Source organism: Lathyrus oleraceus, chromosome 4 (genome assembly GCF_024323335.1).
Source record: "Lathyrus oleraceus cultivar Zhongwan6 chromosome 4, CAAS_Psat_ZW6_1.0, whole genome shotgun sequence".
In the NCBI taxonomy this organism is placed as follows: domain Eukaryota; kingdom Viridiplantae; phylum Streptophyta; class Magnoliopsida; order Fabales; family Fabaceae; genus Lathyrus; species Lathyrus oleraceus.
In genome coordinates, this window is record NC_066582.1 from 501008211 (window position 1) to 501080299 (window position 72089).

The 72089-nt window shown below is 31.2% G+C and overlaps 7 protein-coding genes and 1 long non-coding RNA gene across 11 annotated transcripts in view; 4 read left to right on the forward strand and 4 right to left on the reverse strand.

The window, feature by feature from the left end:
• The first annotated feature begins 570 nt into the window (after nt 1–570).
• LOC127076861 (mitotic checkpoint protein BUB3.1) lies at nt 571–5206 on the forward strand. The gene is made up of 9 exons (XM_051018653.1): nt 571–894; nt 979–1109; nt 1190–1272; nt 2948–3214; nt 3532–3607; nt 3716–3796; nt 4547–4625; nt 4717–4817; nt 4888–5206. The coding sequence occupies exons 1-9, from the start codon at nt 778–780 to the stop codon at nt 4973–4975; spliced, it is 1023 nt and encodes a 340-aa protein (XP_050874610.1). The 5' UTR covers nt 571–777; the 3' UTR covers nt 4976–5206.
• Nucleotides 5207–8833: 3627 nt separating this feature from the next.
• Nucleotides 8834–10146, reverse strand: LOC127076862 (40S ribosomal protein S29). The gene is made up of 3 exons (XM_051018654.1): nt 9959–10146; nt 9155–9254; nt 8834–9052 (listed from the first exon to the last, which is right to left on the reverse strand). The coding sequence occupies exons 1-3, from the start codon at nt 10018–10020 to the stop codon at nt 9044–9046; spliced, it is 171 nt and encodes a 56-aa protein (XP_050874611.1). The 5' UTR covers nt 10021–10146; the 3' UTR covers nt 8834–9043.
• An 11033-nt stretch (nt 10147–21179) lies between these two features.
• Nucleotides 21180–25379, forward strand: LOC127076863 (uncharacterized). 2 transcript variants are annotated; one of them, XM_051018656.1, is made up of 5 exons: nt 21180–21273; nt 21356–21495; nt 21681–21806; nt 21909–22047; nt 25056–25379. In XM_051018656.1, exons 1-4 carry the CDS (start codon nt 21250–21252, stop codon nt 22036–22038), a joined length of 420 nt encoding a protein of 139 aa, XP_050874613.1. In that variant the 5' UTR covers nt 21180–21249; the 3' UTR covers nt 22039–22047; nt 25056–25379. The 2 variants fall into 2 exon arrangements, with proteins under 2 accessions (XP_050874613.1, XP_050874612.1); XM_051018655.1 differs by lacking the exon at nt 25056–25379 and adding an exon at nt 23920–24256.
• Nucleotides 25380–31214: 5835 nt separating this feature from the next.
• LOC127076864 (probable polyamine transporter At3g19553) lies at nt 31215–33553 on the forward strand. The gene is made up of 2 exons (XM_051018657.1): nt 31215–32515; nt 32711–33553. The coding sequence occupies exons 1-2, from the start codon at nt 31560–31562 to the stop codon at nt 33234–33236; spliced, it is 1482 nt and encodes a 493-aa protein (XP_050874614.1). The 5' UTR covers nt 31215–31559; the 3' UTR covers nt 33237–33553.
• Nucleotides 33554–34004: 451 nt separating this feature from the next.
• LOC127076865 (leucine-rich repeat protein 2) lies at nt 34005–36070 on the reverse strand. Its single transcript, XM_051018658.1, has 6 exons — nt 35698–36070; nt 35536–35607; nt 35303–35446; nt 35145–35216; nt 34953–35024; nt 34005–34451 (listed from the first exon to the last, which is right to left on the reverse strand). The coding sequence occupies exons 1-6, from the start codon at nt 36039–36041 to the stop codon at nt 34385–34387; spliced, it is 771 nt and encodes a 256-aa protein (XP_050874615.1). The 5' UTR covers nt 36042–36070; the 3' UTR covers nt 34005–34384.
• Nucleotides 36071–69685: 33615 nt separating this feature from the next.
• Nucleotides 69686–70372, reverse strand: LOC127076870 (uncharacterized). Its single transcript, XR_007786903.1, has 2 exons — nt 70223–70372; nt 69686–69999 (listed from the first exon to the last, which is right to left on the reverse strand). It is a non-coding gene; the product is annotated as an uncharacterized LOC127076870 (long non-coding RNA).
• On the forward strand, nt 69949–70699 carry LOC127076869 (uncharacterized). Its single transcript, XM_051018660.1, has 2 exons — nt 69949–70101; nt 70243–70699. The coding sequence occupies exons 1-2, from the start codon at nt 70070–70072 to the stop codon at nt 70508–70510; spliced, it is 300 nt and encodes a 99-aa protein (XP_050874617.1). The 5' UTR covers nt 69949–70069; the 3' UTR covers nt 70511–70699.
• A 148-nt stretch (nt 70700–70847) lies between these two features.
• LOC127076868 (pentatricopeptide repeat-containing protein At5g02860) overlaps nt 70848–72089 on the reverse strand; it is a 5293-nt gene continuing 4051 nt past the window's right edge. Inside the window, exons 2-3 of one of the 3 annotated variants that reach the window (XR_007786902.1) lie at nt 72079–72089; nt 70848–71992 (exon numbers count right to left, since the gene is read on the reverse strand). The exon at nt 72079–72089 is cut by the window's right edge and continues 167 nt beyond it. The gene's annotated coding sequence lies outside the window, so the exon portion shown is untranslated. The other 2 variants (XR_007786901.1, XM_051018659.1) reach the window with 2 other exon arrangements.

Below are 72089 nucleotides of genomic sequence, written 5' to 3' on the forward strand. Positions count from 1 at the left end.
CTTTCAAATTTTTTTTACCATTTTCGTTGAAGACTTCCGGAGAAGACAAATATTTGGCGTTTTTGCACTGTATACCGGAACACTTAAGGAAAGAGTTCCGGTTCATATAAAAAAAAATTCAAAAAAATTTGCATACCGGAACTCTTTGGAGAAGTGTTCCGGTATGCATTATGTGTGTTCCGGAAGACTTTAGGAAAGACTTCCGGAACACACATAATGCATACCGGAACACTTCTCCAAAAAGTTCCGGTATGCAAATTTTTTTGAAATTTTTTTTATATGAACCGGAACTCTTTCCTTAAGTGTTCCGGTTTGCTTTTTTTGTGTTCCGGAAGTCTTTCCTAAAGTCTTCCGGTTTGGAAAAATACATACCGGAAGTCTTTTTACAGGAGTTCCGGTGCGAGGGGTGTGAAAGTGTAATTTTTGCAATTTTCAACCGAATGGTAAAAATGAAATGGTAAATTGGTTAAAACCAATTAAGGGTAAAATGGGAATTTTTAAATTTTTGTAGGGGTATGAGGTTAATTGTAGGGGTACAAGGTAAAATTTTCTGACATTAATTAGCGAAGAACAGAAGAGTGCATCATCATCAAGTTGAGTTGTAGCGTCCCTCGCGTCAATTTTGAAATTTTGAATATTAATTATCGAATCCAAACTGAAAAACAAAACAAAAACAAACGAACACCCCGTGTTTGCCTCGCCTCTCCTCTTCATTCAAAATAAAATAAAATAAATTTGAAAGAAAAGTTCCGTTTGGAAACCCTAGCTAGCAGCACCATGGCTACAACACCAGCTGTGTCCGGTCGAGAGTTGACCGATCCTCCCTCAGACGGAATCTCCAACATTCGTTTCTCTAATCACAGTGATCATCTTCTAGTTTCCTCATGGGACAAGGTAACAAACAATCTTCATCTTCTCTTTTACATTTCAATTTCAATTTCAATTTCAATTTCAATTTGAATTTGAATTTGGTTGTAGACTGTGCGTTTGTATGATGCAAGCGCAAATGTGCTTAGGGGAGAGTTTCTTCACGGTGGACCCGTCCTTGACTGTTGCTTCCATGACGACTCTTCCGGATTCAGTGCATCTTCCGATAACACTGTCAGACGGTAACTTCATTATTCTGTTCACCTTTTTTACTCCTCAGATCCATTATTTTACTCATTTCCTCTTTTCGATCTCTTTACAGACTCGTTTTTGCCACCGGGAAAGAGGATATTTTGGGAAAGCATGATGCTCCTGTTCGGTGTGTTGAGTACTCCTATGCCGCAGGTTTCTTACTTGTTACTCCATTCATTCAATCCTCTTTAATCTCTGGTTTTTCCTATGCAATACTATATCTTTACTTTAAACATGTAATCAGTATTGAAATTTCAGTTATGCAATTAACCTAGATGTTCTAAAACATATCCTTTGCACTCGCATTAGTTTTAGGACAACATATGTTTTGTATTAGTTTACTCCATAGTATGTGTTTTTTGATTCCATCAAAGAATGCTTTAGGCTCGCAAGTTGCTTATCCATCACTTGCAGCTTTGTTTGACCCTATGTTGTTAATCCCACATACCACCGAGTAGCACCTATCTCCTTAACTTTCATAGCCGAGAAGGGTAGCCGATATGGCAAAGACTACAAACCAATTTTCAAAGTAAACATACATACTAAAAAAAAATACACAATAATTAAATAGCCTAAAATATAAAGTAATAAAACTTAATCAGAAAAGAATATAACTAAACTGATCTAAAAAGAGTAACAAGTACAAAACTATTGATTGTGACCTTTGACCTAGAACCAGTGTTGTCGATGGTGAATGGTGGTACATGGCGGAGAGCCAAAATCCTGCCATACTGGCCCTTTGCGGCGCCGTTATAGCGGATTATGGCGGAAAAAACAGCAATATCGGATGATATTTACCATTGCGGCGAACCCAAAAACCGCCATGTTTATCCGCCATTGCGGCGAACCCAAAAACCGCCATGTTTATCCGCCATTGCGGCAAACCCAAAAACCGCCATGTTTATGCGCCATTGCGGCCATGGCGTCGCTATTTGATAACACTGCCAAGAACATATCAGAGTGAATTACAGACCATTATCTTATATACCCTTATAAAAAAGACAATGGTTTCTAAAATAAGTATTTGAAGAATTTTGATCCAAAATCCGTTTAACGGATGCGGTTGTGGTTTGGTGCTGCAATTAGCATGCGCAGCAACCATTAATGCTTACAGCGACTTGCCGGCCGAAAGCATCGCACCCAATCCTACCAGGGCTGCATCATTCTGCAATGGCAGCGCTATTGACAGCATAGGTTTGGGCTACCCTTGTCTTTCTACCTTATACCTTTGGTAAACATGTTTGTGTCTCAATTTCTAGGTTAGCAAAAACTGATTTCACTTTTTTAGTGAAAACTCAATTGTGTTTGCTACTAGTTACTATATGTTCATCATTTTAAAAGAAATGCGGAATGGGGGAATATTATTAATTTAAGTGACTCCAATGATCATTTTAGAATCATTTCGGAGGAGATTTGAACTTTGTTCCTTGAGGTCACAAGTCAACTCTTACCATTGGGTTAGCATAGACAGATTTTGTTCTTATGGTGAAAATTCCAACGGGTTGACTACTAGTTACTATATGCTCATTTCATGATATAAACATTATAAACATTGCAATTACAAAAATGTATGTCTTAGTTATTCATTATTCATCGTCTTGCAATATTCTTTGGAATGAATGGTAAAGTAGGGTTTCTAGATGCAGTTTGTGATATGTGTCTTTTCTTAAAATGAGCCTTTTTAAACCAAGAATAGTAATTTGATAACATATCTTGTTGTATATGTTGATTATCATTTTCTATTAACATTAATTTCTGTTGAATAATGTTATTTCCGCTCAAAGGAGTCATCATTATAGGCTACCTTTTAACTTATCCATCAATACAGGGCAATTGATCACTGGTAGTTGGGACAAAACCCTAAAATGTTGGGACCCTAGAGGTGCAAGCGGACAGGAGCGCACTCTTGTTGGGACGTATCCACAGCCTGAGCGTGTTTACTCTCTATCTCTTGTTGGACATCGGCTTGTTGTAGCAACAGCTGGAAGACATGTTAATGTTTATGACTTGAGAAATATGTCTCTGCCTGAACAACGAAGGGAATCTTCATTGAAATATCAAACCAGATGTGTACGCAGCTACCCAAATGGAACAGGTAAACCTTAGTGTATGTGTAACTGTGGAATAATTTGCAAAATTTTAGGTTTGAACTTTGCTTTGTTTCATAAATCTCATTAACAATCTTAATCAAATGCGGGTTTATGTTTGCTTATACCCCATTCTTTCATTATTGTTTAATTATGTATGAGCATTAGTATTGATTGGAAGAGGCTACTAATATGTAAATTCATGAATGTTATTAATTCATATCTTTTTCATGTTTTGTACAGATTCTAGGGATGGCACTGATTTTTGTGATGTGTTTCTTAGCCTTGAGGTTCATATTTTCCATGTACTTTTGGCTTTTTGCAGGATATGCACTTAGTTCTGTTGAAGGGCGGGTTGCAATGGAATTCTTTGACCTCTCTGAAGCTAGCCAGGCAAAGAAGTATTGATTTTTTGCTTTATGCTTATCATTTCTACCACTTCAAACTGTTATTTTTTACTTCATCTATATGTCCTTATAATACCTCATTTGCTTCTAAACTATATACAGATACGCTTTTAAGTGTCACAGAAAATCTGAAGCTGGAAGGGATATTGTCTATCCTGTAAATGCCATGGCATTCCACCCCATGTAAGTGTGTTTTCAAGTTCTTTGTGTATCGAATTTTTTTATCTCCTTACTTAACTAGCATGCTATAAAAAGTTAAAGATTAAAATGAATTGTGGTTTCTGTGGGTTAAATAGTTAATTAATCTCTTGATATCAGCTTTTTATTTTCTCTGGGTAATTACCACAATGGCTTGATTCAGGAAAGGAGAATCTCTTTTCTTGTTCCAATTGTTGTCTTTGGCTAAATTTGCAGTGTGACAGTTCCTTTCATGAACGTTATTGATAATAATGACTCTGATTTGGAAATTAAAAAATGCTTGCAAGTAAATTGGTGCGAAATGTTGGTTGTATAAGAACTCAATGCTGATAGGATCATTGTATGATTTGTATCATTCAATGTGAATGCACCAAAGATGACATTGATGATATTTCACTTAAATCGAACCAGAAATCAGATGAATTAAAATATGCATAAGTTGCCTGTTCATGCAACAATGTAATTGTTGGGAGGAATAAGAACCAATATCCGGAGAAAAGAAAACAGGAGCAAAGGTGCTGAACACCTTGAACACCAAGAGAGACCTTATTGATAAAAGATGCAAATGTTACACTGTTCTTTTTCTAACTAACACAACCTCAGCCAACCAACAATCACAACTAATTAACAGCAGTCATAACGACTGTCACTAAGTGATTACCAACAGACTAACTGACCCATACGATTCTGTTAATATTTAATATATCAAAACACTCATGAGAAATCTTCATGCAGATACGGTACATTTGCCACAGGAGGTTGCGATGGTTTTGTTAATGTATGGGATGGAAACAACAAAAAGAGGCTGTATCAGGTTTTCCTCATTTGCCTTTAGTGATTTAAGAGGTCAAATTCTTGTTATGCTACAACTGCAACAATTACTAAATTACCATTTCTTGTTGCAGTATTCAAAATATCCAACTAGCATTGCTGCACTCTCATTTAGCAGAGATGGCCGCCTCCTGGCTGTTGCATCAAGTTACACATTCGAGGAGGGACCCAAACCGTAAGTATTTATCCTCCCATTTTCGCCAAACACACTCTCTCTGGTTAACCTGCGTTTATTTCTTTTGCAGACAAGAACAAGATGCTATCTATGTTCGCAGCGTGAATGAGATTGAGGTCAAGCCAAAACCCAAAGCCTTTCCCAATCCTACAGCTTGAATCACTGGTTTCTGATAGTAATTTTGAAAAATAGGAATTTATTTTAGCATATTTCTACTGTGTACCTTGTTCATATGTTTCGTGTGAACATCGTGGTAAACTAATATTGTGAATTTCTAGACACGTGTTGGTTAACATTTTGGCATTTATATTTTATTTGTCTGAGTTTTCCTTCATTGTAAATAGTTGCAATGTTGTAAAGACCAATGTGACTATTATTGTTTTGTTATACTTCTCATAGTATCGTATCAGCTCCTTACTAAAAACCTGTTTTTCGAGACTACTCTGATTTATTTTAAGTATTACTTACCTTAGCAAAATAAAATATCAGAATAAGTACGGTTTTATGTTTATAATACTGTCTATATTATTCTTTAAAAAAAAACACTATCTATATTATTTTCTACTTTATTATATTGTCTTTTGAATTTATTATAATCATCAACACGCAATGATGATTAATAAGAATAATCGAAGAACGATGGTAAGGGTTTCTTTCGACTTAATTAGAATTCATAGGTTCAAATTCAATCTTAGAGACGTAGCAATGTTAAATCTCTTGAGGGAGAGTCTTGTCATCTATTGAGGTTTTTTCTGACTCGAGGGATTAGTTTTTATAGTTGTGCCTAGAGAATAATTGATATCTCCAATAGAAAAGAAATTAATAAAAATGAAATTGTTAAATTGTTATAGATATCAATGTGTTGACTCAATGATGTTGATGTATTCAATTTGAATGTGTATTTTGTGTAAAAATCAATAATGTCCTCAAATCTGAAATTTTTACATCCTAACTCATTCTTAAATGTCAACACCTCACGCATGTCTCGTATTCAAGTCAAAATGAAGTTGAACAAATTTAAAATTTTGGTTTCCGCATTTATTATGGAAACATATCTCCGAAATGTTCTTTGTTTTCTCAAATCAATGGGAAGAAAAACATAAATTACCATTAATCATTGTTTTGACATACATAAAATATGAAACATTAATACATAATAGTTAACGTAAGTCTAACATTACATTTCATTATTAGGAGATGGTTAAGGACGTTTCAACATCTTTAAAATATCTTATGTTGATTTTGCAATTGTTGCATCCACCTCGATCAAACATTTTGTTTCGTAATAGTGAATATACTCCACATAACCGTTAAATCTTCATTTGTCTTTAGCTCAAACTAGATAAATTGTATCTTCTCTTCTTTGTCAGTTGAGGGTGATCACAACTCTTTGATTGTTTGGGTATTGCAACATATTATCTAATGTGGATTTTAGATCGATAAGACGAGTGGCCTCTGTGGGCCTAAATTCAAGAAGGACTTATTATCGTTGAAGTAGACAAATAGGAGATACAAATATTGAGATATTTTGTGGTGATTTTGCTAACAATACGAGGAAGTATCCATATAGGATATTTCGGAGATTTCAGACTTTAGAAATTCAATCATATCTCATAGGATATTTGGCATATCTAATTTCGAATTAATTTATTATCTTTAGTAAATCATATGAAAAAGAGTTTATGCGTACGGATTAATCCATTTTAGTATTTTTTTTTTCCAATAAAATGGAGTGAATGTGGAAGTACAATTCAGGATTAACCCCTAACATCATCGGCTCATACACAACCTATTATGGGACTATGTTTTAATTTGAAACATAAAAAATTGAAAAAAAAAATGAAACAACCAATATTTATACAATTAAGATTGAATATATATTAAATGTATCAAAATGTATTTATACACAACATAAAAAATAAGTCAACTCCTCAATACAATATTGAATAAAACTAAAATTCATCAAAACATGTGGCTTCTTATATATATATATATATATATATATATATATATATATATATATATATATATATATATATATATATATATATATATATATATATATATATATATATATATATATATATATATATATATATATATATATATATATATATATATATATATATATATATATATATATATATATATATATAGTGTCACCATCTAAATTTATATCTATAGACAATCTTTCTCAACTACTCTTTGATGTGCAGTTTAATGATGTCATCAACTTTAAAAAATCTCTCTTGAATTACTCTTTATTCGGTCATGAAAGATATATTTTATTTATCATTTTTCATCACACCATCATCACCAAATCAAAGTCTTTTCCAATACGTGTAAACCTCAGCCATTTGTATGAGTCTATCAAGTTTCATCTTCTTTAAAATTAAACAAGCACATAGAAGATCGTACATCTTCATATATGTACAATCACACTTTGAGATATCTAAACCTAATTTCTTTGCTTGCTTGGTTTCATGATAAATAAAATTGAATCTCGCTCGAGATATATTGCCCACCAACTACAAATAATGTTTGTATCTCGTTATGCTGATTTTAGATCATTTGGTTCATGAAATCATAATCTCACATAAATCATATTTATCATTTATCAACCAATTCTTCAATGTAGCATGAGAAGAGTTAACTATGTTAGTTGTTGTATTTTCAAAGTGTTAACATGATTGGTTCAAGCACAAATAACATTCTCCTTCATATGGTATAGAATGTATTTTTAACATATTTCAAAAAATTCAAATATTTCTTACACACCCTCCTGAAATGTACTATCTTTGTTCCTTTATATAAAGACGATTCATTTTTTAGATTCGCTGAATAATCAATATATTTTGTCTATAAACCGACCAAATAATTAATTATTCAATGAACTTCAAAAATGAATTGTCTCTTATATAACAGAACATATCTAGTATTACAGATTCGAAATATTACTCTTTTGTAGAAGAATTTATTATAACATTTCAAGAACCCATTATATTTTCCAATATCACACTAGCATGCGCCCATCTTCACCTTTAATTTGTTTGAGACCTACAAAATATGATTTAATATGATTTAATATATTTTCTCTCTCATGATCTTTTCCGTACCACGGTGAAGTATTTAGTACCGATCAAATTTCCGGTAGTTCATATTTAAATTTTCGGTACGAAATTTTTATGTATTTTATCAGAAATTTCAAAAAATATTGTAGTTTATTGGAACTTTATCGAAAAATTCGAAATTTCGATAATGTGAAAAAAAATGGAATTTTCAGATTTCTTTTTCAACCATGGAAATAATGGCAATAGCAATCACTACATAGAGATGTCAAGTTTAACAATGAGAGTGACAAGTTAATTACTCGTGTTGATCTAATATGCACATGTGAAAGCTAATGTGTGCAACAACATATTGCAAAACCTATCTCACTTTTGCATACTCCCACCATTCCAATTTAGACTTTTACATACTCCCACCATTCCTATTTACTTGATACATCGGAATTTGACAAAATTACATCTATTATTCAATCAATTTTAATAAATGTAAATTTACTCATAATAAGAATTATAAGGAATAAAGGTAGTATAAAATTAGCCTTATCTCTTTTCTTTAGATATTTTCAATGAATGAATCAACTTATATAAAGTGAAGTGTGGCTGATCAATTGTAAGCAGTTCAAGGACATCGTTTTGTCATTTGCAAAGGATGAGATCTTCCACGTAATTCCTCAACAAAAACCAAAAGGGCAATAAAGATTTCTGTTACAAATGTCTCTAAAACCTACGTTATGCCATAATTTCTAAATTGTTACTCTATATCCATAATAATTAATAATCAATTTATTTTCAGAAAAAGATAACAAATTGTCTTTTAGCAACTTAAAAAAGTTAAATATGGAAGGGGCCGTGAGTAGGATTGCAACTTCCATTCACATGATAAAAGACATTGCTCACAAAGATGCCAAGATTCAATTTATAATAATCATAAAAGGAAAAGGAAAGCAATTCCACAACAAAGTAGTAAAGTAAATATAATCATATCAGAACTCAAGTTGGATAACAGACATAATTAACTAAAAACCACAAAATTACAAGTTCTTCAAAAATTAAAATCATCCTGTCATGATTAACATGACAATGCAAGATCTAAAACAACGGGGCATGAGGGTGCTGATACATCAGCAATACTGCAACACCATGAATAGATAGAACCCTTCAACGATACTGCAACACCAAAAGAAAAGGGCAAAAAGTGATAAGAACTTATGGTAAATCAAGCAGAAATAATTAGAAATTAGGAAATGTAGAGCATATAAGAATATTCACCTTAATGAAACCAATTTCCTTGGCATTGCTATGGAAGCACTGCCTGCAACACATGAGACCGTACTTCCTGATCAATCCATGAGAGTTTCCACACACACGGCTGCAAAACAGGTGACTACGGTAAACAACATTCACAATCAAACAGCAAACTATGTACAATAAATAGGAAATCTCAAGGAAATATACCAATCACTAAACAATACTCATCACAACACTTAGAAATTCAAAACAAAAATAAAAGCAATGCAAAAATGTAACTAAAGGTAGCAGAGCCCCATTTTTTCAAAATTAAGACACCTTAAAAAAATAACTACAAACAGAACATACTAATATTCATGTGCCCCAAACAGAATAGAATACTCACGTGCATATAAGTAAGACATTTCTATAGCTGACAATATATATTCTACTAGAAAAATTAGGCACAACAAAATTGAAAAATGTAATTATTGAGTTCAATGGGTCTCCTAGTAGGAGAAGAAACGTATTTAACACCAGAGAAGCTTTGATAAACAAAATATAACTGCATCTAAACCCTAAAATGAGAGTTTCAAATTTGTCAAATCACGATTAAGTGTACTCACGACAATAATCAAACAATATAAATTTCATAAATCAATTGGAATCTCGTCAATACACTACAGCTTAACAAAACTGATCTCAAAACCTAGGGCTTAATATAAGGGATTTAATAAGAGCGGTAACATGAAAGAAATAGTTAAATCGAAAAGCAAAAAAGCTAAACAGTTGATTAAACGTGAAAAAGTAGAGAGATGTGGAAGTGGAAGTGGAAGATGATGATACCAGGTGCGAGAACCAGGTCCGTAGGTTTTGGGGTGAGAATTCCAGACGTTGGAGTGACCCATGGCTTCGATTTGCGATTAGGGAAAAGGAGTAGCAGCAGCGATCTCAAAATGAAAACCCTAGTCACGCACGCAGAATGGAATAGTATGTATTTCCTAACTTATATAGGAGGGTCAAAACTCAAAACCCTATGCTTTAAATTGTTTTTTTTAAATAATCCTTTTTTTCAATTAAAATTTTAAAATATTTATCGAAATAACCATCTTTCATGTGACGCATCTACTTTTTCATTGAATATAGGCGCCAATGTTCTAGACGCATGTATACAATAAAGTCAATTACATTGATATATATATACAATATATCATGTGTATGCGCAAATGCATGTAAAAATACTTTTTTTAAAATATTATATTTTATATTTATAAATAATAAAATTAAATAGGTAAATGAAAAATAATTATTAATATTATAATATAAAATTAAAATACATAACAATTGACAAGAAAATCAATGATCCGCCTAATTGAAACGCCTCATGTTCCACATTCCGGTGCATTAGCCTGTCTTCGAGGTCTCTCACAATTTTCTTGAGGTGTTTGGGGTTTTTGAGTGCTGACATGACGCAATGGTGGCTGGTGTGAAGTCTGGTGGAAGGTCCAACGGTATTTGACAAATTTCTCGTCAACGACGCTTCCGTAATTGAGTTTGGTGTCCATGTTGTCGTAGTTGAATCGTTGTAGTTGGGTAGTTTGTGGACGATATAGTTTCCCGAATTGGGACATTTAATCGTTTTGAAAACGAAGCAATGGTACATGTGGTGTACTAAAGTTAAACAATGGTTGAGTGTTGTGGCGATGAGATGTTTTGGTGTTCATAAATGGGGGGCTACGATGGCATGAGGTTGAATCGTATGAATCATCTGGACTATAGACAGATGTGTTGGTTGCGTATGATTGGTGGTTAGAGATAGATTCATGGTTTTGAGTTTGGGTGTGGCATGAATTGGTTGCAAGGTTTGGTGTTTGGTGGTTGAGTGTATATGGTAGGGTGATAGTGTGATAATGGTTGTTGGGTTTGGGTGGGTTGACATTGTTTCTGGGCGAGGATTTGTTGTTGGGCGTTTGATGATGAAGCTCGTTGGCGTGGATCAATCAAATACCTCGGTTCATACACAAATTGTGGCGTTGTAACTGACCTAAACCATGTCATATAATGTTAAGTTGTTTTGGCACTATGTATAACTGATTCGTTTAAGATGTGTTGTCGTAGATTCCTCCAATGATGATACATCTCTTTTGTGAAGCCTCTTCAATCAGAATAATCTCATTGGCCATCGTCTCTTTGTTGATTCCAATCTCCCAAACACGTCGGAGGTTCTGGAATTTGTTATTACATGCTGAATTGCAGTTTACATAGTCACTCTGGTGCATCTCCACAGTAATGAACCGGATGATTGGTGTTTTTGTTGTCCAAACTACAGCATCATCATGGTTAACCTGATAATCAAGACCTAAATACGGCCTCTCCAGATAAACTGTATAAGAATTTGACATGATTAAAGGATATATAATTGGATAATTTTTTTAAATCAGAAGTAAATTTGTTTAGTAGTAATACATTGTCTGGTCCAATGTGGTCTAAAAGATTGCGATAGACTACTACAACGTGTTTGGGACATCTATTGTAGTTCATCCCCTTAACTGACCACCTAGATCGAAAAGATTGAAAATATATTAGTTACAGTTAGTTGTAGTATAAATCCTAACAAATTAGAATATTTAATATAAACATGCTTTGTTGCATAGGAGAATATGAATGACTTCTTGTTGATTGACGCAAATGTCGATATTCTTGACCAACATCATGCTTGTAGCAAATAGGCGCAAGAATAAAACGTACAAGTATTGTTTTTTTTGACATTTTTACACAACGAACTATATAGATGGGACAAAATAGTTGAACCCCAACTATATGTGCCTACTTTACTTATGTTTCGTAACAACGACAAATACATAATATTTACCGTATTACTAGTACTTTCAGGAAATAAAAAACTATCAAATAGAATCATAATATAACATCGAGCTTTAATTATCTTTACATACTCAGTAGATTCTTCTTTTAATATTATACTTGAATAATATTGTTTAGGATATTTTAAATTAATATCTTGACCCTAGGTTGACTCGAAGTTTGTCCCGTAGTTGTGTCTTCACACAAAGGGGCACTCAATAATTCCTCGCATGTAGAGTTATCTTGGTTAACTCTACCATTTACGACCTTACCATCGATTGGTAGACCTAACAACATGTAGATGTCCTCAAGTGCGACGGTACACTCACCGAAAGGAAGGTGAAACGTGTGGATCTCGGGTCTCCATCTTTCTAACAAAGCAAGAATAAATTTGTAGTCAATTGAGTATGAGACTATGTTGAGTAGATTAACAAAACCGCATCCTCGAAGATATGGTTCTATCAAAGGATCGTGTGGTACATATTCATATACACGACATCGAAATTTCTTTGGTCATAATAAAAGATAATTAGGAAATAAGTAATAAACAATAGAGACAATATGTTAGGAAATAAGAATAAGTAATAAACAATATAGAATAAGTAATAACATACAAATGTCGCAATATTATTGATTGTTCCTCGATGTTCATCACTCATGGTAAATAGAGACATATTGTTGCAGATAGGTTGAGTGTTACAGATATGATGAGTGTTTCAAAGAGGTTGGATGTTGCAATATTTATAGATGAGAAAGTAACTTGAGTGTAAGCTTGATGGTAAGTTGCATTCACGGGGAAAGTGTACTTTGCATGTGATACATGTGAACATGCGCCAGTGGTAAGGACACATGAATGGATTTTTGCATGTGATGCATGTGAGCATGCGCCATTGGTAAGGGCGCATGAATGGCTTTTTGCATGATGCATGTGAACACACGTCATTGGTAAGGGTGTATGTCTTGTCTTGTTAGGGCAAGGGAATCAGCAGGGAATCATGCATGGTGCATGCCTTATCTTGTTAGGGCATGAGAATTTTGCAGGAATCACGCAGGCACCATTGGTAAGGGTACATGCCTTGCCTTGTCTTATCCATGCAGGAATCGTGGCGGAGATTCTTGTAGTCTGAACCCTAGGGTGTGATGCAAGATTCTTTGTATAAGCCACTGCAAATGGCGCCTAAGTTGTACCCACATAGCATGTATCAGTCCCTTTGGCGCATACCTTGAATTATGGTTGTTCATTATCTACCCTATTTAACTGAATGCTAATACGTGATCAGTGCACTCACCATCAAACATTAAACTTGCATCTTAAAAAAAATGTCTTCATCACCACATTACATGATCAATGCCCATATTGATGGTGAAATATTTGAATGTCATTTATTCAGTTTTTGTTTTCGTAACACATAAGTAACTCGGTTTACAATAAATAGACAATCAAATCACATTTGAAATAAAGAATAGAAAAGAAATTGCAGTATAGTCAGGTGGGACAAATCATCTACAAAAACCTGGTGGTTTTTGCAAATAACCAAGTAAAGTTTTATCAGTTGAAGATTCGAGATGATGGCGATGTTCATCGTGTGTTTCTTAGTCATGAACAATTTGGGTACAACGATACTAAGTTATATATACTAACACAACAAAATCAATTATCTCAGTTTGTTGATCCGTCACAAGTGTTTTGTGAAACTGATGATGATGAACAAGCTGAAGTTGATGTTGTTGACGAGGAAGAAGAAGAAACTGAGTTATTGGTTGATGAAATGGTGAACGATGAAACTGTTGACCAACAGTAAGAGCCATTACCTGTTAGTCATGTATATTATTCACCTCAACACATGACAAGCTTGAATTTTGGTACAAATGAACCTTCGTTAGATATATTTTACAACCTTTATGTGCAAATTCAAGGATCATTGAAAGAAGGAGACAAATTTCGCACAAAAGAAGACTGTGTTAGAGCCATTAAAAAGTATCACATGGATTTATAAGCTGATTATAGGATTAATTGAACTAATGCAACGAGGTATAAGATTTATTATCGAAATGAGCTCTGCCTGTTTTGATTGTCAGCATCTTACCAGAAGAGGAGTGATTCTTGGAAGATGGGTTTTATGGGTCCAATTCACACATGCTTAATCACAGACCTAATGCAAGAACGTCGCAAACTCAACTCTCAGTTAATATGCAATGGAATTTTGTCTGTCATTAGCGACAATCCGTCGCTAAAGGTGAGTACAATAATCTCACATATTGTTACACAATACAACTATACTCCGTCATACAGGAAGGCATGGATAACTAGGACTAAGGCAGTTGAAAAAGTGTTTGGCAATTGGGAGGAGTCATACAAAGAACTTCCAAAATACTTAGTGGCTTTTAAACATTATGCTCAAAGGACTATTGCCAATTTGGAAACGTTGTCGGCGTATATCCTAAACGAGACTTGTGCTAGTGGTAATGGCATATTCCACTGACTTTTCTGAGCGTATCAACCATGCATCAAATGTTTTTCTTTCTGTAAACCTATTATACAAATTGATGGAGCATGGTTGTACGGGAAATATAAAGGAACGCTATTGATGGCAGTGGCATAAGATGGCAACACCAATATTTTTCCAATCGCCTTTGCACTAGTTGAAGGGGAAACTGATGAAGGATGGAGTTTTTTCCTAAAAAATCTCTGATTGCACGTTGCTCCTCAGTCTAACTTATGTTTGATCTCAGACAGACACCCTTCAATAGTGAGTACCTACAAAAACATTGATAATGGCTAGCAGGATCCTCTTTCAACGCATGTCTACTGCATTAGACATATCACTCAAAATTTCATGCGGGAGATCAAAGACAAAACACTATAGAAGAAGGTCGTCAATGTAGGGTGTGCATTAACAAAACCTTATTTCAAACATTACCGTGAAGACATCAGATTGTCAAACATAGATGCAGACAAGGGCATTTGCCAACGGTCAATGATGAGGCCACATTACAACAAATCTTGTAGAATCAATGAACTGTATCTTCAAAGGCATATGAAACCTACCTATAACTACTTTAGTGCAAGCAACCTATTTCAGGCTATGGGCGCTGCTTGAGATCAGACGTTTCAAATGAAGTTCAGTGTTACAATCTGGGCAGTTGTTCAATGATGCTTAAATGAAATTCATTAAAGAGGAAGCTGCCAAAGCTAACACACATGTGGTCACGGTGTTTGACCGTACTAAAGGTTGGTACAGTGTTATTGAGTCAATGGATCACAATGAAGGTAAGCCGAGGGGACACTATCGAGTGGAACTAGATATAGGTTGGTGCCACTCCAGAAACTTTCAAGTCTTTCGTATGCCCTGCTCCCATGTCATACTGACATGTTCAAAGGTTGGACATGATCCTTCCAACTTATTATTTGACGTTTACAAAGTCATAAACCTTTGCAATATTTACAAAATTAGCTTTTCAGTGGTGGCAAAAGAGCATTACTGGCTTGCATATCAAGGGGACATTCTCTGGCACGATGAAATAATGCAAAGAAAGAAAAAGGGCCACCCAAACAGCACCGTATTCGAACCGAAATGGATACGATGAACAAAATGGTTAGATTATGTAGTTCATGTCATCAGTCCGGTCATGATTGTATTAACTGTCCCAGTGTTGGAACAAGCACAACAAGATAATTTTAATTGTAACTCTTTTGCTTTATATTAAAAACAACATTCATTTTATATGACAAACACAACAAATACAATAATTAAACAACAACACAAGATACTACAACAAATAAAATAACATCACAAACAAATACAACACATAAACAATATAACTATGCGATTACAACCATCAAAACAATTTTGTGAGAAGTATACATCATCATGTGAATGTCTCTGTCAGTTTTAATATTGACCCGAAACGAACTTCTCCATTTTGGTTGAATGTCATATCAAACCATTGAATTCTTCTAATCATTTCACCATCTGCAATATCTTCATCTAACCAACGGTTTAAAGTCATGTTAAAATATTTGAACGTATCTATATTCCAAAGTTCGGTCTTTATCAAAGGCTGCATTACTGAAAATATTAAATCGGCATTTCTCTTGTGAATATAAGGACACAAGTATGAATATGCAGACATTTTAAAGAAAATTGAAGGAGATTGAAGGAAAGTGGAAGGAGAGGATAAAAAGTTATATGAAAAATTATGGGAGAATGATGTTGTATTTATAGGTGAGTGGTGGAGCAGTAGCCACATACATTGGTGCACACATAGAAACATTACGCATGCGTCATTGCATGTGGCGCCTACACATGGCCTACACACATGCGTCATTGCATGTGGCGCCACTTCTTACAATTTTCATTGCATGCGCCCAGGCCATTGACACCTATGCTCAATGGAAAAATAGATGTGTCAGTCCAACTGACGCATGCTTCACGAAAGATGGTTATTCCTATAAATATTTTATAAAAATAAGTTATTTTAGAATTTTAATTGAAAAAAGTGATAGTTTTAAAAAAATCATATGCTTTCAATTCTCAATATCACTTTTTCCCCCTTTTTTTACGAGAATTGTATAAAAAAAATTATAAATTAATAGCATACACGACCTATCAAATATAAGTTAAATTTAATTTTATTAACTTAGACTTTGCCGGAGAGTTATGAGAGGAGGAAGAAAAAAAAGACTTTTGAAAATCGATTGTTTTAAAAAATATATAAAAATCTTTAATGTTTTCTTTCAAAAAGATTTTATATAAAAAAATAAAATAATGCTTATTATTAATGAAATTAATATATTTTCAAATTTTAAAATATTATAACAACAAAAACTATATTTAAACTATTTACTTAACTTTTTTTTAATTTCAAATCTCTCCTCCAAACTCTTTTTTCTCTTCCTTCCATTTCAAACTCTCAAACTAAGTCTTAAAATTTTTCCATCAATATAATTCTACAATGGCATTATTTTGATACATTAATATTAAAAATATCTATAAAAAATTTAATCATAAACACGATAAATATTAAATAAATATTTAATTAAAATGAATTATAAGTATATAAGAAAACTACGGTGAGATTCATGAAAGAGTAATAGAGTCATATACCTAAAGATATGATGATGATATCAAATGAAGAGAGACACTTGAAGAGATGAGAAAGTGACATAAAGAAAAGTGAACACACCAAAAAATTATATGTCATCTTACAATCACTACTGGCATATGCTCAATCTTTGTTGTCATTAACTTTCCTCTCTATAGCTCGATATTTTCTGTATAGGTTATATGTTTAGTTTTGTATCACTTTTTCGTATAATTGTATGTTGATAGATTTTATGTGTATGTAGCAATTTATTATGTAAATGCAAGTTTGTGATAGATCTAGTCATTTGAATATTTTTCTGACGATTATGGTTATATGAACTCTTATTGTTAGATTGTTCAAATTCTATTTGATTTTTTTGTGAAAATTAAATTATGATAATTGTTGGATTATTTGTTTAATCAACTCTATATTTCTCAGTTTGTTGTGATTTCTAATAATTTGAGTTAAATGTCATATTCATTTAATCATATGTTTTATAAAACCCTCGTTATCTTTAACTTTCATTTGTAATATGCACATATGTTTATAAACTTTGATTTTTTTAAGAAAATAAATATTTTTGAAAATGGTTTTAGGATAACAATTCAATATACTCCTCTTTTAGACCATTCATCGCGACGCTCATCACGACGCCCTTAAAGGTGTTGGATATGAGCTTGCATTTTAAAAAGTTTGAGGCTCTGATGATCGTGATTTATGTGTTAATGGAGGATGCATAATATTGGATATGCAAATCGTTCATAGCGACACACATCTTTGTTATGGCCTCATGGTCGTCGCTAAAGCTACTACTGACTGACGTCACTACTAGCCCGTTCACCATATTAGAAAGGACCGAGGAGGCAGGCAGCGAGTCGATTGTCGACTATGAAGGTGACCCATGTTATTTTTACCATAGTCCCATGATAGACGCCAATTGTACTTGCTAAAAAGAACAATGATATACAACCATTGGTGTGTACGACTGTCTGTGGTGTTTAAGGTGTTTTAGGGTTAAATCACGTATAATTGTGAGAAGCTTTGTATCTTAGTTTTTTGTTTGATATTGGATATCCTTTTCATAGTCAAATAACGTGGTATATATAATAAGGTTTATTGGTTTCAGGATATTTTCTATCATTAACGTGGGAACGTGGGAAGACTTGACTCTTCCTTAGATAACGGGGGAACATATCCCTCCCCCTGACTAATTTCTATATATAGCTAGTGATTGGACACATCATCATCTATGTATGTTAAGTGAACGAGTCACCTCAGACAGGACAAGCCCAATTGGGCGTCCCATCGCCACATTATTAGAGGATTTCTTCCCCGTATTAAGCGGCATCTTGGCCCATTTATGATGGATTATCACCTTGTAGTGGAGCTTGCCCAAAGTAGAGTCAATTGGCTTATAACGTATATTCTTTCTAAGGTATGATAAAATTATCCCTATACAAAAAAGAAAAAAGAAGATGAAATGTAAGTGTTTTGGATTGTTTGCAAGGTCCAACTAAGAAAGTCCAATAAAATCCGTTGAAGGGAAAAGTACCTAAAACAAATGGACCCCTACCTTAGATAATGACACGTGATTACACCATTTATCACATCACTCACTGTCTATATCCAATCGAACGACCATGTGCATAATGCATTGAATCACAAACAAATGATTTTAACCACCTATACTATATAAAGATCAGACCACATCATTTCAGGTATTAATTAATTCTCGCTCTCATATTGTTTTCACTTAGTAAACTTTGGCGTTTGAGTGCTAACCATACAGGTCCACACCTTCGTACTAGATGCTTGCTCCGTCACACCAAGACTTCATTTTATCAGTTCCTTACATTTATTTATAGTTTCTGAATGGAACAAGGACGTCATATATGGGAAACGACTTTTGATTCCCACCACTTTTCCATAAAAAAACACAATCTCTTCACCAATGACGCAGATCATCAGTCTTCTTATTAAAAATCACCAAACTCCTTCTCGTCAATCACTGATATTCTTCTTTCAAAACACTGATCTCTTTCTTGAACAAACTAGAAAACAAACTTTTGAAGCCATAATAACATTGAAGATTACTAGATTTGCCTCTCAATGTCATGTTGATGTTGCAGTACCGAAGGCTAACAAAGTTCCACCTCATCCTCTAGTATTGAATGATCCAACTCTCATGACTTCTTTATCCACTTGCACAAGAATATCTTTCTCCTCTGAGAGCTAACATAATGCACAATGCATCATCACACGATGACCACTAAATTATACCACAATCGACTATAGTAAATGCAACCTTACAACACATAGCAATTTCGAAGTCACCAAGTTGTAACCATAGTAGAATACACCTTACCCTCTCACCCCGATTCTAGGGGGTGATAGTCACACTCCACCAGGGGTGAGGCCCCAAAAGGTATGTCGGACCCATAACTCACAACTACATTACTCGTGGAAAATGGGAAGGTACAACACATATGACCTAATTTATGAGTGGAAGAAGAACCCACTATCTACGCGCATTCTCGACAGCAGGATGCAATGGTCCCTTGATAAACCCCAAAAGCTAGAAATCTACAACAACAATAGATATCCAGAAGAACTCGCCGGACATGATGACAACATACTAGGGATTTGTGAAGTGTAATTGCTTCGCACTAACCCTTAATAGGGTTGTCATAACTTGGTTTAAAACCCGTATAAACAAAAGCAGAGACTCGTGGAAAGAACTATGTGATTTGTTCACTGCTCAATTCACTGTGACAACCTACTACCATGGTCGTGCTCAACGGGATCATGTAAAAGAATAAGGAAACACTGCGTGAATACATCAGCATAATTACCAAGGTAGTGATAGACGTAGAAGGTTCAAACAATGGATTAAAGTGTTGGATATTCAAAAAAGGGTTGAGAATAAACTACATGTTAAAACAACTAGGGTTAGAGGGAGCTTGTAGTTTAAGTGACTTGTTGAATAGGGACCAACCCTATTTCAACTACGAAGAAGAGCTCCTAGTTGAAGAGAATACTTAAGGAGAGAGAAACCCCAAACATGGTTAGGCTCAAGATAAAAATAATATTCGTCACAGAGATGACGGGGAACGAGGATTCCGATCCAGATTTTCTGCATACATTCCTTTAAACACATTGATGGAGAAAATCTAACGCTAATGCGCGAACAATTATATAAAGAATGGGGAATTGGGAACCCTTATCCAGTTCGAGAGTTAGTTGGGACAAATAAATCAAAGTTTCGTCGTTTCCATAAAAAGTCACAACCACAATTCTAATGAACGTGTCTACCTAAAAGATGCAACATAAGAGATGATAAAAATGGGTCATCTCACTGAGTACACCTGACACGGAGGCCGAAGAGACGACCAATACCAAAAGAAATAGAGAACAAGATGAGTCCCATAAGAAGAAACCGCCTTCTAAATCGGAGAAGGATTCCCCTAAGAATACTATTGATGTTGTAAAGGGATCCAAAGGGAAGAAAGACAGTAGCAACGAAGAAGGAAAATACCAAAAGAGAAAACAACAATACATCACTTCCATCACACATGTTTTCCCAAAGTAAAAAATTCTTTCAAAGAGACTACGAAAAGGATGATTGATGAGTTTATGACAATCAATACGGAAAAGGGAACAACCTTTAACGAATAGTAAAAAACATCATTGATTAAACACTTCGTCTATAAAAAAAAATTACGAAAATAAGAATTTATATTCCTAGATAATCATTTTTTCTTCTGAATTTTTAATTGATAATTTTTTATTATACTATAAAGTTTGGTTAAGTACTCTATGAAGTATAAATAGAACACATATCTTCATAGATTGTGATAATGTTGAATATTTAAAGAGATTAATTGAAATACACTGACAATGTAAAATGATTTTACATTGTCAGTTAATCATAGCCGTTGGATGTTGAAACAAGTTTGACTTTTATTTTAAAAATCTATAAAGTAATACAAACGGTGATGATGATGAATCGATTGTGTAAAATATTTCATATTGAGATTTTAAACATTTTTTAAGGAAATTTAAATTTTAAAAGTTATTTTGAAAATAAATTAATATAAAAACATTAAATAAACCAAACATAATGAATTTGATTTCATGCTCCAAACTTGGAACGCTAAGCCTAAGCCTGTGCGTATTGAAAAGTGAGAATGGCTTCATCTTCTTGTCAATCGGTAATAACCTGCTTCTCTCACTCAAACATTCTCACTTTTCTTCTTCTCTGTTTTTAATTATATACTCGTGTGCGACTATCAGGAAGGTTTATCGGAAGAGGATTACGACTTGATCCATGGCTCTGAATCTGGTTGGGTCGATGCTCGAACTTCATGTCATCATCTACATTCCTTATCCCCCGATCTCACCCACATTCCAACCCCTAATACTCCCTGCAACAGGTTCGCTTTTCCCCCTATTACTTCATTATTCTCCCAATTTCATCATTTTTGCCCTAACTTCACAATTTTCTGCTTAATTGCTTCTGGTTGCTAGTGTTTTTTTTTGTTTATTATCCGGTTGATCAAAAGATTATATGTTTAGAGCACAATGAATCAAAATGTTATTTTGATTTTTTTTACTTCAGGTGCCAACATCCGAATGAAAATTGGTTGTGTTTGTCATGTAAAGACGTGCTCTGTGGCCGATTTGTGAACAGACATATGCTCCAGCATTTTCGTGAAACTAATCATAGTGTGGCCCTCAGTTTCAGGTACTTATGAATCATGATGCTTCTATTTACTGTGTGCACTTTGAGTTTGACCCCCCAAATTTTTTTGTGCTGCCTTTTTCATTGAGTCATTTTGTCAAACAGTGATCTGTCAGTATGGTGCTTCTCCTGCGATGCGTACTTGGATGCTCATGTTATTCAGCAATTGCGCCCTGTTCATGAAATGGCCTATGTATTGAAGTTCGGGGAGCTTCCACCAGTTGGAGCAAGCTAAAGCCCAAAGGTTCGTCTAGGAGTTGACCATGGTTTATTATTTTCACATCTTGTAGTTTTGGAGTGGATCAATAATTTTATACAATGACTTTGGATCTTTTCGATTTCTACATTACATTTGGATTACCTGTTTTTTATATTTGGGTATTTGAACTAGTGCTTCATGAAATACTTTGTCTGGTGTTTGAATATCATACAACTCCGGAGAGGCAAAGGTCTTTTATTGGTAATACAATCTGTAGAATTTTGATTGGACATGTGTTTCCTAAAATAAGGAACTCGAAATTACTTTAAGAAAATGGAACCTTATGCGTAATATAGCTCGAATGATCGTTAGAACTACCTATTTATCGCCCTCCTTCCCTAATGTTGGTGTTTCAAATGTTTGGAATTAATTCTCTTGATACAAATGAACAAGAAAACATAAGAAGGTGACATAAGTAGTTGTCATGGCTGCTATGGCCAAAGCTTTGATAAATTCAACGAAGATAAAAAGGCTCTGGACATAAAACTATAGATGAAAGAGTATGGGTGTAGTGCTAAAAACGGAAGATGAAACACTGATGGAATGAATTGCTTAATTAAAATTTTACTAGGAAGGAATCCACTACCAAGAGTTGCTTCAAATCTACAACTAATAACAAACTGGTCTATCAATACTATGCATAAGACTCCTTCATCTTAAATGATATCTGCAATAACTCTGATTCAGTTTTTTTCTATCTCTTATGTTAAAAACCTAAGATTTGAGTTCCTAAAGAGAGAATGCTTTATGCTTTATTTAAGAAATACTATAATTCCAAAGAATTGGAGAGAATCTCTCCTCCAGTGGTTTCCATGTTCAAATACTGAATTGTACATTAATCCATGATTCTTCAATTGCTACTTCTTTTTGCTTGATTTGTGTCATTTAGGCTGTTATGTATCACTGCCTTCCTCTGCCACTTTGTTTACTTTTGCCTTTCTCTGGTGCTTTGTTTTTTCAGATATTTGTTTTTTTAGTATTCTTTACATACATGGTATTTTCAAGGTTATGTGTTCTTCCTGATTATTAGTGGGTAAGTTTGTAATCTTATTTATTTTTCCAATCATACAACTGTTGCGGGTATGTGTTCTTCCTGAATGATAATGAGAACACATCATGTTATACACTTTTCCTGTTAATATGGTGTAAATATTGTTTCTGGTTTGCCGTGTGCCTGATTGAATAGTGTATGTGCTGTGCATGTAGTGTTTGTTATATGTGCTAATTCCATGTTTCTCATCTAAACTTATTTATCATTCTTTGTGATATGTTTAGCAACCTTCACTTGTATGTCGTCTGTGAATTAATTTTGTATTTTTGTGTATGCATTGATTAATTTAAAGTGGTTGCTTAAGATGTTTGGTTCTGCGATGAGGAAAGTTGATTTTGAGGTAATTTTTATAAAATTGATTCCGTATAAAAGTGAATTGAAGGTAAAGTGATTTATGTTTGAATATTTTCATGCAAAAGTGAGTTGAATGGTAAATTTAAGTGTTAAAATCACAATATAGTGCATGTTTGTTTTCACGTCTCTCCATGCCACAAACATACGCTTACTTAACACTCCAATTAGTGCTTCATCTTTTTCACGTTTTTCTGTCTTGGAATGCATTGCAGACGTGAGTTTACATGGGTAAAAGCTTATCCAAACACATGCATGGATTCAAAAGCTACAAATCCTAACTTTAAGGAGAATTAATTCTAATTCAAAATCAATTCACTTTAGAGAAACCAAACATGTCAAAATCAAATCTACACCCCTAAAATCACTTTTGACTCTTTCAAAAGTGAAACTAAACATGCTTGAGCCATATATTTCTCTGGTTTTGAGACTACTATTTTTATTTGATGATGCAGTCTTACTCTTAGACAAGAGAAGTGTGAGCCGTTTGGCATATTTGTTGCATGGTGCAAAGAGGGCAGAGATACTGGACAGGGAGCACTATCTGCTTAGTGTTTTAGAGGAATGTCATGATGAGTGATTCTAAAGGATATTATTGTGTATGTTGTTTCTCTATGAGAAAGTGGTAGACATGGCAACCAAACTCGTACTCACGAGTATCTGTTCGGGTTTGGATTTGAGTTTTTTCCAATTTAAAAATGATGGGGACATTAGTATCCACCTCAAACTCGTGTCTGTCGATAATTTGGAATATTTGATTTTGATAATTTAAAATATTAATTGTTTGATTAATACATTGATATTTGGTTTAGATTTAATTAATTATTATTTTAGTTGTATGTTTGAAAATTTAAATCATTGTTTTAATTTATTATTTCTAATATTTATTAGATCGGAATATTTTACGAGTTTTGGGAAATAACTTATTTCAATTAAAAAAATATGATTCCAATGTCTGGATGAGACGGGACGGGGATACCCGAATCCGTTTAGGGTGGATTTCGGGTTCAATTATTTATCTCCATTTAGATTTGGGATAGGGAATGGGTATTCAACTGAGATTCAGGTTTGGGTAAGAGGAAGGTAAAAGCCGTCCCCACCTGCCCCATGCCGAAAGTGTTATTCTTAGGCTTGTTATGATATTAAGTTTTGAGTTGTTTTGGAGGGTTTTCTTTTGTTCTTTTTTTTTCATCCTTCATTCAAAGACTCAATGGATGTCTTATTTTGTCCTATGCTATGTACTTGTTTATTTCTGGGTGGCAAACAGATATTTTTCTTCTATTTTTCATTCAAATGTTGTTAACATGTGAAGGATCTTTTCTTCTGCGCTTCTTCCTCAAAATACAGCTGCACATGTTGATACTTGAGACCTGGTTGTTTCAACTGAATGTGGCTTATGATATGTGACAGCTAACATGAATGAATGCATTGCTTTTACTGAATATTATTACATGAAACATAGCTCAGAGGTTTATTTCGCATCAGCTTTAGTTAATTTGAATTATTTTTTTGGCAGAGGACCCTTGGTTCATTGTTTCTATTATCATGCCTTTGATTATATTGTGAACCAGTTTGCTTTTTGAAACTACAGGTTGTTTTTACTCCAAAGAAGTTGAATGCTTGACAAATGCTTAATCGATAAATATAAAAGGATCCGCCATTGCTTATAAAAATTGTTATAAGGGCCGGCATTAGTTGTATCTATATGAGAAAAGTTACAAACTTAGTTTAATACATATCATACCTTTTTTTTATAAAAAGTCTTTAAAACTATGTGCAATAATTGGTTTTTGATGTCGAAATTTGTGCATGTTTTGATTCTATATTTGCTTCACGGGGAGATAGCGTTGTATGATTTATATAATATAAGGTTCTAGTTTAACATTTATTTTGTTAATATAATGAGTTTATAACACTTCTTTATTTATTTAATTTCCCTGATATTCTCTATTGAAGTATAATCATTTGAGCCAAACGCAACATGGTTGATAGATTATGAAAATTTATTTTACAAAAAAAACTTAAGTATGGTTACAACACATTTTTCTTTCTCCGCTATGAATATATTGTTAGCGCAACATTTTGTTGTGATGCAATCAAGAAACATATGCAATGAAAAGTATGAAATATGGTGCTGAAAGTGAATTGATTGTATTTGCCGTATCTTAAATTTTGTTCGGGTATTTTTTTTTCATTTTCTTTTGTTGTTTTTGTTCGTTGCATTGTCTATAATTAATTTTGAAGATATACTTATTGTTAACCAATTATTTCAAAGCGAATCTCGTGCAAATGTTGTTGGAACAAAATTAATTTATCTCATATCTCTTAGATTTTGATGATAACAAAGTATTTAAAGAACAATTAGATATACTAATATATGTTCAAGTGTAAGATCATAAACTAAAATTTCAAAAATAATTCAAGTATTGGTTATAACTGTGAACATTTATAGAGAAGTTTAAAGACTAGAATATGATGGATTAGAAGCTGAAGACCAAATTTTGAAGGGGTCATCTTTTGAAGGTTAGAGTCTGAAGAAGTCAGTATCTGAAGATCAGACTTTAAAGAAGTTTGTCTCTGCTGATCAGAACTTGAAGACTAGTCAAAGCGCAAGGACCAAGGTGACTCTTATAGGTCACTGTCAACATCTGAGCTCACTTTGTCACGTGAAGACGTAAAAGTTTTTTTTCATAGAGTCAGCTGGGATGTAACCGATAATTCCTATTGTAGCAAAGTAATTTCAAACAAGCTTTCAACGACATTAACCATTTGAAGAAACATCTCAATGTCTCTATTTAAGCTTCTCATGAACTCTCTTGTGCCGCATCTTCAACGACCTTCTCTATTTAAGCTTCTCATGAACTCTCTTGTGTTGCCTCTTCAACGAACTCTCTATTTAAGGAGCTGAAGACTTGAAGAACAAAAAAATAAACTATTGACATTCAAAGAGAAGTTACTCTATCAAAACAAAAACACAAGTTTAACTTAGAATTTCTTACCTTTGTATATTATAGAAATTTCTAAGTCTTAAAGAGTTCATCTTGAGTTGTATTTTATCTACACCTCTGATTGTATATAAAGTGTATTATTCCAACAATCTTTTATCTGTTAGGTAGATTGTTAGAAGTCTCTTACTTAGTGTTTGAGCATTTGAAGTCTCTTGTTTATGTGCTTGAGCATAGAAGTTTCTTGCTTGTCTGTTAAGTCTTTTACCAGTGTGCTTGAGTATTGAAAGTCTCTTGCTTGTGTGTTTGAGCATAAAAGTCTCTTACTTTGTGTTTGAGCATTGAAAGTCTCTTGCTTGTGTGCTTGAGCAAATTGTAATCTTGTATGATTATAGTGAAAATCTCTTGTAAGTACAAGGGAAATGGATTACTCTCGAGTTGTGAGAGGAACCAAGATAACTCTGCGTGTCTCTCTTCTTTCTTGCATTACTTATTCGTTGCCTACCTCTTACCTCTGATTGATTTAGATTATATACTTTGTGTTTAGAATATGACTAAGAGTTTAAAAAGAAAGAAAAAGTCAACACAATTCAACTCCCCCTTCTTGTGTTTTTCTCACCTTCAGTTGGTATCAGAGTCTGGTATGTGCTAAACACTTAACAATGATGCAGAAAAGATCATTAAAAAACATATTGAATCATGTATGGTGTTTCTGAATCAGATAGTGGTACTCCTAATCCACATGCTGCTATTAATCATGATTATAACACTTCAGAAAAGAATAATTATACAACTAGACCTCAAACTTTTAGTAGGGACTCTACTGAGTTTGATTGGTGAAAGATCAAGATGTATACTCATATCATAGGTCTTGATGATGTGTTGTGGAATATTTTTGAAGATGACATTGATATTTCAGTAAAGGGAGAAGGAATGGTAACTAATAAAAAGATTCTCACATTGCACAAAAAAGACCTATAGAAAACATCACAGAGTTAGAGACATTATGGTTGATGTTTTACCTCACATTGAGTACATCAAGATTATTGATAAATCTACTGCCAAGACCATTTTGATTTCCTATGTGCTACTTATGAAGGGAAACAACAAATTAAGCATGCTTTTATTTCTTCTTTTTTTTAGACCATTATGCCAAGGAGTATTAAGTGATGTAACTTCATGTCTTATGCCTTCTATGATGTAAAAGTACTCAAATTTCTTTGAGGTATACTCTCAACCACCATCATTTCTCAAAATTATAATCGTTTTTCCATTCTCTTTCTCAATCAAGATTTTGAATTTCTTGAACACTTCAAGAGCCTTACTTTTAAATTTGATGGTATACAACCACAACATTTTTGTATGTATAAATGAAATTGATGAAATACTTGCTTCCACCTAGTGACAATACCTCAAAATGGCACATATATAAAAATGCATAACCTCTAGTATTTCATTTGATCTCTTATGCATGTTAGATAAAAAAATAATCTTCTTTTACTTGCCTCTCAAATAGGTTTCACATGTCATTATGTTTGCATTTAGTTTAGACAACTCATGTACTAAGTTCATAAAGCTTAATTGACTAAGAATTATAAATTTAGATGACCATACATCATATGTCGTTTCCCTCAGGTTTATCAATACTTGACACCCATATTTGCAGTATGGATGTTACATTTAAATGTCTAATTCTATAATAATTCCGACTTCACTATTAGCTTCTTGTGGATCAACAGTTAACATGTTGGTTGGAAAACCACTTTGTATTAAAAATCACGCCAACAAAAACCATAAGCGGCGAGTAATTTTATTTTATATCCACATGAATTGGTTTATGTCGACCGGATTGCCGAAACTATACTTACTATCATAAACATGAAAGACATAATATAAACGAGGGTGTGCGTGACACAATTGAGTTAAATGTGCAATAATTGGAAATCTTAGGTAACTAAACTAATGAGAGAAAATATAGTGGTATAAACTATTCTCTTCAAATCCTTTGACCGTTCAATGTAGTCAATCCCGGTTTGAACATATAATTAGCCTTCTTATATCAGAACTATTTTACTAAATAGTTACACACAATTTCTTGTAGCATAACCCACTTGGCCTGATTAGAATCCCTAAATATCTCGAGGAAAGTTACGATTGAAGAAGGGTTGATCGATCATAAAATAGCTATATCATGACCGAGTATGCCTTATGTCCAATGATCATAAACATGTCTCCCAAAACTATTTGGTTAAAATATGCAAAGTTAGTTATAATTGCTATCTAAAATGATTCCCTCAACTTAGCAGACAGGAAAAAAATAATAAGCACACAAAATAAATAAATTATAAAAAGGGGTTAATTACATAGAACAAATACATACACATCATATATTTCACATTATCGGAGGAAACTTCATCTAAGGGGACTAGTTAATAGCCCTTAACGAATTCATGGTCAGTACAATATATAAAAGAGTATATGATTTAGGATGATCTTGATGTCCCCTCACCCATCTCCAAATCTTTATAAAAATCTTTATAAAATTCAAAATTCTAATGACTAAACATCTCGCCTTCCCCATTCGCATGCCTTATAGGTATGTTGCGATTTTTGCGACTTATCTATCATAGTAATATGTGATTGCATTTAACGCCTTGCTTAAACTCTGTGAAAGTGACACATTATTCCTAGAAGCTAAAAATCACACCATTATGGTATAGGTGCACCACCACTTCTTCTTAAGTTGATTTTTTTTTAATTTCTGCCCCAATCATGTCGCTTTCCTGGATGAACACAACACTTTTCTTGCTCTTTTTACAACTTCTATTTATTTTCTTTCATTTCTTATATGTGAATCATATCCTTGCATTGTCATCATAACTTTCATAGTAAATATCATAAAATTTTCTTGACTAGGACAATTATGACTTGAATTTGTATTTGCCACGTTTCTTTAGTGTCTTTATTAAATCCTAAAAAAATAAACAATTTAAAAGTAAAAGGTACTTAAGATGACTTGAAATCAGACTAAAACATGTTATGATGAATTACAATCACAATGAATTACCATTCATGATAACTCAAAAATGTTTCTCTACTATTTGCCATATACTTAGTAGGTTGCACATATCCCAGGTACATATAATATCTTTTCAATAAATGTATTCTTCCCATTTTCCTCCTAATTACAATCTTACATATGCCTTATGTTGTAATATAACTACTATTTGCAAGTATAATATTGGTTTTATTTCTTGAATAAAAATTTATAAGTTATTCCTTGTATCCAATCATATGATTTGAATATTCTGAGTCAAGATACCATAACTCACACCATGGATTTTCTTCGGAAGTTGTGGCCATTAACAAAAATACTTATGAATTATAGTCATCATCATTAGTTATTATTAGTTATGTGTGCCTCTTCATCATTTCTTCTTCCATTATCTCTTATGCCAATATTCATCAATAAAATATCCAAAATTCTCACAATTGTGGCACTTCACTCTTCATTTATCAAATTATTTCTTCTTTGATTGGTTTGTATCAGAGACTCATTCTCTTTTGGAGGATTCATATTCCCTATCAACCTTTGACTTTCCATTGTTAACTTCCATTCTTGAAGCCTCAATTGCCTTTTTTTTTTAATTTCTTTTATGGCTCTCTTTTTTCCACCACTTGAGCCTACAAATCTTGTTGGAGTGACCTCTCAGCTCTTAATCATTATGAATTCATGATCCTCCAAAGAACTTTGCAATTCCTCGATTTTCATAGTCTTCAAATCTTTGGACTCTTGAATCGCCACCAATATAAAATCAAGTCTTGAAGTCAGAGATTTCACCACCTTTTGAATCAAGTGTTGACCAATAGCTATTTTATTATAAGTTTTTTTATTCAATACTGCAATCAATTTAGAGAAGTAGTCACCTATCATTTTGTCCTCTTCCATCTACTTAGACACATACTTTCTATTTAAAGATTGAATCTTCACTTGCTTCACCTTTTCTTTACCACCATGATATTCTCTAGAGTATACCGTGCCTCGATTAATATTGTCACCTTTAAAATATTTTCAAAATGATAAGCATCTACATTTTATTAAATGTAGAGAAAAGTCTTGCAATCTTTCTTCTATGAATCCTTAAATGCGGTTCTTACACATTTATGGGCTCTGCTCTTAGTTCTTCATATAACCATTTTGCATCATCTCAAGCATTTTTGAGCTCGAAACAAGGGTTTCATAAAAACTCTTCCGCTTTTCCAATTACTTCCATCAAGAACCAAGATCTTCGATGAAAATCCACCATTTATGTTTGTTCTTGCTGATCAAGAACGTTGAAAAATCAATCCTCACTTTATGTTTTCTCAATGATATGACCCCTCATAATTTTCTCGTGTTTTTCTTGTATCGACACCAATCCAAATTTTGAAAATCAAATCTCTCACTAGTATTGAAATAACTTTGCTTTAATATCAAAATCAAACTCTGATACTAATTATTATGACAACACTTTATTTCCTATAATACAAGAAAGAATACATATGAAATAGAGATGATGAAATATAGTGCCGAAAGTGAATTGATTGTATTGGATTAAAACTCAGAAAGAACACAATGACTTTATATATTTTTGGTCATATAACTAAGCCAGCTAACTAACTTAACTAGATACAGTAGTTATTAAGTCTCTAATCAAAATCACTTAACAAATTTTAGACACATGGTTAAGTAACACACAACATCTATGACAATTTTGAGTAAGCTATATTAATTACATCTATGTTCATCTAGAAGGAAGCACACACCTCTTTCTATATATGGAAGTAAAACTCACCACTCTGTTTTCCATGTTTTGCTTAAATATATAAATGTTTGTTATAAATTACATGTAACTCACAAATTTAGTATAAAACATAAAACCTAGAAACTATGAACTATTTTTAATTTAGTATTTTAATCATTGTTTTTGATATTGTGGTTCATTGATTAACAAACGTTAAATTCTATGCTATCTGTAATATTTTATGATTCATTTTGATCTCTTAAATTTTGATCCCTCCGTTGACAATCCAATTACCGTGTTTGATCCATTTTTGGTGGCTTAAGAAAATCACAATCGATCACACTTCTTCACCGATTTCTTCTGTTGATGGGTGAAGAGAGTGATGATTCCAACAAATCCAATCCAAAACTAACCTTATTACCTCTCATTGCTCTCATCTTCTACGAAGTTTCCGGCGGTCCTTTCGGAATCGAAGATTCTATCAAAACCGGCGCCGGTCCTCTTCTCTCCCTCCTCGGTTTCTTATTTTTCCCTCTCATTTGGAGCGTTCCTGAAGCTCTCGTCACCGCCGAACTCGCCACCACTTTCCCTCACAACGGTGGTTATGTCCTTTGGATTTCATCCGCTTTTGGTCCCTTTTGGGGCTTCCAAGAAGGCTTTTGGAAATGGTTCAGTGGCGTCATGGATAATGCTCTTTACCCTGTTTTGTTCCTCGATTACTTGAAGCATTCTTTTCCGGTTTTTAACTTAATGATGGCTAGAATTCCTGCTCTTTTAGGAATCACTTTTTCACTTACTTATTTGAATTATAGAGGTCTTCACATTGTTGGTTTCACTGCTGTTTTGTTAGCTGTTTTCTCACTTTCGCCGTTTGCTGTTATGGCGATTCTTTCTGTTCCGAAACTTAGGCCGAGGCGATGGTTTGTTGTCGATTTTAACAAAGTGAATTGGCGTGGTTACTTCAATAACATGTTCTGGAATTTGAATTACTGGGATAAAGCTAGTACTCTTGCAGGGGAGGTTGAAAATCCGAGTAAAACTTTTCCAAAAGCGCTTTTTGGAGGAATTGTTTTGGTGATATGTTCGTATTTGATTCCACTGCTTGCAGGGACTGGTGCTTTGAGTTCATCTCCAACTGAATGGGCGGATGGTTATTTTGCTGAAGTGGGGATGTTGATTGGTGGATTTTGGCTTAAACTGTGGATTCAAGCCGCGGCTGCTATGTCTAATCTCGGTTTGTTTGAAGCAGAAATGAGTAGTGATGCTTTTCAGCTTCTAGGCATGAGCAAAATGGGATTGCTTCCAGCTGTTTTCGCATCAAGGTGAGCATTGTTTTGTCTTTGAAATAGATTGTATATAAGCAACATGGTTATTATCTGATTTGTAGTGTCTTTAGTACCTACAATTTCGACTTTTAAGAGAATGCTGAATGAATATATTCGATATTATTCGTATCAGTGGTGTAAATGAAGAAGTTACAACTATCTAACATTGATGCGGTTCAATATACTTTCTAGGTCTAAGTATGGAACACCGACTGTTAGTATTTTGTTCTCTGCTACTGGAGTTATATTCTTGTCATGGATGAGCTTTCAGCAAATAGTAGAGTTCCTCAATTTCTTATATGCTATAGGAATGCTTCTCGAGTTTGCAGCTTTTATAACATTGAGATTGAAGAAACCAAATCTTTGCAGACCTTATAGAGTTCCGTTGCAAACATTTTGGGCGGCCATGCTTTGTTTGCCTCCAGCTTTGTTGCTTATACTTGTTATGTGTCTGGCTTCTTTGAGGACGTTATTTGTGAGTGGAGCAGTAGTAATCGTCGGATTTGTACTGTACCCAATCTTGATTCAAGCCAAGGATAAAAATTGGTTACTATTTGAAGCTGAACAACTTTCATCACCTTCCAATGGTTGGCAGGAATGTATTGTTTCAGAATTGGTTGATAATGAAAACAAGGATGCTGAGCTTCTTGTGAGCTCACCATTGCCTATTGTGGAAGAAGAATTGTCGTTAATACAAAGTGATTCTAACCCAAGCTAGAGTCTTATCTTGACATATTTTGTGGACAATTGACATAAGATTGTTACATATATTTTGTCGGAGGTAGCAAGAAATGAATATGGTTTTTGAGTATGCTGTTGATTAGAGTATCCAGATGGGCCAGGGTAAAACAATTGTTCAAAGAGCAGCGAGAGGCTGTGACCAAATCTTCTACATTACATTGTAACTTACCATCAATTTTATAGAATTTTAGTTATTTTAGTTCAAAGAAAATACTTAAAACATGTTTGTTTCTGCATTTTAAACCCTTTCACTGAACACCCAACAATCTTTTCAAGGGATAGCATTTGGTTCGACTCATGGTGCCACTGCAATTTTTTACATTTCTAATCACACTTGATTGTTTAGAGATTTGATTTTGATTCACATTTACTATTAAAAGAAATTTTACACCACTCAACTGTACATTGCTGCTGCATTTTTTTAACTATCATTTTGAAAGCTGAATCTTACTTATTTTGTATCAACATGGTGCTTGATTATGCAAATATTTGCCTAAAAATAGATCATGCAATTTTTTTTGATTATTAGTAGAAAGACGCAGTCATGATTTATAGTGTCCTCCCCAACCATTGTTCCTTGTATTACTAGGAAACTAAATAGTGGACAATATATTCCAAAAAGGTAATGGTTCATATAACTAACCAGATAAAACTACACAACTACTATTTTTTTTAAATGAGTACATTGAAACTACAATAACGTAAACTCAGAAGAATGCTTTGCAGGAACATAGTTTACACTGCATTAAATTAAGGTACAGGATTTGTCATAATTGAATACTGCGTCTGAATAACTCGCCCTGTGCTGGAACATAAATTCAGCCAAACTTCCAATGGACGGCCAAATTAAACAGAAGAATTAGGCATCAAACCACAATGTATATAAAAGCGAAAAAATTACTAGAAACACGTTTACTTGATAATCAACATGATCCTAGTCTTGCTATGCAGCCTAACCAGAGAGACAGATGATAATATCATCTTATTTACTATTACATATATTTTGACATACACCTGTCTCTTAGATTCATTTTGTAGCAATCATACATCTCTGATACTACTAACTGCCCATGTCAAGAAGCCTCTTCATAACAATCTGAGGAGGCCAGTATTCCTCAACCTTTCTTAGCATCCAAAGTCATAAGGAACCAGTCCTTTCAGTTCTGGGCCGTTGAGCGCGTTATTTTCAAAACTGAAACATGAGTAGCAGACATATATTTACTTCAGTTTCAAACGTTATGAATATACAAGTTTGAGCAACTTTTCTACATGGCGGGATACTTTGCAAAAGTATTTATGTATCTCATCCTTAAATATTTTGATCCAAATCAATTATCATCTCATGCATATCAAACATGGTCATTCAATCTCAGTTGAGTCATAAGCGTGATACAAACGAGACCTGCTAGGATGCTTGACAATGATAAACTAAAAGTTACTGAGAATGACGCAACGCAGTGGTATATTAAGTAAAGATGTTTGACATTTTCAGCAGGGTTTGTGTTGGAATTAATTCAACATATGATTTTCGGTAACTGATCTTGGTTTTACTCTACTAACTGAAACTACAATTTACATGGTAGCTGTAAATACGAGGAACTGTATGATAAGTTCTGAAGAGTTAAAGTAGTAGATTTATCAGGCCATTCGAGTTGGTTAGTATCAACTAGACTAACAACAGTTAGTGTAATACCTTTCTGCTGGGAAAGATCCAAAGTTTCCATCTACTGGTATGGTACCACAGAGGTCATTATTGGAAACATCACTGCCAAATCACAATCAAGGTTTCAAATTAGCTGATAAATGAAATTGATCTTGGATTTTCTCCATTCCAGGGAACCGGAAGAAGAAAAAGAAAAAAAGGTATTGAAATAAATATACTGACAGAATTTTGAGATTTTTAAGATGAGTAAGTTCTCTTGGGATAGGTCCTGTGAGCTTATTGTTGTTTAGCCTCCTACAATACAACCAAATAGAATGAGATTAACAGATGTATAAATATTTGTCGAATAAATCAACATGTATGAAGATAAAGAGACTTACAGGAATTTAAGTGTCTTCAAGTTGCTAAAGGACTTTGGGATATTACCTTCGAATTGATTATCATACAAATCCATACTAATAAGGTTCTTTAAATTACCAAGTTCCTGAGGAATGTTGCCATTAATATTATTATTATATAACTCCCTGCAAATGCCATAAAGAATTTCATTGATAAAATTGTATTACTAGTTGGGTGATAATTGATAGTAAGACATAGAATTGTAGTAGCTTACAAGTATTGAAGGTGAGTCAATTGGGCGAGTTCAGGTCCCAAAGAACCAGAGATGTTAGAATTACCCAAGTCTCTGAAATTGAACAAGAGATTAGAAGGGTAGTAATAATAAGTAAGAAATGGATGGATCTGAAGAGAGAGAGAGAGAGAGAGAGAGTGTTACAGGCGAATAACGTGGTTGTTGGAGTCACAGGTAACATGGAACCAAGTACAGGAGTTAACAAGAGTTGGGTCCCAGCTTTGAAGAACGTTGTTGGGATCATAAAGTCTGGTTCTCAAAGCATGTAAAGCGTTTCCTTCAGAGTTTGTTGAGAGGGATGGGAGAGGAGATTGAAGGAGGAAGAAGATGAGAAATAAGAGAGAGAGAAACATATTGTTTGGTTGTTTGTTAGTGTGAGTAGAGAGAAAGAGGAAGAAGGAAGACGTTAATGTTTTGTTAGAGGAGAGAGAGAGAGAGAGAGAGTAATAAGTCAAAAGAGAAATAGTAGTAGTAGTAGGTATGTACATTACGAAACAAGATATTGACTTGACTAGATGATGAGAAAAACCAAACCAAATCCAAATTGCCAATTACCCCAACTTCATCCTCGGGACTCACGCGTTTATTCTACTGTTTTTCCTCTCGCACCACTCCACCTTCATAATTCCAATTTCACATTAAATAAATAAATAAATATATAAATATATATATATATATATATATATATATATATATATATATATATATATATATATATATATATATATATATATATATATATATATATATATATATATATATATATATATATATAGTGGGGGCATGCACCCCTATTTTAGTGCAAGTAGTTTCATCCATGGGTTCAACGTCCTGTTAAGATGTTCAAACGTATTTATATTTCAAAATCGGATCTTCATCGGAGGTTGCACTATTGAAAATATTAAATCGATATTTCTCTTGTGAATATAAGGACACAAGTATGAATATAAAGATATGGGAAAGGGTAAAAAGTTGTATGAAAAATTATGGGAGAGAGATGTTATATTTATAATAGATGAGTGGTGGAGCAGTAGCCATATGCATTGACGCAAACATAGAAGCACTATGCATGCGCCATTGCATGTGGTGCCTTCACATGGTCTACACATGCATGTGGCGCCTTCACATGCATGCGTCATTGCATGTGACGCTAATGAATACAACTTTCAATGGATGCGCTCATACCATTGGCGCCTATGTTTAATGAAAAATAAGTGCGTCGGACTGATGCATGCTTCATAAAAGGTGGTTATTCCGATAAATATTTTGAAAAAAATATTATTTTAGAATTTTTATTGAAAAAAATGATTATTTAAAAAAAAATCTTTACAAATCTATAAATATGTGAGATTTTCATTTATTTGGTCTAAAACTCCTTCTTTCTCAATGCTTATAGAAAAATATTATATTAAAAAAAATCTTAGTTAAAAATGATTAGTTTCCAAAATTAAGTGCATTTATAACTGAAATTTGTTTTTTTTATAGTTTAATCAAACTTTTTATTGACTTATCTTATACACTTTAAAGGAGAAGTACGGTCAAATAGTATTTTAAAAAAACTATATAAATTTTTTGTATATAAATATATATATCTTCAAATTCCCGTGAACACAATTTATTCATAATTCTTCTTATATAACTTTATTTTAGTTTATTAAAAACTTATTTATTCATGTGCCAACACCATTATTATTGTTGTGCATTATTTAACTACGTTGAAGGTTTATAAAATTTGCTAGTTTAATTTGTTAAATTATTTATTTTAAGAATGTAAATTTTTTTCATGATGTCAATTATTTTTTATTTTAGTTAATGATTTATTCATTCATACACATATTTTTAAATATTTATAAAAAATATTTATTTAAAATATATTTTATTATTTTCTCACTTTTTTACATTAATCATCAAATAAAATATTTTTAGATATATATCAAATAATTTTTAGTTTAAAATTATTTTTAAAATTAAAAAAATATTAGTATTACCAAATAACATTTAATGTCCGAAGTCAAATCAAATGTATTTTGTATAAATATGTTATTATTTATTAAATTTCAATTTATTAAAATTAATTAAAAAATATTTTTTAAATTACAATAATATAAATAAATAAATTTATAAGATGTGAGAGTGCTAGTTAAATAAATTTTTAACTTGTATGTCAGATTTTTCAAAGATGTGAAAAATGAGTATAATAATCATATCACACATTTGTAAAAAGTTAAAAATATTTTTAAAATTCGGAGATACATTTCCAATTTCCAGATGCATTTTAAATACATTAAATTTACGCGTAAATAAATCATACTCTTATTTTTATAAAAACAAAATAGTTTAAAAATATAATTTTAGATTTCGAAAGTAAACTTCCATAAATTTTTAAAGCCACATTTTACTACTTTGCAACAAAAGAAGGTATCATTCTGTTTTTAGTAAAAACATTATAATATTTTTTCTTTGTATTAGATGAGGTGTGTGTATGTGTGTATTTTATTTGTTGGAAATAAGAAATTATATATATTAAAAAATAATTTGTACAAAGTGATCCATAGGATTCAGCTAAGAAACACTAGAGAGTCCTAAGACCACCAAAAGAAGGTAAACAACATGCTTATGAAGTTTTGGTGTCATCCACATTCTATGCCTAGCTTGATTGTCATAGAAAAGCTTTGTCCATTAGTCCATGTGTGAAAATGATGCGTTCGGAAATGTATTTCCAGATTTTAAAGAGCATTTTTAGAATTTCTTAAAGTGTTTTTTCATATGATTAATAATTTTAAATATTATTTAGTGTTTGATCTTATGAAATTTTTTATATATAAAAGAGGGTCAATATTCAAAAGACTACACAATCACACTCATAGAATAAGAAATTCTCACGGAGTCTTCACTAACAAAGACCTTATATGAATAGATAAAACATCACACGCGCATTTGTTTGCTTCCCTATAACAATTGACTATTTGCACTTACTCCTGTAACGCGATCAATCTTCAAATTTGTCTTAATAAAGCGTAAGCACCAATGTTATTGAAAGTTCCTTTTCCTAGAACTTTCACAACCACCACATAATCTAAATTGAGTTTCACTCTTAATCATAATCTTTGAGTGCACTTAAGTCCTTCAAAAACTCCACCAGAGTTCAGCAACAAACACACCACATCTTTCAACATATTTGGCAAAACCACCTATCCATTCTCCTTTGGTATCTTGTATAACACCACCACAATCGACATTATTCATATCTTTATGAATTTCATTCATGTTTAGCTTTATTTAGTTGTTTTGAGGAGGTTTCCAACCAATTCACTCCATCGATTTATCCACCTTAGAAATAACACCATTTTCCAACTCAGCACTCTCGTAGATTTTCACAAAATTCAACACATGTTAATTTGAATATTGAGAAAATTTATTTAAAACTTTTTACTAGTGGCTTTACCTATAAAATTAAGTTACATTTATTTAGATTTCGCTAATGGATGAAAAATTTTGTCATCAAATAGTCAAATTAATGAGATTTTGTCCTATCACATCACTTATATTTGTCATCTCCAAATTTTACTTAGGTTAAACTATATTTTGGTCATCCTATTTTAGTTTATTCACGAAATCAATCATTTCTTTTATTTTTAAATACTTTTTGCCTCTTTTTTCATTTTTGGTGAAAAAAAATGTTTATATGTCATTTTCTTAATTAGTTGGAATATATAAGATGATGTGTACAATTCTATTTGTATATATTTTGTTCCACATCATTTGAAATATTTATTAAATTTTAAATTTCATAAAACATTTAAAAAAATTAATGGTACAATTTTTTATTTTTTCTCTCTTTTTAATCATTTTTATTCTTGTATTATTCTCATTAATTTTATTAACTCTAATTGATTTTTTACTTAAATTCAAATTAAAAAATGAGAACAAAATCTCATTCTTCTTTATTTCCATTTCTAGTAAGATTTATTTCTTCTTCTACTTATTCCCCTATTTCTTCTTCCCCTATTTATAATATTAAGAAAAAAAATAAGATTTATGAAATTGGTTTTTGCAAAAATAAGAACGGCAAATAAATAAAAGAAAAGAAAAGTTAGCATTTGTTCTTCTTTCACACCTTATCTTTCTTTTCGCCACCAGTCACATAAGAGATTGCTTCCATGCTTATTTTTTCAATTCTTCTCATCCAAATTTCATCACTGATACATATAGAGTCAATCTAAAAAATTCAGATCTATTCAAAAACTCAATATTCCTAAAATAAAAAATATAGATTCTCAAATAAAAACCCATATCTATTTTATTTATTTATTTAAAAAACCTAGATTCCCAAATCAAAACCTAGAATAATAAGCATAAGAGGAGTAAAACCAATTATAAACAAACAAAGATGTGAAACGAAAATTTTAAAAAAGAGAGGGTATTTTAATCAAACGAGAAATTATGGATATTTATTCTTGATAATCTTTATCTCAGGTAAACAAATAACTTCTAATTCTAGTTCCAAACCAACAACATTTTTCAATCAAAATATTATATCTTTTTCCTTTCACACTCTTCTTATTTTGTGTCATATTTTATTATTATTTGTATTAAACTTTATTTAAATTATTTAACTATTAAGTTGTTTATGATTATACTACTTACATAATTAATAAGATATCAAGAATATATAAATACTTATATAATATTTTTATTTTTATGATCATAACTAAATTATGAGTTGTTCATATTATATAACAATTTTAATATTTTTTTTTTTGCTTTTAAACTTTAATACAATTTTATTCACACAAAACTTATATATATAACAATATTAAAAATATAAATTGCGTTTAATACAATATATTCTAAATTTCATTTAATACTATTGATATTTTTAAGTAAAATTAAAATAAAGCAAAAAAAAGAGTGAGGTAAAATAAAATAAAATAGAAAAGTGTAAAAAAAGATTTTGCTATTGCCATCACTTCATTTTCATATTATTTAGTGTTGGAGGTGTATAATTTTGTTTTTTTATTTTTATTTTTATTTTACTTTCCATATTTAAGACCTATTTGCAATAGATAAATATTATAAATGAGGTAAGTTTGTGTTATTTCTCAAGTATTTTGTCAAATTCTTTCTGTTTCAACTATTTCTAACCATTTGTAACTTTCAATTTTTACTTAAAAAAAGATTTTGCTATTGTCATCACTTCATTTAATACTATGAAAAGTAAAATTAAAATAAAGCAAAAAAAAAAACTAAAAACAAAATTATACACCTCCAAATTTCCATTTTTATCCCAGGTAAACAAATAACTTCTAATTCTAGTTCCAAAGCAACACCATTTTGCAATCAAAATATTGTATTTTTTTTCTTCAGTGCTCTTCTTATTTTGTGTCACATTCTATTATTATTTGTATTAAACTTTATTTAAGTTATTTAACTATTAAGGTGTTTATGATTATATAACTTACATAATTAATAAGATATAATATTTATATAATATTTTTATTTTTATGATCATAACTAAATTATGAGTTGTTCATATTATATAACAATTTTAATACTATTTTTTTTTCTTTTAAACTTTAATACAATTTTATTCACACAAAACTTATATATATAACAATAATAAAAATATAAATTACGTTTAATACCATTTATTCTAAATTTCGTTTAATACTATTGATATTTTTAGTGTCCTAGAAAAGTCCAATTATTGTTATATGTTTTCTTAGGATAAATTTAACATAATTAATTATATATATATATTACTTTTATTATTTATATTTTTATATAGAATATTATATTTTAAAATAGAAAAATTCAATATATCATAAATATTATAAACAAATATTTTTTATTAAAAATAAAATAAATAAGATAATTATGAAAATATTATGTGAGAATGATAACTTAGACGTGGTGACTTTTTTCCATTGCAGCTCTTTGATTCTTTTTTATGGTGATTTTTTTCCATTGGAGCTCTTTGATTCTTCCTTATCTCTTCATCCCTTAAGATAAGAATCGTTCGACTTCTCAATAAGAGGCGTGGTAACTATTTTCCATTGCAATTCTTTGATTCTACCTTATCTCGTCATCATCCCTCTTTATTCTTGATATAGGTAATCCAGCAATTTTTTTCTTCCTTTTTTTTTCTTTCTCACTTTTCTCTTTAGTAGTTGGAATAAGGTACAAATGTTCCTTGATAATATTATTTCTAATTTATTTTACATGTTAATTGGTTATTATTACAATCATAAAAATAGGAAAGAATTTGCCAAAATGGTCGGAACAGAAAGAATTTGTCAAAATAATTGTAAAATAACACAAATTTACCTCATTTATAATATTTATCTATTGCAAATAGGAAAGAATGAAACATCTTAAATATGGAAAATAAAATTAAAACAAAGCAAAAATAATAGAAGTAAAAAACAAAATTATACACCTCCAAATTTATCTCTATCTCATGTAAACAAATAACTCTAGTTCTAATTTGATGAGTTGTTCATATTATATAACAATTTTAATACTATTTTTTTTTTCTTTTAAATTTTAATACTATTTTATTCACACATTACTTATATATATAATAATAAGAAGATCATAAATTGCGTTTAATACCATTTATTCTAAATTTTATTTAATAATATTGATATTTTTAGTGTCCTACCAAAGTCCAATTATTATTATATGTTTTCTTATGATAAATTTAATATAATTAATTATATATATTATTTTTATTATTTATAATTTTATATAGAATATTATATTTTAAAATAGAAAAATCTAATATATCATAAATATTTTAAACAAACATTTTTTTATTAATAATAAAATAAATAAGATAATTATGAAAATGTGAGAATGATAACTTAGAGATGTGAGATTTGTTTCTAAGTTTCTTCTGCTGCTTAATGTGTGGTGACTTTCTTCCATTGCACCTCTTTGATTCTACTTTATCTCTTCATCCCTTAAGATAAGAATCTATCACCTTTTGTCTGCATCAACACCACACACTGATTTTTCTGATTTTCTTCCTTCTTCATTCTTGAGATAGGTAATCTGTCACTTTTTTTTCTTTATCACTTTTCTCTTTAGTAGTTGGAATAAGCAACATATGACTTTTAGTAAAATTATTTCTAATTTATTTTATATTTTAATCGGTTATTATTACCATCATAAAAAATAACACTAAAGAATATGGAAATGAAGTTAAATCGGTAGCAAAATCTTTTTTAAGCAAAAATTAAAAGTTACAAAGGGTCAGAAATGATCGAAACAGAAAGTATTTGTCAAAATACTTACAAAACAACACAAACTTAACTCCTTTGTAATATTTATCTATTACAAATAGTATAGAATGAGACATCTTAAATATGGAAAGTAAAATTAAAATAAAACAAAAAACAATAGAACTAAAAAAAATTATACCCCTCATAATTTCCATTTTTATCTCAGGTAAACAAATAAGTCTAGTTCTAATTCTAGTTACAAACGAAACATTTTGCAATCAAAATATTGTATCTTTTTCCGTTCACACTCTTCTTATTTTGTGTCATATTGTATTATTATTTGTATTAAACTTATTTAAATTATTTAACTATTAAGGTGTTTATGATTATATAACTTACATAATTAATGAGATATGAAGAATATATAAATATTTATTTTTATGATCATAAATGAAGTATGAGTTGTTTATATTATATAACAATTTTAATACTATTTTTTTGACTTTTAAATGTTAATAATATTTTATTCACACATAACTTTTATATATATATATATATATATATATATATATATATATATATATATATATATATATATATATATATATATATATATATATATATATATATATATATATATATATATATATATATATATATATATATATATATATATATATATATATAACAATAATAAGAATATAAGTTGCGTTTAATACTATTTATTCTAAATTTCATTTAATACTATTGATATTTTTAGTGTCCTACAAAAGTCGAATCATTGTTATATATTTTCTTATGATAAATTTAATATAATTAATTACATATATTACTTTTATTATTTATAATTTTATATAGAATATTATATTTTAAAATAGAAAAATCTAATATATTATAAATATTATAAACAAATATTTTTTATTAATAATAAAATAAATAAGATAATTATGAAAATATTATATGAGAATGATAACTTAGACATGCGTTATACATTTGATTTAAATGAGTTTATCTCCAATTAGTTTCACTCTTTCCCACCTTTTTCATTTCATGTTGTTTCTGATTTTCTTCTACTCTTCAATGCATGGTGACTTTTTTCCATTGCAGCTATTTAATTCTACCTTATTTCTTCATTCATTGAGATAAGAATCTCTCACATTTTTTTAGCATCACACTGATTTTTTTGATTTTCTTTTGCTGCTCAATAAGAGACGCGGTAACTCTTTTTCATTACAACTCTTTGATTCTAGCTTATCTCGTCATCATCCCTCTTCATTCTTGACATAAGTTTTTTCAAGCAAAAATTGAAAGTTAAAAACGGTCGGAAATGGTCGAAACAGAAAGAATTAGCCAAAATACTTGCATAATAATTAATAACACACATTTACCTCGTTTATAATATTTATCTATGACAAATAGGAGAGAATGAGACATCTTAAATATGGAAAATAAAATTAAAATAAAGCAAAAAAATAGAACTAAAAAATAAAATTATACTCCTCCAAATTTCCATCTTTATCTCATCTAAACAAATAACTCTAATTATAGTTCCAAACCAACAACATTTTGGAATCAAAATATTGTATCTTTTTTCTTCCGTGCTCTTCTTATTCTGTGTCACATTCTATTATTGTTTGTATTAAATTTTATTTAAGTTATTTAACTATTAAAGTGTTTATAATTATATAACTTACATAATTAATAAGATATTAAGAATATATAAATATTTATATAATATTTTTATTTTTTTGATCATAACTAAATTATGAGTTGTTCATATTATATAACAATTTTAATACTATTTTTTTTTGCTTTTAAACTTTAATACAATTTTATTCACACAAAACTTATATATATATAACAATAATAAAAATATAAATTGCGTTTAATACCATTTATTCTAAATTTCATTTAATACTATTGATATTTTTAGTGTCCATTGTTATATATTTTCTTATTATAAATTTAACATAATTAATTATATATATATTACTTTTATTATTTATAATTTTATATAGAATATTATATTTTAAAATAGAAAAATCCAATATATCATAAATATTATAAACAAATATTTTTTATTAAAAATAAAATAAATAAGATAATTATGAAAATATTATGTGAGAATGATAATTTAGACGTGGTGACTTTTTTCCATTGCAGCTCTTTGATTCTTTTTTATGGTGATTTTTTTCCATTGCGGCTCTTTGATTCTTCCTTATCTCTTCATCCCTTAAGATAAGAATCTTTCGGCTTCTCAATAAGAGGCGTGGTAACTATTTTCCATTGCAACTCTTTGATTCTACCTTATCTCATCATCATCCCTCTTCATTCTTGAGAAGGTAATCCAGCAGATTTTTTTTTTCTTTCTCACTTTTCTCTTTAGTAGTTGAAATAAGGAACAAATGAGCATTGATAATTTATTACAATCATAAAAAAACAACACTAAAGAATATGGAAATGAAATGATTGTAGCAAAATCTTTTTCAAGCAAAAATTGAAAGTTACAAACGGTCGAAAATGGTCTGAACAGAAAGAATTTGCCAAAATAATGGTAAAATAACACAAATTTACCTGATTTATAATATTTATCTATTGCAAATAGTAAAGAATGAAACATCTTAAATATGAAAAGTAAAATTAAAACAAAGCAAAAAAAAATAGAAGTAAAAAACAAAATTATACACCTCCAAATTTATCTCTATCTCACGTAAACAAATAACTCTAGTTCTAATTTGATAAGTTGTTCATATTATATAACAATTTTAATACTATTTTTTTTGCTTTTAAATTTTAATACTATTTTGTTCTCACATTACTTATATATATAATAATAAGATCATAAATTGCATTTAATATCATTTATTCTAAATTTTATTTAACAATATTGATATTTTTAGTGTCCTACCAAAGTCCAATTATTGTTATATGTTTTCTTATGATAAATTTAATATAATTGATTATATATATTATTTTTATTATTTATAATTTTATATAGAATATTATATTTTAAAATAGAAAAATCTAATATATCATAAATATTTTAAACAAACATTTTTTTTATTAATAATAAAATAAATAAGATAATTATGAAAATGTGAGAATGATAACTTAGAGATGTGAGATTTGTTTCTAAGTTTCTTCTGCTGCTTAATGTGTGGTGACTTTCTTCCATTGCACCTCTTTGATTCTACTTTATCTTTTCATCCCTTAAGATAAGAATCTATCACTTTTTGTCTGCATCAACACCACAATGACTTTTTCTGATTTTCTTCCCTCTTCATAGTTGAGATAGGTAATCTGTCACTTTTTTTTTTCTTTATCACTTTTCTCTTTAGTAGTTGGAATAAGCAACATATGACTTTTAGTAATATTATTTTTAATTTATTTTATATTTTAATCGGTTATTATTACCATCATAAAAAATAACACTAAAGAATATAGAAATAAAGTTAAATCGTAGCAAAATCTTTTTTAAGCAAAAATTGAAAGTTACAAACGATCAGAAATGATTGAAACACAAAGTATTTGTCAAAATACTTACAAAACAACACAAACTTAACTCCTTTGTAATATTTATCTATTACAAATAGTATAGAATGAGACATCTTAAATATGGAAAGTAAAATTAAAATAAAATAAAAAACAATAGAACTAAAAAACAAAATTATACCCCCTCATAATTTCCATCTTTATCTCAGATAAACAAATAAGTCTAGTTCTAATTCTAGTTACAAAGGAAACATTTTGCAATCAAAATATTGTATCTTTTTCCGTTCACATTCTTCTTATTTTGTGTCATATTCTATTATTATTTGTATTAAACTTATTTAAGTTATTTAACTATTAAGGTGTTTATGATTATATAACTTACATAATTAATGAGATATGAAGAATATATAAATATTTATATAATATTTTTATTTTTATGATCATAAATAAAGTATGAGTTGTTCATATTATATAACAATTTTAATACTATTTTTTTGACTTTTAAATGTTAATAATATTTTATTCACACATAACTTTTATATATATATATATATATACATATATATATATATATATATATATATATATATATATATATATATATATATATATATATATATATATATATATAACAATAATAAGAATATAAATTGCGTTTAATACTGTTTATTCTAAATTTCATTTAATACTATTGATATTTTAGTGTCCTACAAAAGTCGAATCATTGTTATATATTTTCTTATGATAAATTTAATATAATTAATTACATATATTACTTTTATTATTTATAATTTTATATAGAATATTATATTTTAAAATAGAAAAATCTAATATATTATAAATATTATAAACAAATATTTTTTATTAATAATAAAATAAATAAGATAATTACGAAAATATTATATGAAAATGATAACTTAGACATGCGTTATACATTTGATTTAAATAAGTTTATCTCCAATTCATTTCACTCTTTCCCACATTTTTCATTTCATGTGATATTGTTTCTGATTCTACCTTATTTCTATTGCTCAATGTGTAGTGACTTTTTTCCATTGCAGCTAGGGCTGGAAATGAGTCGAGTCGAACTCGTCGTCAGCTCGACTCGACTCGATAAGAATTGGTTTAGCTCGAAACTCGACTCGAGTTTGACACGAACTTTTTTTTAAGCTCGAACTCGACTCGTTTTAAGTTCTTGAGCAACTCGGTTCAACTCGTTAGGTTCAGTTCGTTAGGTTCAGTTTGTTTACTTCACGGACTAAAAAGTTATTTTTTAAAGTTTAAATTTTTTTATTATATTTGACATTTTAAATTATTCTTTTTAAAGGGAAAATATTAAAACAAAATAAAGCTTTCAAGAGATAAATTTAAAAGTCTAATTCAAAAACTATTCTTTTTGAGTTTAAGTTTGTTTAAAAAACTATTACAAATATAATAAAATAGTACAACAAAAACTATTAGAAATTGATACATTCCCATTACAAAATGATTATTCAACTTCAATCTTCATTACACCAACTGTCAACTGATTTACTGTCATAGCTAGTAAGGAAAGGATAACCTGCAAGATGGAAGAGAATAATTTTTAAGCCAATTAAAAATCTATATATTATTTTTTTAAATGATACTATTGAGATATATGATTTAAAAATATTATATATATATATATATATATATATATATATATATATATATATATAAATATATATATATATATATATATATATATATATATAAACGAGTCGACTCATGAACCTAACGAGTCGAACTATACATAGCTCAAGTTCAGCTCATTTATTTTACGAACTTAGTTTTGAGCTCAAGTTCGACTCATTTGGTTCATGAACCAAGTCCAACGAATTAATTATCGAATCGAGTCTCGAATTATTTTCGAGTTGGTTTGGTTCATTTCTAGCCCTAATTGCAGCTCTTTGATTCTACCTTATTTCTTCATCCATTGAGATAAGAATCTCTCACATTTTTTAGCATCACACCGATTTTTTTGATTTTCTTTTGCTGCTCAATAAGAGACGTGGTAACTCTTTTTCATTACAACTCTTTGATTCTAGCTTATCTCGTCATCATCCCTCTTCATTCTTGACATAAGTTTTTTCAAGCAAAAAGTGAAAGTGAAAGTTAAAAACGGTCGGAAATGGTCGAATCAGAAAGAATTAGCCAAAATACTTGCATAATAACACACATTTATCTCATTTATAATATTTATCTATGACAAGTAGGGGAGAATGAGACATCTTAAATATGGAAAGTAAAATTAAAATAAAGCAAAAAAATAGAACTAAAAAATAAAATTATACACCTCCAAATTTCCATCTTTATCTCAGGTAAACAAATAACTCTAATTCTAATTTTAATTCCAAACCAACCGCATTTTGCTATCAAAATATTGAATTTTTTTTTCTTTCGCACTCTTCTTATTTTGTGCCATATTCTATTATTATTTGTATTAAACTTTATTTAACTTATTTAACTATTAAAGTATTTATGATTATATAACTTACATAATTAATAAGATCTCAAGAATATATAAATAATTATATAATATTTTTATTTTAATGATTATAAATAAATTATGAGTTGTTCATATTATATAACAATTTTAATACTATTTTTTTTTGCTTTTAAACTTTAATACTATTTTATTCACACATAACTTATGCATATAACAATAATAAAAATATAAATTGCGTTTAATACCATTTATTCTAAATTTCATTTAATATTATTGATATTTTTAGGGTCCTAACAAAGTCCAATCATTGTTATGTATTTTCTTATGATAAATTTAATATAATTAATTATATATATTACTTTTATTATTTATAATTTTATAAAGAATATTATATTTTAAAATAGAAAAATCAAATATATCATAAATATTATAAACAAATATTTTTTATTAATAATAAAATAAATAAGATAATTATGAAAATATTATGTGAGAATGATAACTTAGACATGGGTTATACATTTGATTTAAATAAGTCTATCTCTCCAATTCACTTCAAGCTTTCCCACCATTTTGGTTTCATGTGATATTGTTTCTGATTTTCTTGTACTCCTCAATACGTGGTGACTTTTTTTTCCATTGCAGCTCTTTGATTCTATCTTATCTTTTCATCCCTTGAGATAAGAATCTTTCGACTTCTCAATTATAAGAGGTGTGATAACTATTTTCCATTGCAACTCTTTGATTCTAACTTATCTTGTCATCATCCCTCTTCTTTCTTGAGATAGGTAATCCAGCAGATTACTTCTCTCTTTAGTAGTTGGAATAAGGAACAAATGACAATTGGTAATATTATTTCTAATTTATTTTACATGTTAATGGGTTATTATTACAATCATAAAAAAAAAATAACAGTAAAGAATATGGAAATGAAGTGATAGGTAACAAAATCTTTTTTCAAGCAAAAATTGAAAGATACAAACGGTCGGAAATGGTCGCAACAGAAAGAATTTGCCAAAATAATTGTAAAATAACACAAACTTACCTCATTTATAATATTTATATATTGCGAATAAGAGAGAATGAACAAATAACTCTACTTCTAATTTGATGAGTTGTTCATATTATATAACAATTTTAATACTATTTTTTTTCTTTTAAATTTTAATACTATTTTATTCTCACATTACTTATATATATATATAATAATAAGAAGAATCTAATATATTTTAAAATATTATTTTTATTATTTATAATTTTATATAGAATATTATTTTTACTATTATTTATTATTTATAAGAAGAATCTAATATATTTTAAAATATTATTTTTATAATATTTATAATTTTAATACCATTTATTCTAAAATATTATTTTTATTATTTATAATTTTATATAGAATATTATATTTTAAAATAGAAAAATCTAATATATCATAAATATTTTAAACAAATATTTTTTTATTAATAATAAAATAAATAAGGATAATTATGAAAATATGAGAATGATAACTTAGAGATATGAGATTTGTTTTTAAGTTTCTTCTGCTGCTTAATGTGTGGTGACTTTTTTCCATTGCAGCTCTTTGATTCTACCTTATCTCTTCATCCTTGAGATAAGAATCTATCACTTTTTTTGTCTGCATCAGCAACACACTGATTTTTCTGGTCTTCTTCTGCTACTCAATCTTTTTGATTTTCTTTTTGCTGCTCATTAAGAGGCATGGTAACTTTTCTCCATTGCAACTCTTTGATTTTACCTCATCTCTTCATCATCCCTCTTCATTCATGAGATACGTAATCTATCATATTTTTTTTCTTTATCACTTTTCTCTTTATTAGTTGGAATATGGAATATTATTATTTTACATTTTATATTTTAATTTATTTTAATATTATGTTACATTTTAATTGGTTATTATTACCATCATAAAAAAAACACTAAAGAATATGGAAATGAAGTGATTTCTGTAGCAAATTTTATTTTTAGATAAAAATTGAAAGGTACGAAGGATTGAAAATGGTCGAAACAAAAAGTATTTGTCAAAGTACTTGCAAAACAACACAAACTTACCTCCTTGTAATATTTATCTATTGCAGATAGGATAGAATGATACATCTTAAATATAGAAAGTAAAATTAAAATAAAGCACAAAAAAAAAACTATACCCCTCCCAATTTCCATCTTTATCTCAGGTAAACAAATAAGTCTAGTTCTAATTCTAGTTACAAACGAACAACATTTTGCAATCAAAATATTGTATCTTTTTCCTTTCACACTCTTCTTATTTTGTGTCATATTCTATTATTATTTGTATTAAATTTATTTAAGTTATTTAACTATTAAGGTGTTTATGATTATATAACTTACATAATTAATAAGATATGAAGAATATATAAATATTTATATAATATTTTTATTTTTATGATCATAAACAAAATATGAGTTGTTCATATTATATAACAATTTTAATACTATTTTTTTGGCCTTTTAATTTTAATACTATTTTATTCACACATTACTTATATATATATATATATATATATATATATATATATATATATATATATAATATATATATATATATATATATATATATATATATATATATATATATATATATATATATATATATATATATATATATATATATATATATATATATATATATATATATATATATATATAATAAGAACATAATTGCGTTTAATACCATTTATTCTAAATTTCATTTAATATTATTGATATTTTAAGTGTCTTACAAAAGTCAAATCATTGTTATATATTTTCTTATGATAAATTTAATATAATTAATTATATATAAAATATATCATTTTATATAAAATATTATATTTTAAAATAAAAAAATCTAATATATCATAAATATTATAAACAAATATTATATGACTTCTTATAAGTGCAATAAACAATTTTATTCATATTATATGACTCCCTGCAAGTGCAATAAACAATTTCATTCAAAAAATTCTACGACTAACCTAATGATAACACATAGAATTGTAGCTTACAAGTATTTAAGATGAGTTAATTGGGCAAGTTCAAGTCCCAAAGAACCTGAGATATTAGAATTTCCCAAGTCTCTAAAAGAATAAAGAAGGGATTAGATGGGTAATAATAAGTACGAAATGGATAGATCTGAAGAGATAAATCATAAGCAACGTTCTTCGAGCTCCAGTGCCCTGTTCGACGTAGCCAAACTACCAAATCCCCATGGTTGGGCCAACAAGATAATAGAGAATCACTAAATACGAGCAAAGAAACGACACCCTTGACCCCTTCAGAGGGGAGCTGGAGTTCCAAAGAAGACACCTTTGGTCAGAAATCTAATCTCTCACCTAACATAGATGTTCCTTAAAGAGATTACTAGATGAAAATAGAGAACCAAGCTTCTTCTGTAAATGTCGGAGATACGATCCTCTCCATCAATTTCACCTTTGCCTGACCATAATCTGAGCCCTAGGGGAATTCGCCCGTAAGCCCAAAGACAAAACCCAATATCTCCTTTAAGCAGGTCGTCGATCATATCTCGACTGATCGAGAAGGATATCCGTACCAAAGTGAAAGGGAAGAAAAAATGTTGTTGTCTCGGTGGTCAAAAGGTGTTGTGCCAGAATATTCGATAAAGACAATTATGTGGCCCCAAGATTTCAGTGGTCATCATCAAGCTACGTCCATAAAAAAATTGACAATCTCACGGTATGATAGACAAAGATAAGGCTAGCTACATAGACTCCTCATCCGACTAAAGGAGATACAATAGTAAAGAGGACACATTCACACGAAAGCAAGGCACGACTGCCACGTCTGATCAAGATATTTCCATACCAAGGATTTGGTGCTCTAGAAAACTGACATAGGAGGAAAAATGACCGGGATGGAAAACTAGTAGTGAACTAGGAAGGACCCTACTAGTTCCTACTGATACTAGAAGATGACTTGGAATGTCACCAGGATAAAGCGACATTACATTTGAAGGTGTATTTATATAGTCATTATGTTGTTTCACTTAGGTTCGAGGTAGCATGAAATCTCCTTAGTAATATGAATGTTCTCTCAGGTTCAAGGTCTCCTTTGTATAAACTATTGCCAACAACCTACACATGCACTAACCACACATCTATCTTGTCACCAAAAGAGAAAAAACGCCAAAAGCTCAAAGGTGATTTTCACAAAATATTTAGAAAATCAAAGTGTTATTGACACAATCTCCGACAACGACGCCAAAAACTTATGGTGCTATTTATATATGCAAGTATACATAGTCAAATAGTAGAAAGTGATGTAAAAGTATAAGTGTATCAATTCAATAGAGATTGTAGTAACTTAAGTTGTTTCTCATTGTAAAACTTTGTGAATAGTCATGAGGAAAAGATGATAAGAATGTTTGGTTGTCACATATTCAGGTTGAGCAATAGTGAACAAGAAGAGTAAAGAAGTTAAATAAATAATGAGAGACGTGTTGGATAATGATCCATTTAATGAGTTTCATATTTTGTATATGAATGATGAGATATGTCGTAGCATAAGAGGCAAAAAGTGATCTAGTGGTGTATGACTATAATATTTAAGCATATGCGTTAAGCTATGGGGAAAATCCCTAGGTCTCGTAATAACATTAAATCATGTATTGTATAACTTATGATTTCCTCCATGATTGTAGTCTTTTATGTCTAAAGTGACTAATCCAGTGAGTATGTTTATCTTACTATTTTCAATCACATTTTATCATGAGTTCCACTAGTTAACATATCTCTCAATCATTAATAAGCTTTTATCTATATGTAAGATGATGAGACAAATAAACATGTGTATAACAATATTTCGCATGATAAAAATGCATTACTAGAATCACACCATCTTAACACAAAAATACTATTTTTCATTAAACATCACATTGCTCAACATAAAAGAGTTTAGCTCATGGTGAACAAAAGAAATACAACAACACAGATTCTTAAAGTTAACATTTCTAAACACAAATGAAAAGAAAATGAAAACCTAAGTGTGACACATCTACTTCTTGCAATCTTTAATCCGTAAGAGGCGAGTTATGTCACGCTTGACAGCTCAAAACTTCTTCAAAAAAGGAAGCATGGGATATTATTTTTACTTCTGGTTCTTACTTCTTCTTCTCCAAATAAGATATATTTTTCTAAGTTATTTCTCAAGTGCCTCAACTTCTGAACCTCCTTTATTTTCTTTAAGGTGGCCCTTTTATAACCCCTAACTTTTAGGGTTTCCTTTAGCCATTAGACCACGAGTCTTGTGATTATTCATTGATTTTTCCCATGAAAATCAGCATATTCCCTCTTTTTACCCTCTCGTACCAGTACTAGGTAGTACATAACGCGTGCAAGAGACAATATGTCATGTGATAGGCCTGCTGCACAGACAGGCAAACAGTGTGTCCATTTCAACCCTAGACAGCTTTTGCAGGTTTTTGTCTTATAGTGTTCATCCTTATTCATTCAGATTTCCAACTCAACTAGTGTTTCCATCCTCAAACTCTTGTCACGCTTTCCCTAATATTAAAACCATTCACTTCTTACCGTGTCTTCTAGCTTAAAGGCCGGCTAAGAAGTGAAGTTGCCTTGAAGTTGCATTCTTGACGATGACATAATTTGTCACCATAGCACAAATAATAAGTTATCAAATTATGTCTCGTAATACAATATCTTAATACAATTTGAATTTGAAAAGTGATCATTTACCCTTTCTTTTACTCAAAACGGAAGAAATTTCTAAAGAATCAAACCTGGAGTCAATATATTTTGTATAAAGTGTATTTTTATACGTCTCGTAACAATATTTCATTTATAATATTTTTAATATTAAAACAGTTATTATTCTTAAATATTATTATTTAAAATATCAATAAATACTAATTATTATTTTTACGAATATATTTGCATTTATTAATATTAACTTATGAAATTTAATTTAACAAATACTTTCTTAAAAATCATCATAATTTAAATAAAATATTTTTATAAAACGAGAGAGTATTATTAAAAAGGTTTTTAACTTGTATGCAAAACCTTTAAACTTTTAAGATTTGACAGGTGATTATATTGCTTATATATGACATATCTAAAGAGTGGAGGACTTTAATAAATAAAGCTTGAGTGGGTGTATCTAGAAAGTAAGGAATAAGACCATTTTCAAAGGTGGATTTATGAAGACTTCAAAGTGGTGGAGGAAGTTAAATTGTTAGGTTGGAGTTGATTGAAAGATAAGATAAAAAGATTTACGTATGACATCATAGAGTGAAATGCTCAACCATTAAATACTCATGAGGTTTTTTGTCATCGTGTTTGCAAAAATTAAATGATATATATTTTTACAGAAAAAAATCATTTTAAACTTTTATTTGTGGCTTTATCTATAAAGTTAAATTATAATAAGTTGGCTCTTTCACTATAGTACAACGAAAGAGAATATTTTAGAGGAGTTAAGATTGCTATTGACTTACTTAGTTTTTTTAAATTAATTTGATTTATGTGTAACATTTATATGTAAGGAAGGAATGAGTGTCATTTAGGGGGGTGTTCAAAACCAAACCAAATCAAATTAAACAAAAACTGCAAAAAATCGTATTTGGTTCGGATGTGTTTGGGTCATTTTTTAACAAAACCGCATGGTTTGGTTTGGTTTGCGATTTGTGTTTTTCAAACCAAACTAAACAAAATCAAACCGCATTATGTTACAACTCAAACTTCAATTATCCCACATCTAACCCAAAACTCAAACTTAGTATGCCTTAAACTTACAATTAAAAACGATTTTCTCTTACTCACACTTAGGGTTTCAATTTCAACCTTCTTAAATCTCTCCTAGTAGTATCGCATATTCTTCTCATCTTCTTTACCATGTACGTTTCACATTTTCTACTCTAATATTTCCTCTCTTATGTTATTTCTTTTTTATCTTTTATGTTACTATTTTCTCTTTCAATTATGTTTTTATCGCACATTTCTTCTCAATCTCGCATCTCTTATGTTCCTTTTTTCATCTTCTCCAATCTCTCATCTCATATGTTTTTTATGTTTTATTATAATATCTTTGATATTATTTTATTCTACTATTTTATATATCTTTTTTATTTCATTTTTGTCTAATCTAATTTTTTGTATATTGAATGCGAAGTTTTTGTCTAAATATGATAAGTTTTGATGTTATTTAGTAATGTATGAATGACTAAACACAAAGTTATGTTATTCTCTATAGGTGTATGTATGGCTCAATAAAAATATTGTAAAAAACCGAACCAACCGAACCAATCCAAACCGCATTGGTTTGGTTTGGTTTTATTTCTAAAAGCCAACCGAACCAAACCGAACCACATGTTTTTTTCTCTTACGGTTCGGATGATTTTTATCGTCAAAACCGCCAAAACCGCATCGCGAACACCCCTAGTGTCGCTCATTCTCTAAAGAAAGCAATACTACAATGCATGTATAGTATGTTTCATTATCTTCTTCTCTCTCTTTTTTTCCAAAGCTTCATTAATGGTGTTGTAGGGTGTTCATGCACAACATTATAGTTGATTAAAAATATAGTATCAATCGCCTAAGGGGATCATACTTTTCTGTTGCGTTCTTCATCATCTCTACAATTTCATAGAAGTTCAAGATCTGCTTTCGAGTTTCAAACTGCTTCCAGCTTCAAAGAAGCTCGAAGTTTTCGTTGCACGTTTAAACCGTATCTAGCTTTAAAGAAGCTCGAGGTTTCATTGCACTGAGTGCAGTTTCTAGTGTTTTAGAGAAACAACAATGGCAGAAATTGAAAGCTCTCTTGTACAAACCTCCCAAGCATAAAAGATTCTTGGTATCATGGGTAATTCAACTACATTTGCACAAAAACTTTCAATTACAGTTCAAGAGAGTAATTTTCTGTTGGAATCAACAAGTAGAAAGGGTTATTCTTTCCCACAAGCTCCATAGAATAGTTGTTAATCCACCAATTCCTCCAGTGTTCAAGAATGAAAATGGTTGGCTTGCGAATATTTTTTTTGAAGAATATGAGTCTTGGATCGTCTAAGATCAAGATCTTTTCACATGGCTGCTATCCCCCATCTTTGAAGCAGTTCTACCAAGGGTGTTATCATGCAAGAATGCATACAAGGTGTGGGACAAGCTACACAAGCACTTCAATTCCTAGACGAGAGCGCATGCATCAATTGCGTTATGAATTGAATACAATTAAGAAAGGTAATAGAATAATTTATGAATATGTTTTTCGTGTGCATTCTATAGTTAATTCTTTACTAGCAATTAGTGATCCAAACTCTGAAAGGGATCAAGTTGATGCCATCTTACAAGGCTTGCCTGAGGAATACAATCCCTTTATCACGATGATGTATGGTAAAGGTGGTTCTATTGATATTTATTATGTTGAAGGCTTGTTATATATACAAGTAGCACAACTAGAATAATTTCGCCAAGAACTCATGACTCCTAGTGCCACTGCAAACATTGCTCAAGCTCAAACCAATACCAATGCTGGGAAAGGTGGTCAATCAAGTAGCTTTCAACAATAATATTGTGGTAGAGGGAGGTCCTCTCGTGGTAGAGACGTGATAGACAAGATTCAACCACCGTGAACAGGCAAACTTGTCAACTCTGCAACAAATATGGACACTCAGTGATGGAGTGTTGCCACAAATTTGGTGAGTTACTTGAACCAACTCCACCAAAAGCTCATGCTTAAGCATCAACTTCAACATCTTGCACTGCTCAAGATGGAAGTAAGTCTCGGGAATCAACATCTACACAAGCCACTACTTATCTGGCTCATCAAGATATGGTGAGAGTTCCTCAAGAGATGGAATCACAAGCTTAGTTTGCAAACTCAGGCGCCTCGCATCACATTACACCCCATCCTTTTAATTTGCAATGTATTAAGTCATGTACGGGATCAAATAAAGTTATAGTTGGTAATTGACATAGTTTAGAGGTCAAAGATGTTTCTCATGCATGTTTTATTTCCAAACATGCACCTTATTCCTCCCTTAAGTTGTCTGATTTAATACATGTTCCTAGCATTACCATAAATATGCTTTTAGTGTCAAAATTTGCAAAGGATAATGATGTTTATTTTGAATTCCATGCTAACAAATGTTGTGTGAAATCGCAGGCATCTAATGTGGTACTTCTTGAAGGATTCCTTGATGAGAGTGACTTGTATTACTTCAACAAGCTTGGCTTGGATTTCTCAAATGATACCATTAGTCATAAGCCTCTTTTACCTATAGTCAATAATATTATTGTCTTTATCGCACTAGTTAATAATGCAGATGTCAATGCTGTAGCAGAAAATAGAAAATAAAATGTCATTGTGGCATGCTAGGTTAGGCCATGCAAATTCTAGAGTCATACACAGTGTTTTGCAATCATGTAAAATTCCTTTGAATAATAAAGATTCTCATATGGTTTGCAATTCATGTTTTCTTGGAAAATCTCATAGGTTATATGCTTCATTATCAAACACAACTTATAATGATTTGTTTGAGCTTGTGCACACTGACATGTGGGGGCCTTCACCACAACCTTATAGTGGTGGCTACTCCTACTATATTGCATTTGTGTAGGTACGCCTATATAGCTTTCAAATTGTTTCAGAGATGTGTCTACACAATTTAATGCCAAGTTCAAAGTTGTCGAATCTGACTTTGGAGGTGGGTTCAGGCATTTTATAAAGTTCCTGAATGAGCAAGGAATCTTATACTGGATGACATGTCCTCATACTTCACACTAGAATGGAACCGTGGAGATAAAGAATAGGCACATTATGGAAATGGGATTAAAACATCTTGCACATGCCTCGTTTTCAATACCCTATTTGGATCATAACTTCACTACTACAGTGTACTTAATCAATAGACTTCCTACAAGTGGTTTATCTGATTATGTATCTCCCTTTAATGTCTTGCACAATAAGCAACCATATTAGACTACATTAAAATCTTTGGTTGTGCATGTTTTTCTTTACTCAGGCCCTACAATAAACATAAGCTTCAATTTAGGAGTACTCAATGCACCTACTTGAGTGTATCTCCTACACATAAGGGTCATAAATTCCTTGATGAACAAGGAAGAATTTTCATCTCAAAGGATGTAGTTTTCAATGAAATTGTCTTCCCCTTCAAATGTAAAACATCAAAATTCAAAACCACTCATAGTCATAGTAGCTTTCTTGTTTTGGTATCGGCTTCAACTATGCCTAACATAAATTCCTTGCCTCCAGTAGGAATGACTCCTACAAATGTGCCAGGAAATGTGCCAGTCAACATTTCACCTACTCTTATGTCATCGCAACCGATCTCCGTTAGTCCCATGAATCTACCTTCATATATCTCAGGCACTCTTATAAATCAACATGTGTCACCAAACATTCCTTCATCTACAAGTCCTCAAAAGAATGTATCCGAATCTTGCAACATCTCTAAGGATGAAGGAGTCACACATATTGAGACTGAGTCTCAACACCATCATATGTATTCATCCTCACTTTCACGTTCCATTCATACTAATGCACCTCAGGGACCACTTATAGTGAATGATCATCCAATGATTACTAGAGATAAATCATACATTTCCAAACCTAAAGCATTCCTAGCTCATATTGAACCTACAACTGCTAAACAGACACTAGCTCATCCTGAGTGGTTCAGTGCCATGAAAACTGAATATGACTCACTTATCAAGAATTAAACTTGGCCTCTTACCACATTACCAACTCACAGGAAAACTATAGGATGCAAATGATATTCAAGGTTAAAGAGAATCTTGATGGTAGAATTAACAAGTACAAAGCAAGACTAGTGGCTAAGGGGTTTCATCCACAACACGGCTTTGACTATGATGAAACTTTATCACATGTTGTCAAACTAATCAAATCATAATTATCTTAACTTTGGCTTTAACTCATAAATAGGAGATTCAACAGGTTGACATCAATAATGTCTTCCTTAATGATGATCTACATGAGGAAATGTACATGCAACAATCACCTAGTTTCATTAACTCTGATCCTACCTTGGTCTACAAGATAAATAAATCTTTTTGTATAGGTTGAAACAGGATCCAAGGGCCTGGTATGACAAGCTACATCATTCTTGGATTCATTTCTAGCATATGTGATCACTCACTTTTCATCTATTGCCATAAAGGTGTAACTTTGTATGCACTTGCATATGTGGATGATGTCCTCATAATTGGTTCACCTTCTACTCTCATTCATGACCTCCTCAACACACTTCATGACAAGTTTGCATTAAATAAATTTGGGATTTCATAATATTTTCTAGGTATTGAAATGTGTTATCAGTAAAATGGATCATTGTTTCCCACCCAAACAATAAAAGATCTTCTTGCCAAATTTAACATGACAGAAGTAAAAGGAGTCAGAACTCCCATGTTCATCTCGAGCAAACTCAATAAACATGGCATTAATGTGTTACCATATCCTTTCCTCTATAGGTCAACAATTGACGCATTCTAGTATGTCACTCTTACAAGACATGACATTTCTTTTTGTGTTAACAAGGCATGCCAATACATGTCTAATCCTTTAGAATCACATTGGAGTATGGTTAAACGAACTTTGAGGTATCTCAATGGAACTGTAACACATGGACTTCTGATTTCACCATCCAATCCTATGGTTAAACCTTCACTGAGAACCTATAATGACTATAATTGGGCAAGTGATCCCGATGATAGGCGTTTCACCTCAGGTTCACGCATCTACTTTGGACCAAACTTGGTTGCTTTGAGATAAAAGAAGCAATCTCTTATGGCCAAATCAAACATTGAGGCTCAATATCATGCATTAGCTCATACAACTTTAGAACTTATTTGGATTGAATCATTGCTAAATGAATTATATGTCAACTTCCAAATGCCTACTCTTCTATGTGACAATCTTGTGGTTGCATGTCCCTAATACATTCAGGGGAGTATCCTAATATGGTAGTTTTGTTGTTTGTCTTATCGCTTTGGATTTCATTTACTTTCGTATATTGAGTCTCCTTCATAATTGCACATCCTCTCTGAATCAAGTTTTTGAAACTATTCGTTTTTAGCATGCATAAACCAATAGTTATGTTTGAACTTGATCATGATGCCTTTAGTCAATTGCATGAGTTAGTGGAATAAGAACTATGTGTTATTGATTCACGTTAGGTGCAAAGAAAAATCTTAAAGTATTTTAAAAACCATGAAAATTTGATATTTTGTGTACTTGATTCGAATCATGTACATATACTGACTCAAATCAAATTCCATATAGGCAAACCAAATTTTTCAAAGAATCGTTCGAATTAGAATATACACTTGATTCGAATAAAGCAACCTCGTGATTCAAATAATAATTTAAACTTGATTCGAATCAAAATGATTTGGGTCACCTCTGCTTGATTTGATTCGAATCAGACTTTACATCTGATTCAAACCAAGCTATTTTTTCACATTTCTCTTTTGCCTCTGCTTGAATTGATTCGAATTAAAATTTACACTTGCTTCAAATCACAGGGTTTCTGATTCGAATCAAACTTTATTCTTCATTCGAATCAACGGAGAAATGGGTCCAAATAAGTTTTCCTTCTTGTTCCAATTCACTTGCTCATTTGACTCAAATCATTAAATGCTTTTGATTTGAATCTAACTAACTTTTTTACATCCATATTCGTGCTTAGTCTCAAGCACATATAAAATCATTTTGTCATCACTTTTCAAGTGTGAATCTCATAATCAACATCATAATTTTCTGTGAAACCAACACCCTCTCACTTTTGAAATTTCAAAAACACTTGCAATCAGATTTCTTTCTTTTTCAACTTCAGTTTGATTTCATATCTTAATCATGAGATATTTTTGTAATTGATTGAAGGAGATGCCATATTGAAACTAATCGTTCTTGAAGATTTGGTTGATATTTTTAGGTAGCTTGCAAGATTGAGATTGTTGTCATTGGTGTTGACAAATTCCAGTGAAAAAAAGGAGGTTATTCTCTCCAGATTTCCTTAGTATTTACCGTGTGGAATACGAACAAGGCCGATTTCTTCTCAAATCTTTGGACAACTCATCACTCAAGGAATCAATAGAATCAAGGGACGATTGCTACACACGAAGGCTTGATGAAGATTGCTGATATTGGAATATACAAGAAGAGTCAATCGAGTAAAGATTAATAAGAGTTTTGCATTACATTGTATACAAGTCAAGATCTAGATAGGAGATTTTGTTTTTCTTCAGCACTATTATGGATTGGTTATTGTATGAACTCTTGCAATATTTGTCAAAATAAAAAGGAAAAATGCATGTTCCAATGGGAAACCATTGAATAGTGCACGTAGGCAAAGCAAGGACGAACGTCGAAGCACTATAAATCCCAGTGCACTCTCTATCCCCTACTCTTGCATTTAACTTTTGTAGGATTTTCATGCTCAGGTATTTTAATTTTAGCGTAGTTTATCGTTTATTCAATTGGTAGCGATTTATTACGTACGGTTAGGTTTTGTTAGAATTTATGCCTAATTTGAACTGGTGATTAAATTCTGAGAAACAATTTAGGTTAAGAAAGGTTTATTCACCCTCCCTCTAGAACGTTTTTCCACTTCCATATTCACACCCAAAATTGACATCAAAAGCTGGTCTTTTGATAGGTTCTAATCGACATCCAAAAGTTGTGAATATGGCAGACGATGACAAAAACCTATGGTGTGCCATTACTGAAGGATCAATTATCCGTACCGGTGATAATGATGTTGTTAAGCATCTTAAGGATTGGACAGGTGATGAGACCAAAAAGGCTTCATATGATTTGAAAGCGAGGAACATACTTATCTCCACTTTAAGTGTGAAAGTATTCTACTCAATTTCATATCATACGAGTGTTAAATGTATGTGTGACACTCTCCAAACTCTCTATGAGGAAACAAATGACATCAAGGATTCTAAAATGTATATGTCTATAGAGGAGTTTGAAATATTTTGTATGAAACCCGGAGAATCCATGGATTCCATGCAAACTAGATCTCCATTTAATAAACAAACTAAGCAACTTGGGTAAAACCTTTTCTAACAAAGATTGTACTAAAAAAATATTGAGATCTATGTGCAGGGAGTGGAATCCAAAGGTTACCGCTATAAAAGAATCTAATGATCTTAGTACTTTGGATATTACAAAACTGTTTAGAAAGTTAACTGATCATGAGAATGGACTGAAATGACTTGTCGGTAGCGAAAAAAAGTCGAAAAAGAAAGAGAAAGGTAAATAAGAGAAACAAGATATTTCTTTGAAAGATTTGTCATCTAAAAGGAAGAAAGTGATAGCAGTGACGAAGAAACTTCTAAACAAGAGGAGATAGGTTTATTCGTCAGATGCTATAATAGATACTTAAAAAGAAACAAGCTCAAGTATACCGACAAAGGACTAGTAAATTTCAGAAATAATCACCGGCCTAAGAAATAACACAAGAAAAAGGATGATGATATCACGTGTTACAAGTGCAAAAAATCAAGACATTATAGAACCACTTATCCAAGTCTCATAAAACATCATAAAAATAAAGATAAGGAATTCTACAAGATGAAAGGAAAAAGCTCCAAAGGTAGTATAACCTATATCGCACGGGGAGAAGAGGTCGAGATTTCATCCTTCGATTCTTGCTAAAGTTCAGATGACGAGTGTGCCTACTTCTGTTTGATGGCACATAAGAAAGGTGAAACTTCAAAGGTATATACTTCTGATTCCGATAATGAATATTCATATAATGAATTTCCGAAAGAGTTCAATGATATGTATGTGGATTCCATAAATGTGTTCAAGAAAATTTCTCTAAAAAATGATTTTAAAACTTAAAGAGGAGATAAATAATCTTATTTGTGCTTTGGACACTCTTAAGGAAGCGCATACATCTCTAGTTGATGAGCGTTCTAATATTTTGGATATTTTAGTTTGAAGGATAGAAAAAATAGAATGTGTTACTTGTCCATCTTCACTGTCTTATACTTGTTCTAGATCTTCAAGTGATAAACTCTCATGTCACTAGGAGAAATAGAAAAAACATTTCATCTAAAGTTATTTGTCATTATTGTGGTGATAAGGGTTACATTTGTACTCCTTGTCATGTTAGGAACGTTCAAGTTCCCAATGTTAAAATGATATGGACTCCTAAGTGTACCTCAACTAACCCTAAATGACCCACTAGTTAGGGACCTAAATGAACTATGTGGTTGTCGTAGTAAAGTCTTGCCTCCACAAAAAAATATAGTTTCTAGATAGTGGATGTTAAAGAAACATGACAAGAGATGTTTCCATGTTCTTCAAGTTCGATGAGAAGGAAAGCAGCCACATCACCTACGAGGATAATACGAAAGGTGGAATACTTGGTGAAGGTGTTATGGGAAATCCCTCAATAATTACCATTGAAAATGTGCTTTTAGCCAAAGGGTTTAAGCACAACTTACTTAACACCAGCCAATTATGTGACAAAGGGTATTCTGTAGTTTTTGATACTCTTAGTTGTGTAATTGAACATAAGGCAAGTAAAGACATTGTATTTAAGGGTTGTAGCATTATAATGTCTATATGCTTGATCTAGATGGCGTGTCAATGCATTCAACTAAGTGTTTTGTGGAAAAGAATGAAAATTCTTGGTTATGGCATAGATGCTTAAATCACATGCATTTCGACTTGTTGAATAAAATATAATCCAAGAATCTAGTGATTGGTCTTCCTAAAATAAAAATTTTAAAAGATAAATTATGTGATGCTTTCCAAATGGGAAAGCAAACGAGAGTGTCGTTTAAATCGAAAAAAGTTGTTTTTGACATCAAAATCTCTTAAGCTTCTCCATCAAGACTTGTTTGTCCCTTCGCAAACAAGAAGTTTATGAGGCAACTATTACAAGTTTGTGATTGTTGATGACTACTCTATATTCACTTGGACGTTATTTTTAACCTATAAGGATGAAAATTTTAAGGCTTTCGTGTTTTTGCTAAGCTTGTCCAAAATGTTTTTAGTTTAAAAATTATCATTCTCTGAAGTGATCATGGTGGTGAATTTGGTAACCATCAATTAATCGATTAATTTAAGTCTACCAATCGACTGGGACATGATGACAATCAATTGGCATGTCATAAAAAGCCATAAAACTTTTTCCTTTTTTGTGCAAACCTTTAACCTATAAATATAGGTCCCTTCTCACTTTCAATTTCATCCAGAAACATGATTTCATTTCTCACCTCTCACTCTTTCTCTAAAAATTATTTGTTTACTTTCTCTCATTAAAAGTTTAACCGAAGTGCTTTTCGAGAAAGTAATTTTGTGACTGAGGAAGCTGTAATTCTGGAAGGGTAGTTTTGCAAGTTCACCAAGGACGTTTTCTCTATACCTTGGTTAAACATTTTATCCACCTAGGGATTGTTTGTTTGGGTTAAAAGCTAAACCCGTAAAAAACTTAGGTTTGGGATTTGTGTGATCAAGTCTCTTGTTTAGGTTCGAGATCAGCTCGTGATAAAATCTCATAGGTTCTTGATTAGCCCGCGTTAAAACCAAGTTCAGGTTAAAGCTCATCCTAATGTTAGAAGCGTGTTTCAGTAAGAGATCAACCTGGTGGTAAAATCTCGCAGATTATTGGTTAGCCCGGTATAAAACTAATGTTTAGGTTTGAGAGCTCATCTCGATGTTAAAAGCTTCCAAGGTTTGTTTGAAGTTTAAAGACTAATCGCTTCAAGATTCTTGTGGAAAGAGACTAACCGCTTCAATCCTCCGTTTGAAAGGAATACTCACTGCTTCTTTCTCGCGTTTACTATTTGGTTGAAAGGTAGCCACAACCTTCATTTTTCCTTGTATAAGGGGTTTCGAGAGTTCAACCTACCAAAAACTCTTAAGCTTATTTGATACTCTTAAGATCAATTCTTGGGGTCATGACTAATTTGTTTTTTACTGAACTTGTATAATTCTTGGTGTTCCTCTCTTCCCTTAACTTTTTACAGTTCTGCATTTTATCTTCTACAATTTATTTTCCGCTACATAACTCTGGAACTTTTCTAAAAATGTTTTCTAACTCTGATTTTAATCCTAAAAGTTTTTCAAATCCAAGTCTCTCTGAAACACATAATTCACCTACATCTTGTGTGCAAAGTCACATGTCCAACAACTTTGTGTGATTCATATATAGAGAATTTGATAGATTTATAAACATTTGAGTAGAAATTAAGGTTTATTCTTGAGAAATTGAGTGACTATTTTCTCGTAACTCATTTGTAATCTCTTTTAAAAACTTTTAGAAGTTTGGTGAATTAAAGATATGATTTCTCTCCTAGATTAGTTTGATCGAACAAGGTAAATAATTTTCTGTGTTTTTATCTTTCATCTTCAATTGGATTGTTCTGTATTTGCCTTCATCCTTAAATGTTAATGTTTTTCTTGAGGCAATAGGTTTTGACTGTCGTTGTTCTTTTTCTCACACAACAAATTTCTTTGTGTGTTTAAAGTTATCAACAAATTCATTAAAGTTGTTAGAGTTTTCATAACAAGTGACACCTACCACATGGCAAAAGAGATTTTGTTTACTAGTGAACACCATGGGTTCTAAATGGCATGTCGAAAAGTTTTCTGTAGACATCGATTTTGTATTGTGGAAAGTGAAGATGCAAAAAATATTAATTCAAGAGAAGTGTATTGAAGCATCGAAGGGTGGAACATCGATGCCTTCACACAAAACACATCAATAGAGAAGACTGAGATGGTGGATAAACGAGGATTGTCATTGACTTGTGCCTCAGAATGAAGTTCTATGGTAAGTCTCTAGGGAGAAGACTACGACTTCGATATGGACAAAATTTGAATAATTGTTTATGACCAAGTCTATGTTTCACAAATTGTGTCTAAAATAACAACTCTACTCATTCTAAATGGTAGGGAAAATGCATATTGAAAACGTTGACAAAATTTCACAATATCATTGATGGTCTAAAGAATATTGAGGTGAAGATTGATGATGAGGACAAAACTCTACTCTTGTTAAGCTCATTACTAGATCCTTTGAGAACTTCAAGAATGTCTTTCTTTATAATAAGAAAGGTATTATTACTTTGGATAAATTCCATATGATTGTGAGCTTTGAAATTTTTTCAAAGGTGAAAGATTTAAAGATCTTGTACTTAAATAAGCTTATAATTTTCTTATATCTGGTTGCATATACCTTATCTTCATCATTGTATGCATTAAGCTTTACATTTGCTTCATATGGATTTGTGACTTGTTGCAATCATTCACTTCAAACATATTTAATAACTCCCTCACATACTTTCTCTTCATGCATTATTATGCCTTCCTTGACCTTCCTAAATCACATACCATAAAAATATGAGAGCTTACCAAAATTATTCATCTCAAACTCAACCTTCATTTTTCCATTTGGGTTCTCAATCGCAATTGAATGACTTTTAGTGATGAGAAAGTGACCCACCTGCAAACATATCATCATGATACTTGAATTTCAGAAACTTTACATGTAGACACCATACTCAATTGTGTGTTTTTTGAATTCTAACTTGATAAAAAAAGGGTCGATTCTCTTGTTCCAAGCTCTATGGGATTGCTTCAATTCATACAAAGCTTTGTGCAACTTGTACAACATGCACTCTTTTCCTCTCACTCAAATCCTAGTGGTTGGGTGACATAAATTATTTCTTTTATTGGACCATTTAAGAAACCGGACTTGACATCTTCGTGACATAAGACCCAATTCATGCTATTAGCAATTGCTACAACTAGTCTCAATGTCTCAAGTCTTTCCAAAGAGCAAACACCTCATTTTAGTAAATATCTTATCTCTACAAGCGGCCTCTAGCTATTAATCTTGCCTCATGTTTTGTAATTGTACCACATGGATTCATTTTGACCTTAAAGATCCACTTCACATCAATGAGTTTCTTCCTTTCAGGTAAATCAACAACCTTTCAAATGTGATTCTTCTCAATTGACTTGAATTATTCAATCATGACCTCTCTCCAAACTTTAATCTTCATTACCTCATCTTAGTTGATTGTCTTAACACCAACTAGCAGAGAAAAATGAACAAGTTCACCTTCATTACTGAGTGCACTAACGGGTAATAGTTCACAATATGCAAATCTATTAGGAACTTGCCTTATTTTTTGTGGCCTCATATATGTTTGAGCTTCTATTGGTCCATTATTGTTTAATTAAGTATTTTCATAACCATTTTCTTCATTTGACTCTTCACTTTGATCAGGTTCAAGGAAACCACGACTGATGTTACATTTGTTATCTAATGTATTATGTCAATTCCATGCTTCTAAATCATTGACAATCACAATTTTGCTAATGTGCACCTTTTGAGTCACATGATTGTACAAATTATAGGGTTTTTTTTGTACGATATCTTATAAACATCATGGTTTCACTTTTTCCATCCAACTTACTTCTTCTTTGATCAGGTATGTGTTTGGAACATAGTGATCCAATTAGTTTCAAATGTTTCACACTTATTTTTCTTCTACTCCAAGCTTTCCCGTGCATTTTCATCTTCAACTTCTTAGTGAAGCACTTGTTTATGATATATGCATATGTGTTGACTGCTCCTCCCCATAACTTATGAGGCATGGTCTTATATTTTAGCATGATTATGATCGTATCAATGATTTTGTTTCTTCTTTCTGCTAAACCATGTTGAGGAGTATAGGGTGAGATGACTTCATGATTTAAACTTTCACTGATGCAAAATGACTTAAATTCTTTTGAGGTGTACTCTCCGCCACCATCTAGCAGGCAAAATGAACAAGTTCACCTTCATTACGGAGTGCACTAACAGGTAATAGTTCACAATATGCAAATCTACTAGGAACTTGACTTATTTTATGTGGCGTCGCATATGTTTGAGCTTCTATTGGTCCATTATTATTTAATTAAGTATCTTCATAACCACTTTCTTCATTCGACTCTTCACTTTGATCAGGTTCAAGGAAACCATGATTGAGGTTACATTTGTTATCTAATGTATTATGCCAATTCCATGCTTCTAAATCATTGACAATCACATCTTTGTTGATGTGCACCTTTTGAGTCGCATGATTGTACAAATTCTAGCCTTTTTTTATGATATTCTATAAATATTATGGTTTCACTTTTTCCATCTAACTTACTTCTTCTTTGATCAAGTATGTGTTTGAAACATAGTGATCCAATCAATTTCAAATGTTTCACACTTGATTTTCTTCTACTCCAAGCTTCCCATGCATTTTCATCTTCAGCTTCTTAATGAAGCACTTGTTTATGATATATGCGTATGTCTTAATTGCTCCTCCCCATAACTTACGAGGCATGGTCTTATGTTTTAACATGATTATGATCGTATCAAATATTATTTTGTTTCTTCTTTCTACTAAACCATTATGTCGAGGAGTATAGGGTGAGATGACTTCTTGATTTAAACCTTCACTAATGCAAAATGACTCAAATTCTTGAGGTGTACTCTCCACCACCATCTGTCCTCCTAACCTTTATTACTTTCCACTCTGATTCTCAATTGAGGTCTTGAATTTCTTGAACACTTCAAGAGCCACACACTCCTATAATCAGTTAGAACTAGCCAACTTTTACATCTAATACTTTCAATAAAACATTTTAGTCAACCAAATTGCTTTATCATAGTAAACTAATAATTTTTTTGTTCAAAATTTATACACAAATAATAATATAAGACCATGGAATATGACATTAGAATAGAGCAAGCTAAATGCAATGTATCCAAAAGAAAGAATTAAGCTACATTTAATTGACTTATTAGTAGTTTGTCGAGGCAAAAGAAGAAAAAGATAAGATTACTTTCAGACTCTTTTCCATAATCCATGCATAGTATGGTGTTTATTGGCACACGCATTTCACTCGGTGACTGAAATGAAATATATATTCTTATAAACAAATAGTAAAATAATGAGCCAAGAAAACTGATGTACAACTTAAATAGACGTTAATACCCATATATATTTTTGGTAAGAAAACATACATTCGTTTGATCCATATTGAAATAGTTGCAGTGGGAAAAAAAGCAAGGGTTTATAATGATTTTCCTCAAAAGAACCTATCTGCATATTTTTGCTGCTTGCATTCTCATGTGCAAAAGAATTTATTCTCTCTACCTTTTGGATTCGTACTTGCAACACCTATATTGTCCATTACATTATAAATAACCATCACTGCACTCTGTGAATTAGCACACACAAAATAGTATTCAATATTTCATATCAACCAGCAGCTAGCTACTTATTGATTCATGGGCAGAACAAACACGTTGATGCATCTCCGGTAACTATTATTCTTAACTTAACAATAGTATTATAGTAATTAACTCATTCTTTTAATTAATTAACAATGAAATTAGTCGATATTAAAGTAACAAGAGTGTGAGTGAATGAATGAAACTTACTATTATATTGGATACTGCAGGAGGTCTGCTAAGGGAGCGGAGAGTACTGCCGGGCTCTGCAAATTGATCTTAGGAAGGGAAGCTGGGTCGCAGCACCGGGTTGATCAAAAGACAAAGAGTAGTAGTATAGGGAAGAAGGCAGCAGTGGATTCATCGCCGTCATATTCATGCTGCTGGGTTCCGCACCCGAGGACTGGAATTTACTTCCCTGTTGGCCATGACTGGGTAATGGAAGATGTTCCTGAAGGCGCTGCCACGTTCTCTGAGACCTGTTGCTTCAGAAATTAAAAACCATGTTCATTAATCCATGCTACTGTTAAACTAGCTAGCTACTGTTAAACTAGCTAGCTACTGTGGAGGAGTGGATTGACAACAATCACAATCCCATACTCCTTATTGCCATATATATGCATCCACTCAATGTAATATTAGACCTCCATCTCACCAGAAAATAAATACACCACTATTACTATGTTACATATGTAGTGCTTTCGTCCCTACCATCTACCACCAAGCATCTAATAACAAATTGGTTCCAATTTCTTTCATAAAAAAGAATAAAATGATTCCAAAATGAAAATACAGTGTTAAATCATAATAAACTTCCACAATAAAGTGTCACTTAATTTCTGCACCAAGAGATCAATCCATAAAATGAAAAAGTACTTTGCTTTTTAAAGGACAAGACAAATGTACTTTGCTAACAAAAAGATAAGTGATTCCAGAAGGCTAAAGCTAAGTCTGAACCAAACAAAAAACAACTGTACCAAAAAAAAGAAAAAAAGAAGGCTAAAATCCAAGTGAGGTATCAAACTGAACAAATTAAATCAAGGAGGAGATATAATTTTGCAATTTTTGTTGGGTATTGAAATAAATGGAAATAATTCACGGGAGGGGCCTTAGATGTATAATTTATGTGAACTTTTAAAATGGTGAGGCCATAAAATTAGTGGAGACAAATTAGTTGATGAAACCAATATACACAATTTTTGTTTGGTGTAAAACTAGAGGGAATACCATAGAAATAGTTTGTTGACTAATATATTTGTTTTTGGAGCACGATTGAGGTCGAAAGAAATGGCTTTAGTGGAATGTAATCGATAGATTTAGTGGAAAATATTGGAATTAGAAGTAAAAACTCCCTCTCTATCCTGTTGAGAAGTTCAATATTAGGGACGAGTTCAATTCTACTCAAACCTGCACCATTTTAAAATTTGGAAATGTGTTGAAAGCATATTCAGTTAATGAGCACTGTAAAACTAGAAGATTTCAGCCATTTTCAAAGATACAGATTATTACTTGCAGGCATAAGTCCATAGTTTTATCTGTATGATCAACCACGAAAACATAACATATCATTTTCTAATGATTGCATAAGAAACATTAATCAAACTAAAAAACAAAAGTTCAGTAAGAGATAGTGCACTGCTTCTTCCATTACCTCCACTGATTTGTAGGAATTTGATTTGTGCAAAAAACCAAAAATATGCAGTCACTCCAAGATCTTAGATACATCTGCAAAACATGCCATCTATATCTACAAAATATGTATAAAACAGAATGTTAACGCCAATTGAAGATAAACAAAAGAAAATTTAAAAAACAAACAGGATATAACACACCAGGACATATGGAGAAAGAGAAGTGCTTAAAAAGAAGATAGAAAGTGTTCGCATTGTAACATTCCAAACAGTGATGCATTGAGATATTCAAGAGACTTTTTCATTTTTTTGAGAATGCAAATCAAAGGCACCAATAAATATTATAGACCTGAAAAAAATACAGCTAAACTGCTAAAACAATTATGTGTGACAACTGTTTCAAAGCATATGAAAAGTAAATTACAAAGTTGTCACCATCTTGGATT

Coding starts and splice junctions, on each gene's coding strand:
- LOC127076861 (XM_051018653.1), top strand. CDS start 778: ATGGCTACAACACCAGCTGTGTCCGGTCGAGAGTTGACCGATCCTCCC. Junction 3,797..4,546: donor GCCATGGCATTCCACCCCAT/GTAAGTGTGTTT, acceptor ATCTTCATGCAG/ATACGGTACATTTGCCACAG. Junction 4,818..4,887: donor TTCGAGGAGGGACCCAAACC/GTAAGTATTTAT, acceptor TTTCTTTTGCAG/ACAAGAACAAGATGCTATCT.
- LOC127076862 (XM_051018654.1), bottom strand. CDS start 10,020: ATGGGTCACTCCAACGTCTGGAATTCTCACCCCAAAACCTACGGACCT. Junction 9,255..9,958: donor GGACCTGGTTCTCGCACCTG/GTATCATCATCT, acceptor CCTGTTTTGCAG/CCGTGTGTGTGGAAACTCTC.
- LOC127076863 (XM_051018656.1), top strand. CDS start 21,250: ATGGCTTCATCTTCTTGTCAATCG. Junction 21,274..21,355: donor CTTCATCTTCTTGTCAATCG/GTAATAACCTGC, acceptor TGCGACTATCAG/GAAGGTTTATCGGAAGAGGA. Junction 21,496..21,680: donor CCTAATACTCCCTGCAACAG/GTTCGCTTTTCC, acceptor TTTTTACTTCAG/GTGCCAACATCCGAATGAAA.
- LOC127076864 (XM_051018657.1), top strand. CDS start 31,560: ATGGGTGAAGAGAGTGATGATTCCAACAAATCCAATCCAAAACTAACC. Junction 32,516..32,710: donor CCAGCTGTTTTCGCATCAAG/GTGAGCATTGTT, acceptor TATACTTTCTAG/GTCTAAGTATGGAACACCGA.
- LOC127076865 (XM_051018658.1), bottom strand. CDS start 36,041: ATGTACATACCTACTACTACTACTATTTCTCTTTTGACTTATTACTCT. Junction 35,447..35,535: donor TTGACTCACCTTCAATACTT/GTAAGCTACTAC, acceptor TGGCATTTGCAG/GGAGTTATATAATAATAATA. Junction 35,217..35,302: donor TTGAAGACACTTAAATTCCT/GTAAGTCTCTTT, acceptor GTTGTATTGTAG/GAGGCTAAACAACAATAAGC.
- LOC127076869 (XM_051018660.1), top strand. CDS start 70,070: ATGGGCAGAACAAACACGTTGATGCATCTCCG. Junction 70,102..70,242: donor AACACGTTGATGCATCTCCG/GTAACTATTATT, acceptor TGGATACTGCAG/GAGGTCTGCTAAGGGAGCGG.